Source organism: Oncorhynchus masou, chromosome 10 (assembly GCF_036934945.1).
Source record: "Oncorhynchus masou masou isolate Uvic2021 chromosome 10, UVic_Omas_1.1, whole genome shotgun sequence".
Taxonomy (NCBI): Eukaryota; Metazoa; Chordata; class Actinopteri; order Salmoniformes; family Salmonidae; genus Oncorhynchus; species Oncorhynchus masou.
The window spans coordinates 44,175,867-44,247,955 of record NC_088221.1 but is presented as its reverse complement, the minus strand read 5'-3'; the positions used below and the strand labels follow the sequence as shown (position 1 = coordinate 44,247,955).

Genomic DNA, 72,089 nt, shown 5'->3' with positions numbered 1-72,089 from the left:
GTGGGCGGGCCACTGAGTCGGGCCTAATGAAAACCCAAATCTCACATTTTAGAAGCTAAAATCACATTTCATCCCATCACGAATAATTTCATATTCAAACATTTAAATTGAACAACAATTCCATGTGAATCCGATAACTCTGATGTGTAGACTTTCCACTGTAGAGTTTATGTCATCTTATCATTGATGAGAATGTCTCAGATGACAACCGAACTGACATCATATTCATTAAGTACCACCGCATATGTTCAATTGGTCGGATTACCAGAATATAGTTCATTTCCCCCCACCTTCTGATGTTCCCAGAATCTCTATGTTAACCAAGATGTTTGCAAATGTAACATCAGTAGGGTAGAAAGAGGAAAAAGGGGGGAAGAGGTATTTACGACTGTCATAAACCTACCCCCAGGCCAACGTCATGACTGTGGGCAATTAAGGTCACTATTATGAAAACTTAGGACACTAAAGAGGCCTTTCTACTGACCCTGAAAAACACCAAAAGAAAGATGCACAGGGTCCCTGCTCATCTGCGTGAATGTGTCTTAGGCATGCTGCAAGGAGGCATGAGGACTGCAGATGTGGCCAGGGCAATAAATTGCAATGTCTGTACTGTGAGACACCGAAGACAGCGCTACAGGACGGACAGCTGATCGTCCTCGCAGTGGCAGACCACGTGTAACAACACCTGCACAGGATTGGTACATCTGAACACCACACCTGCGGGACAGGTACAGGAACGCACAATCCCTCTATCAGTGCTCAGACTGTCCGCAATAGGCTGAGAGAGGCTAGACTGAGGGCTTGTCGGCCTGTTGTAAGGCAGGTCCTCAAAAGACATCACCGGCAACAATGTCGCCTATGGGCACAAACCCACCGTCGCTGGAATAGACAAAAAGTGCTCTTCACTGACGAGTCGCGGTTTTGTCTCACCAGGGGTGATGGTCGGATTCATGTTTATTGTCGAAGGAATGAGCGTTACACAGAGGCCTGTACTCTGGAGCAGGATCGATTTGGAGTTCGAGGGTCCGTCATGGTCTGGGGCAGTGTGTCACAGCATCATCGGACTGAGCTTGTTATCATTGCAGGCAATCTCAATGCTGTGTGTTACAGGGAAGACTTCCTCCTCCCTCAAGTGGCAAATCTGGTGCATTCCATGAGGTGGAGATGCACTGCAGTACTTAATGCAGCTGGTGGCCACACCAGATACTGACTTTTACTTTTGATTTTGACCTCCCCTTTGTTCAGGGACACATTACTCAATTTCTGTTAGTCACATGTCTGTGGAACTTGTTCAGTTTATGTCTCAGTTGTTGAATCTTGTTATGTTCATACAAACATTTACACATGTTAAGTTTGCTGAAAATAAACTCAGTTGACTGAGAGAGGACGTTTCTTTTTTTTCTGAGTTTACATGAAATGGCAAACATCCGATGCAGTGATAGTATTCCACATGCGGGTGTCCCAAATGTGCACAGACGTCAGTTCAAAGTCTAGTTTGGATTTATATTTTTGCTGAGTTGTCAACTAATGTGAATTCATCGTGAAATCAACAAAAAAATTCACCATGTCAATGGATTTAGGTTAAAAGGGGTTTGAAAAAAAGACGAAATTCCCTTACGTTGATGACCTTTTTCAATTCCAATCGCTGATTCAACATCATCGCATTGACATTTTTGGTTGAAATGACGTGGAAACAATGTTGATTCAATTAGTTTTTGCCCAGTGGGTAGCTATGGTTATGCTAAAAATGTAGAATATCTCATGTTTTTCTCCAGCATCAGATTTGTTGAGTCATTATTCTTCTTATGAGGGGGCATCTCACACACCATCTCCCTATATGCCTATGGGAAGGACAGTGTAATGATCCCCGATAATGATCTCTGTAAAATCAGGAAGCTGGGTTTTGCCCATGCAAGCAGCATGTGGTCCCTTATGGACCTGTCTAAGCTGGAGGACTGGCCTTACTAATTCATTTTGGCTAATAGCCCCAGAGTTGGGCTCCTCCCTCCCTCCCTCCCTCCCTCCCTCCCTCCCTCCCTCCCTCCCTCCCTCCCTCCCTCCCTCCCTCCCTCCCTCCCTCCCTCCCTCCCTCCCTCCCTCCCTCCCTCCCTCCCTCCCTCCCTCCCTCCCTCCCTCCCTCTTTCTTTTACCACTGTTCCATCCGCCAATTAGAGCCCAGTGATGAATGTTAATGAGGCGAGGTGTTTGAAAAGGGACTCTCAGACATGGCCAATTGTCCGGGGGCCCTGAGGTCTGACATTACAGGACTCATAAGGTCTGCAGGCTTTATCCTATCCGCTTTCTGAGAGTCCTATGGTTCTGTCCTCTTTATTACCTGGTTTTCATTTTTATAGATAACTATTAGATTCACTGAGTGTGATTAAAAGGATTCTCAAAGGATTTTGAAAAGCTATGTAGGTGACCTTGTGTTGATGTTGATTGTGAGACCTTAATTGTCTATTTAATCAATAAGGCCCGGGGGGGGGGGGGGTATATGGCCAATATACCACGACTAAGGGCTGTTCCAATGCACGACGCAACGCGGAGCGTCTATTGGCAATATATCACAAACACCGGAGGTGCCTTATTGTCAACTGGTTACCAACGTAAGTACAGCAGTAAAAATACATGTTTTGTCATACCCGTGGTATATGGTCTGATATTCCACAGCTGTCAGCCAATCAGCATTCAGGGCTCATACCATCCAGTTTACAATCTACTGTACATGACGGTTACTTCTGGTTCATGTGTGTATTATGACTCTCAACCTCTAGTGGTGAGGGGTGGAAACTGCAGTGCTATATTACCCCAAGGCAGAAAAGTCGATTTTGACCCACTCAGCATGGTAGCTGAGTTGTCCATTCCCACCTCAAGGCTAACAACTTAATGGTGCTCACCAGGGGCAACACCTGGAGGGGAAACCCACTGTTGTTGTTGCTGTGAACATACCAATGTTTTCACTTCCAAAGCAATTAACCTTGTGAAAAATATATGCTCCCTGCTGAGCTTTTCATTCTAAGGTCAGTTGCCTAACGATGTTTTTTAGTGAGTTCTTCATTGGTATCCGACTGTATTTGAGCACCATCTCCTCTATGAAAGAATGTACAGAAAATGAGTTCAGTTCGAGCACAATACATGTCAATGACCCGCTGTAATATATTAATGAACCATATTCAGATCTATTAATAATATTCCACTCGTATTAACATCGTAATCAAGTCACTTAGTCACCAGGCACCAACCATCAAACACTCTCGGTGCACTGTAACGTCAGCAGACAACTGCGCCATTCTTTTGTCAGTAGCCTGTTTGCTGTGTAACGTGATCCATTGGGAGAGAGAAGACAGAAATAGCTGCTGTACAGGATTATCTCATTAACAAGGACAATATTGTGCCATTAATATAATTTCAGGTCCTCACAGCTCCCTATTCCCCAACTGAAAGCTGCTGCTGAAATGGGCCCTGGTTGTGAAATAACCGGACCAGACAAATTAGGATAAATAAGCGCTTTCTTCTGATAATTGTGCCTTCAGGGGATTGATGGTTTGTAGATAATTGCCCCTCTGAAACACGGGGAGTCTGTGTGGGGCTGAATCAGGGCCTGAGTCAGCACTCAGACACTCAAGGCTGTGGGAGTCACTTCTACTGTTCTGGTTCTAGAACTACAGTACGTCTTAATTCCTTATTCTATAGTTCCATACATTATGCAGTTATGGCTCTTTATACATCTAATTACATGTTACCCAATTCTGTGAACCGTCTTACCATACAACCTACTTGGAAATGTCATCAAACAGGTCCACAGTCGTCAATTAAATATATCTGACTTTGACACTATGAAAAGCCATAGTTGTCTAGGCCTAAAGAGGCTTAAAGAGAATCATCTTTGTGTCATGTTTACTTATGAAAATATTTTGAATGAGCTTGAGAGCTGAAGCCCCCCCCCCCCCCAAAAAAAATATGCAAACGTAAAAGTTTTTGCATTGCCTACACACCTCCCATTGCAAAAGTAATATTTCATTCAGCATGCAGAGGAAATCCTGTACAAGAAAGGATTCCCCATCCTGCGTAATTCTACATGTAGTACATCATTTACATCCTATGGTTCTGAATGAAGATAATGATTTCACATGCCTTTGAACTTCTTATGATAACTCCTCATGCTTTGACTCCTTTAACTTTAATGCTGGGACACAAGGTACGGCTACACAAAAGGCTTGAGTAATAAGGCCATTGCCTCTAAGAGGACAAATTGTCGTCCTTTGTAGCGAATGTGATCCATTGTAATGAAATGAAGGCGAGTGGAACAGACACTGGTCACAGAGTCTTGAATCCAGAGCAGTAATGAAGACATCCTTTCAGATACAACAATGTGGCATCTCATTGCCTTTGAAGGTGGCCTGGGGAAGTAGATGTCATTTCAGAATAATTTCCTCTCCAATATGTCCCTGGTATAGATAGAAGAAGAAAAAGCCATGTAAGCAGTTTACAAAATGTTCTCTCTCTACCTCCCTCTCTTAATGAGTGAACACTGGGTTCAATGGTGTGTGGACAGACTGCAGAATCCTTTATTATTTTGGCTGACGCTCAAAATACTATGACAATGGATACAGGGGGGTGAGAGGGTTAGGGTTAGACTATAAAGATGGATACAGGGGGGTGAGAGGGTTAGGGTTAGACTATAAAGATGGATACAGGGGGGTGAGAGGGTTAGGGTTAGACTATGACAATGGATACAGGGGGTGAGAGGGTTAGACTATGACAATGGATACAGGGGGTGAGAGGGTTAGACTATGACAATGGATACAGGGGGTGAGAGGGTTAGGGTTAGACTATGACAATGGATACAGGGGGGTGAGAGGGTTAGTGTTAGACTATGACAATGGATACAGGGGGTGAGAGGGTTAGACTATGACAATGGATACAGGGGGGTGAGAGGGATAGGGTTAGATTATGACAATGGATACAGGGGGGTGAGAGGGTTAGGGTTAGACTATAAAGATGGATACAGGGGGGTGAGAGGGTTAGGGTTAGACTATAAAGATGGATACAGGGGGGTGAGAGGGTTAGGGTTAGACTATGACAATGGATACATAATGTTAACTTTCACTGCTATGCGGATGATACACAGCTGTACATTTCAATGAAACATGGTGAAGCCCCAAAATTGCCCTCGCTAGAAGCATGTGTTTCAGACATAAGGAAGTGGATGGCAGCAAACTTTCTACTTTTAAACTCGGATAAAACAGAGATGCTTGTTCTAGGTCCCAAGAAACAAAGAGATCTTCTGTTGAATCTGACAATTAATCTTAATGGTTGTACAGTCATCTCAAATAAAACTGTGAAGGACCAGGGGACCCTGATCTCTCTTTTGAAGAACATATCAAGACCATTTCAAGGACAGCTTTTTTCCATCTACGTAACACAAAAATCAGAAACTTTCTGTCCAAAAATGATGCAGAAAAATTAATCCATGCTTTTGTCACTTCTAGGTTAGACTACTGCAATGTACCCGGATAAAGCACTAAATAAACTTCAGTTAGTGGGTTAGAATCCTGATAGAACCAAAAAAATCATATTACTCCAGTGCTAGCCTCCCTACACTGGCTTCCTGTCAAAGCAAGGGCTGATTTCAAGGTTTTACTGCTAACCTACAAAGCACAAAGCATTGCATGGGGACCTATCTCTCTGATTTGGTCCATGTGACCTACCTACACGTACGCTACGGTCACAAGACGCAGGCCTCCTAATTGTTAGAATTTCTAAGCAAACAGCTGGAGGCACTATAGAGCTCCATTTTTATGGAACGGTCTGCCTACCCATGTCAGAGGGTCTCAACCTTTAAGTCTTTACTGAAGACTCATCTCTTCAGTGGGTCATATGATTGAGTGTAGTCTGGCCCAGGAGTGGGAAGGTGAACGGAAAGGGAGCAACGAACCACCCTTGCTGTCTCTGCCTGGGTTCCACTGGGATTCTCTGCCTCTAACCCTATTACAGGGGCTGAGTCACAATGCCGTCCCTGGATCACCTGAGTGGGTTGATTCACTGATGTGGTCATCCTGTCTGGGTTGGCGCCCCCCCTTGGGTTGTGCCGTGGCGGAGATCTTTGCGGGCTATACTCAGCTTTGTCTCAGGATGGTAAGTTGGTGGTTGAAGATATCCCTCCAGTGGTGTGGGGGCTGTGCTTTGGCAAAGTGGGTGGGGTTATATCCTTCCTGTTTGGCCCTGTCCGGGGGTGTCGGGTGGGGCCACAGTGTCTCCTGACCCCTCCTGTCTCAGCCTCCAGTATTTATGCTGCAGTAGTTTATGTGTCGGGGGGCTGGGGTCAGTTTGTTATATCTGGAGTACTTCTCCTGTCCAATTCGGTGTCCTGTGTGAATCTAAGTGTGCGTTCTCTAATTCTCTCCTTCTCTCTCTCGGAGGACCTGAGCCCTAGGACCATGCCCCAGGACTACCTGACATGATGACTCCTTGGTCCCCAGTCCACCTGGCCGTGCTGCTGCTCCAGTTTCAACTGAGGGTCGACCATGCTGGTCATTTATGAACATTTGAACATCTTGGCCATGTTCTGTTATAATACCCGGCACAGCCAGAAGAGGACTGGCCACCCCACATAGCCTGGTTCCTCTCTAGGAGGTTTTGGCTTTTCTAGGGAGTTTTTCCTAGCCACCGTGTTACCTGCATTGCTTGCTGTTTGGGGTTTTAGGCTGGGTTTCTGTACAGCACTTTGAGATATCAGCTGATGTACGAAGGGCTATATAAATAAATTTGATTTGATTTGATTTGATACAGGGGGGCGAGAGGGTTAGACTGTGACAATGGATACAGGGAGCGAGAGGGTTAGGGTTAGACTATGAAGATGGATACAGGTGGTGAGAGGGTTAGGGTTAGACTATGACAATGGATACAGGGGGGTGAGAGGGTTAGGGTTAGACTATGACAATGGATACAGGGGGTGAGAGGGTTAGGGTTAGACTATGACAATGGATACAGGGGGGTGAGAGGGTTAGGGTTAGACTATGACAATGGATACAGGGGGTGAGAGGGTTAGGGTTAGACTATGACAATGGATACAGGGGGTGAGAGGGTTAGACTATGACAATGGATACAGGGGGTGAGAGGGTTAGGGTTAGACTATGACAATGGATACAGGGGGTGAGAGGGTTAGGGTTAGACTATGACAATGGATACAGGGGGGTGAGAGGGTTAGACTATGACAATGGATACATGGGGGTGAGAGGGTTAGGGTTAGACTATGACAATGGATACAGGGGGGTGAGAGGGTTAGACTATGACAATGGATACAGGGGGGTGAGAGGGTTAGACTATGACAATGGATACAGGGGGTGAGAGGGTTAGTGTTAGACTATGACAATGGATACAGGGGGTGAGAGGGTTAGGGTTAGACTATGACAATGGATACAGGGGGTGAGAGGGTTAGGGTTAGACTATGACAATGGATACAGGGGGGTGAGAGGGTTAGGGTTAGACTATTACAATGGATACAGGGGGTGAGAGGGTTAGACTATATGACAATGGATACAGGGGGTGAGAGGGTTAGGGTTAGACTATGACAATGGATACAGGGGGGTGAGAGGGTTAGACTATGACAATGGATACAGGGGGTGAGAGGGTTAGACTATGACAATGGATACAGGGGGTGAGAGGGTTAGTGTTAGACTATGACAATGGATACAGGGGGCGAGAGGGTTAGACTATGATAATGGATACAGGGGGTGAGAGGGTTAGTGTTAGACTATGACAATGGATACAGGGGGGTGAGAGGGTTAGTGTTAGACTATGACAATGGATACAGGGGGTGAGAAGGTTAGACTATGACAATGGATACAGGGTGGTGAGAGGGTTAGTGTTAGACTATGACAATGGATACAGGGGGGTGAGAGGGTTAGGGTTAGACTATGACAATGGATACAGGGGGTGAGAGGGTTAGTGTTAGACTATGACAATGGATACAGGGGGTGAGAGGGTTAGACTATGACAATGGATACAGGGGGGTGAGAGGGTTAGGGTTAGACTATGACAATGGATACAGGGGGGTGAGAGGGTTAGGGTTAGACTATGACAATGCATACAGGGGGTGAGAGGGTTAGACTATGACAATGGATACAGGGGGTGAGAGGGTTAGGGTTAGACTATGACAATGGATACAGGGGGTGAGAGGGTTAGACTATGACAATGGATACAGGGGGTGAGAGGGTTAGACTATGACAATGGATACAGGGTGGTGAGAGGGTTAGTGTTAGACTATGACAATGGATACAGGGGGTGAGAGGGTTAGGGTTTGACTATGACAATGGATACAGGGGGTGAGAGGGTTAGACTATGACAATGGATACAGGGGGGTGAGAGGGTTAGACTATGACAATGGATACAGGGGGTGAGAGGGTTAGACTATGATAATGGATACAGGGGGTGAGAGGGTTAGGGTTAGACTATGACAATGGATACAGGGGGTGAGAGGGTTAGACTATGACAATGGATACAGGGGGTGAGAGGGTTAGGGTTAGACTATGACAATGGATACAGGGGGGTGAGAGGGTTAGACTATGACAATGGATACAGGGGGTGAGAGGGTTTGTGTTAGACTATGACAATGGATACAGGGGGTGAGAGGGTTAGACTATGACAATGGATACAGGGGGTGAGAGGGTTTGTGTTAGACTATGACAATGGATACAGGGGGGTGAGAGGGTTAGGGTTAGACTATGACAATGGATACATGGTGGTGAGAGGGTTAGGGTTAGACTATGACAATGGATACAGGGGGTGAGAGGGTTAGACTATGATAATGGATACAGGGGGGTGAGAGGGTTAGGGTTAGACTATGAAGATGGATACAGGGGGGTGAGAGGGTTAGACTATGACAATGGATACAGGGGGTGAGAGGGTTAGGGTTAGACTATGAAGATGGATACAGGGGGGTGAGAGCGTTAGGGTTAGACTATGACAATGGATACAGGGGGTGAGAGGGTTAGACTATGACAATGGATACAGGGGGTGAGAGGGTTAGGGTTAGACTATGAAGATGGATACAGGGGGGTGAGAGCGTTAGGGTTAGACTATGACAATGGATACAGGGGGTGAGAGGGTTAGGGTTAGACTATGACAATGGATACAGGGTGGTGAGAGGGTTAGACTATGACAATGGATACAGGGGGTGAGAGGGTTAGGGTTAGACTATGAAGATGGATACAGGTGGTGAGAGGGTTAGGGTTAGACTATGACAATGGATACAGGGGGGTGAGAGGTTTAGGGTTAGACTATGAAGATGGATACAGGGGGGTGAGAGCGTTAGGGTTAGACTATGACAATGGATACAGGGGGTGAGAGGGTTAGGGTTAGACTATGACAATGGATACAGGGTGGTGAGAGGGTTAGACTATATAATGGATACAGGGGGTGAGATGGTTAGGGTTAGACTACGAAGATGGATACAGGTGGTGAGAGGGTTAGGGTTAGACTATGAAGATAGAAACAGGGGGTGAGAGGGCTTCCTCTTCACATTGAAATAACTAACAGTGGCTGTTTATCAATGAAGGTTGATAACGTCCAGTTAAGAGGATATTTATAAATGTGACTAGGCTTTACATCGTTTGATTCACAGACCGTACGAGCACTTTGCAAGATGACGTACAGTAATAACTAAGCACAGTACTGTAGATTTCAGAGCACATTTTGGATGGGAACTTGGATTGATTTACAGGTAGTGAGAGACAATACTTAATACTAATGACTAGATCTGACATTTGTCATATATTTCTAACTACTTGAGCTTTCCTTGATTTAGTTTGCCTAATTACAATGGGAACGAAAGACTAGTCTCAAAGATGCAATTGGGATAGAATTAAAATAGCCTTAACAATAACAAATAATAACAATACAGAATCATAATGTGTACCAGTAAGTAATATGACGGTCATTAATTTAAGCATTGATTATACACTCTCTGTGTGCTCTATTGATGTCTGATCTGAGTTTGATTGGTTATACCTAGGAATTGCTATAGGTGTGTATGGGGTTTCCCAGCTCACTCATTACAAGTGATTTCTCCTGTGTGATTTATTTATATATTTCCCCCTTTCAGGTATGAATGCGATTTCAAAGGTTTTTTGTTCATGTCAAATTGTTACAGATGTTACTGTGTGTTATTTTTAGTCAGCAGCAGTCAAAACAGTATATGTGTTATTGTATGGTTAGTCCACCTCGAAATGAGCCGTTTCGCTAGCTAGATTGCTAGAAGGCTCACTTGCACGAGGTGACTTGGTGATCAGAGCGTGCCCGAGAGACACCTCGCGCACAGCTCCTGTGTGTGTGGGTGAATGGGCATGATGGCAATCTTTCGGGAAATGTGAACGTTGTTCTAATCTAAAGCACCAAATACGAATTAACACAAGGTTATACATATTTTTTTGATATTAGGATGAGTTTACATACTGATAGGATTTAATACATACCGTCGCTAATACATATAGGAACAGTATATATAAATAGGTGATTAATGGTGATAATAAATAGTGGGAAACGTGATGCATTTAAAAAGGTTAGAAGGTTTGTCAATAGTGTCAATTCAAACAGGGATAATAAAGGATTCTTTGAGCCATTGTAATGTATTGTAGTGACCTGGCTAAATGAACACATTTCCAGACAGAGGGTTGCTTTTACCAGTTCCTGGTTTATTAACCCAAACAACGGGGACCCATCTCTTGTTAAGACCAGATGTAAAGAGGGAGAACAATGGTTAACTATGGTGTTAAACTTGCGGTGCTCCACCCCCCTTCTTGTCCACCCACCGCTCCACCAACCACAGGTTGGCCTGCCACAGGAACATTCCAGGCATTCCCGTGGTTGGCAGATAGCAGTTTGACTGGCATGTCGGACCCTGAAAACGCTGGGTACTGGTAAGTACAACACAACAGAGGAACAGCATAACTCATAACACACAGCTGTCTGTGCTGGTCGCTGCAGTATAAATGAGACAATACTGGTTTATTGAACAATTGTAACAGCTATGTGATTTGAGAGTATATATTTTGTGCATTTGTGAAACATTTCGGGGGTTTAACACAATCCCCAAACAAAACCAAACAATTATAATCAAACACATCCTCCTCTGTTGATCCTCAAGTCAGTCATTCCCCTCTGGCAGAGTGCTAATCTCCATGTCTAAGAATACCTTCAGTAGTCCTGGCATACCATATAACAGAAGTGATGTACGGCCCGCCCCCTCCTGTGATGTCACAGAGGCAGCAGGGGAGAGAGGACAGCTCTCCAAAAAATGACCCCTCAATCTCTTGCAAGTGAAGTAATCACTTCTAAAACTGGTAGGCCAATTTTTTTTTTTTATTGATGATGCACACAAACTTCAAAAGAAAATGTTGATGGAAATTCAAAGCACAAAAAAAAACTTTGCATCAAATGTGGCTGTATGTACCTACTGTATGTGTACAAAGTAAAACTCAATACTCAAATTGTACCTAATTGTTTAACTTCTCCTATAAATTGACTACCAGTTATTTAAAATGTAATATAAATTGTCATTTTCTACAGACATGGGCAATGTGCTCCCGAGTGGCGCAGCGGTCTAAGGTACTGCATCTCAATCTTAGAGGCGTCACTACAGACCCTGGTTCGGTACGGTGCTGTTTCACAACCGGACGTGATTGGGTGTCCCATGGGGTGGCTCACAATTGTTCCAGTGTGGTCCGGGTTAGGCGAGGGTAAAATAAGAATTTGTTCTTAATTAACTTACCTGCCTAGTTAAATAAAGATTTTAAAAAATATGTCCATAGAGATGTAGAATAATCATCAAAGTCGCAATTTTATTTTATTTTTTAAATTTTTATAGCAACTCCTGGTGCCAGTTGTCCAGTGCACAGCAGCCGTTTCACAGTGCTTACCACACATCAGCTATGAAAATGGATTGAGTGGTAACTATTTACTTCTGATTCACAAACTATCTGTAAACTAACACATTCCCAGTCTTATATCCACTGATAACGAACATCTTCCTGGTCACCCGAGACATGTCATTACAGTGTAAACTATCTAAATGAGTATAATTCTCCCTTTGATGAGATCTCAATATTCTCCTGAGTTTTATATATAACGGCTGCTTCAGTGTAGTGACGTTGTGCCACTCTTGCTTAATTCATTCTCTGAACAACAACAAAGCACATGAATCTGCTCGACCAGCTCTTCCTCCCCATGTCCTTTTTGATGCAAAGTTAAGTAAGTTATAACGATTGCCCCCCCCCCCCCCCCACTTAAGCTTTGTGAAATTTTATGTTACACTTCGTTAAAAAGTCTTATTGGGTTTATATTATTCATAATTGAGTTTATATTATTCATAGTTATCTGCTAACACTACATTTATATTAGATAACTAATTATAATTTTTTGATACACAGCAATTTCCTGGGTGCTGCAACAATGAATTCTCAATGTCACAGTAGCCCTTTGCAGATATGAATCTATGAGTAGCCTAATTACATTTTAGATTTTAGTCACTTGGCAGACGCTCTTATCCAGAGCAATTTACAGTTAGTGCATGTATCTTAAGATAGCTATAGTGCTGTGAAAAATGGGTCCCATTATGACTGATGAAAACCAAACACTGCATTCCACAGTAAGAACCTCATACCAACGCTGAAGCATGGTGGTGGTTGTGTGATGGTTTGGGGATGCTTTGCTGCCTCAGGACCTGGATGACTTGCCTTTATCAATAGAAGGAACCATGAATTCTGCTCTGTATCAGAGAATTCTACAGGAGAATGTCAGGCCATCCGTCTGTGAGCTGAAGCTGAAGTGCAGCTGGGTCATGCAGCAAGACAATGATCCAAAACACACAATCAAGTCTACATGAAAATGGTTAAAAAACTACAGGGAGAGTACATCAACATTGCCTTTGAACGAAGGCGCATAAACCCCTGGGTGATCAAGGTAAATCAATGTCAAATCCCAAACACAAGCTTTGGACAAAAGAGATTAGCTTGAACTTTTGTCTACTTTGACTCACACACAAAGCAGTCATTACACATCAATAACTATTTTGCTGGTGGGGCAATGTTCTCATGAAAAATAGCTTAAATTCTCCCAGTTGAATCTTGACTTTGATATGACAATCCCCAGCACACCATGTCACCACACGACGACACAAAGAACAAATCAAACAGCACGCTAAGCCTTCATCACAAAGGAGAACACTGAAATGCATTTTCTTTTTCACCCCCCTTATCTTGCTCACTCTTAGAGAAGGGGATGTTTTAGAGTTTTGTGTTATTCTAAAATGAACTTCAAGAAAGCAATTTGTCTTTGGCAAGAGTTTGCTGTGCGTCACCAAAGTCCAAGGGAGATTCAAAATACACAGTCTCAAAAGGCAAGGCTGGGGAGGGGGGAGCGTTCATCAATCTGTGTAGTTTGTGTAAATCCCAAAGATGAATACTTCTGGGACTTGTATTGGGGCTTCACAGCTAAATTAAATGTCCTTGCTTCACATGTGATGGTGCAGAACAACCCAGGGACTCTCATAAAAATACAGCTGCTTCTCTCTCTCTCTCTCTGTCTTATTGGCTCTGGTCCCTGCTTGCTGAGGAGTTTCAAGCCACACATTTTCAAAGTGTGAAGTTAGTGGCGGCCTGAGAAGTGAACTGACAAGAAGTGTCCTACGGCCATGTCTGTCAGACCACACTGTGAGTTATTGACAGTGATTCTCTTTTCCCCGGAGAGGAGAGATCAATCGAGGCAAACGTCTGGGTCATAACTCTTGTCGAATCAAACTGACCTTATTGTGTCTCTCCACATGGGTGACTTCAGAACTGGTTTTTATGGGGGCAAGGCCGGCTCTAGCCTTTTGGGGGCCCTAAGCGAGATTTGGTTTTTATGGGGGCAAGCCCGGCTCTAGCCTTTTGGGGGCCCTAAGCGAGATTTGGTCCAAGTGGGCCTCCCTGTGCATTTTAAAGTACATTTCCTGTAGTTCTACACATTTAGCCATTGTCACCTATGCCTGGAGCCGGCCCTGATGGGGGGATAAACCAGGCTGAAGTATGGCCATCAGATTTGCCACCAATGCTTCTCATAGGACACATCACTGCGCTCTATACTCCTCTGTTAACTGGTCATCTCTGTATACCAGTCACAAGACGCACTGGTTGATGCTTATTTATAAAACCCTCTTAGGTCTCACCCCCCCCCCCTATATATACCTATCCTCATCATCCTCCACATACAACACCCGTTCTGCCAGTCACATTGTCACGTGTGCTCCCTCTCCGGCCTCTAGATCACTAGGCTGCTCGTCATGGCGCACACCTGTCACCATCGTTACGCGCACCTGAAATTTGTGGAGTGGTTGAAAAATGACTTTTAATGACTCCAACATAAGTGTATGTAAACTTCCGACTTCAACTGTAAGTGCCAAATAAAGTTACAGGGTTGACCGTAACAGGGTTGACCTTGTAACAAGGGGAATGGAAGCTTGTTGTGTGCAGCAGGGAGTAGCAGGGTTGACGTGTGCAAGTTTTCCACCACAAAACACGAGCAAATGGCAAAACAATAGAACCAGCTCACCTGCTTTTACACTATGATTTGACTATGTTCAATGTTTTTTTTTGTTTTGTTGAAATATTAAACAATGTGTAGTTTCACCACATTAAAAAAGGAGTTCAGTTCACTTAAAGTTCACTTATTTGACCTTAAAATGAGTTACATACGTAAATGAATCACTAATCACATGAAATAAATCATAATCTTCAGACAGAGCAACATGATAACTAGAGCTTTACAATGATGTTGAAACTGGGAGACATTTTGGGGTGAAGTGGGTTAAAATGTTTCTAAAAGTCTTTGGTCTATATTAAAGGGCACTTCATTTAATATAACATGCTTTTATTGATTTGGATATCAATATTGGTGTACGATTTCTACTATCAAAGGAATATAAAAGGCACTCATTTTGTGGAACAGTATGTCATTTTTCGAAAACATTTTTGAAAACTTGGAAATAGTATGTTTGCCTCGGAATGCCTTTTTATTTGCTTTTAGTTTAATTTACCTCGAAGGAAATGAATAAAATATTTGAGCTCCAAAATAATTTTGTCAACATTAATATTTCACCAGTTAAGAAAACATTTGTGGGAATAAACTCCTCCCGCATGAATCCGGTTATCCCGCAGAGCAAAAGTAATATTTTATTTTTTACTGCTGCTGAGGCTAGCTGGGAACTTTCTGCTCTATTTGTCAATGTCAGTGGTCTCCTGTCAGTTAAGAATGGAACAAATAAATGAAATGGAGGGTCGGATGGAGAGCTCTCTGTTTGAAAGCATTTATTACTGTATGCAATACACTTACAGTGAAAGTCAATGGAATGGCCTATTGCAAAGAGGGCGAAAAGCAAACAGATGAAGCACAATTCTGGGATAAATCTACAGTTATCTAAGAGCTTTTGCTACAGTTCCTTCGGAAAGTATTCAGACCTCTTGACTTTTTCCACATTTTGTTACGTTACAGCCTTATTCTAAAATGTATTACATCGTTTTTCTCCCTCGTCAACCTACAAACAGTACCCCATAATAACAAAGCAAAAACAGGTTTTTAGAAATGTTTGCTAATTTATAAAATAAAAATGAAATACTAGATTTACATAAGTATTCAGACCCTTTACTCAGTACTTTGTTGAAGCACATTTGGCAGTGATTACAGCTTTGAGTCTTCTTGGGTATGACGCTAAAAGCTTGGCACACCTGTATATGGGGAGTTTCTCCTATTCTTCTCTGCAGATCCTATCAAGCTCTGTCGGGTTGAATGGGGAGCGTTGCTGCACAGCTATTTTTAGGTCTCTCCAGAGATGTTCGTTCAGGTTTAAATCCGGGCTCTGGCTGGGCCACTCAAGGATATTCAGAGACTTGTCCCTAAGCCATTCCTTCGTTGTATTGGCTATGTGCTTAGGGTTGTTGATTACCTGGTGGAAGGTGAATCTTCGCCCCCAGTCTGAGGTCCTGAACGCTCTAGAGCAGGTTTTCATCAAGAATCTCTCTGTACTTTGCTCCGTTCATCTTTGCCTCGATCCTGACTCATCATCCAGTTGCTGCCGCTGAGAAACATCCCCACAGCATGATTCTGTCACCACCATGCTTCACTATAGGGATGGTGCCAGGTTTCCTCCAGACGTGACGCTTGGCATTCAGGCCAAAGAGTTCAATCTTTGTTTCATCAGACCAGAGAATCTTGTTTCTCATGGTCTGAGAGTCTTTAGGTGCCTTTTGGCAAACTCCAAGCGGCTGTCATGTGCCTTTTACTGAGGAGTGGCTCCTGGAAGGTTCTCCCATCTCCACAAACTAACTCTAGAGCTCTGTCAGAATGACCATTAGGTTCTTGGTCACCTCCCTGACCAAGGCCCTTCTCCCCCGATTTCTCAGTTTGGCCGGGTGTCCAGCTCGAGGAAGAGTCCTGGTGGTTTGAAAGTGACAATGGCTATTTAAGTGACAATGGCTATTTAAGTGACAATGGCTATTTAAGAATGAAGGAGGCCACTTTGTTGTTGGGGACCTTCAATGCTGCAGAAATGTTTTGGTACCCTTCCTGAGATCTGTGCCTCGGCACAATCCTGTCTCTGAGCTCTACGGACAATTCCTTTGACCTCATGGTATGGTTTTTGCTCTGACATGTCAACTGTGGGACCTTATTGACAGGTGTGCGCCTTTCCAAATCATGTCCAATCATTTGAATTTACCACAGGTGGACTCCAATCAAGTTGTAGAAACATCTCAAGGATGATCAATGGAAACAGGATGCACCTGAGCTCAATTTCGCGTCTCATAGCAAGCGTCTGACTACTTATGTAAATAATGTATTTCTGTCTTAAACATTTAATATATTTGTAAACATTACTAAAAAGCTTTTTTCGCCTTGTCATTATGGGATATTGTGTGTAGATTGTTGAGGATTTTCTCTTTTTGTATTACAATTTAGAATATGGTAATGGTAATGTAAGAGTATGTGGCAAGTGGACTTGGGGACTGTAAAGAGACCTCTTGTGGCATGTCTTGTGGGGCATGCGTGGGTGTCCGAGCTGTGCACCAGCAGTTCAAACAGACAGCTCGATGCATTCGACATGTCAATACCTCTCATAAATACAAGTAGTGATGAAGTCAATCTCCCCTCCACTTGAGTCAGGAGAGGTTATTGTCCATATTATTAATATTAGCTCTCTGTGTAGTCCAAGGGCCAGCCGTGCTGCCTTGTTGTGAGCCAATTGCAATTCTGTGGCACCTGACCACATGACTGAACAGTAGTCCAGGTGCAACAGAACTAGGGCCTGTAGGACCTGCCTTGTTGACAGTGCTGTCTAGAAGGTAGAAACTAGGGCCTGTAGGACCTGCCTTGTTGACAGTGCTGTCTAGAAGGAAGAGGGCCTGCCTTGTTGACAGTGCTGTCTAGAAGGTAGAAACTAGGGCCTGTAGGACCTGCCTTGTTGACAGTGTGTCTAGAAGGAAGTAGGGCCTGTAGGACCTGCCTTGTTGACAGTGCTGTCTAGAAGGTAGAAACTAGGGCCTGTAGGACCTGCCTTGTTGACAGTGTCTAGAAGGTGTCTGTAGGACCTGCCTTGTTGACAGTGATGTCAAGAAGGTAGAAACTAGGGCCTGTAGGACCTGCCTTGTTGACAGTGCTGTCAAGAAGGTAGAAACTAGGGCCTGTAGGACCTGCCTTGTTGACAGTGCTGTCAAGAAGGTAGAAACTAGGGCCTGTAGGACCTGCCTTGTTGACAGTGCTGTCTAGAAGGTAGAAACTAGGGCCTGTAGGACCTACCTTGTTGACAGTGCTGTCTAGAAGGCAGAGGAGCACCTTAACATGGACATAGTTCTCCCCATCTTAGCTACTGTTGTATCAATATATTTTAACCATGACAGTTTACAATCCAGGGTTACTCCAAGCAGTTTAGTCACCTCAGCTTGCTCAATTTCCACATTATTTATTACAATATTTAGATGAGGTTTAGGTTTTAGTGAATGAATTGTCCCAAATACAATGCTTTATGTTTTAGAAATATTTGGTACTAACTCATTCCTTGCCTTCTATTCTGAATCTAACTGATACTCTTTGTTAAGTGTTGCAGTAATTTCATTTGCTGTAGTAGCTGACTTGTATAGTGTTAAGCAATTTCATACATGTGTCAAGTGCATTGTCTGTTTGCTCCTTATTACACACCACGGACCAACAGATATTCTATACATCAATAACATAGGCATCACTACAAAACTTTGTGTATGACCTCTTATACGCTATATTAGGCCCAGCCGTAGAAACGTTGGTTTTCCTAGATATGGCTACAGTATTGTGATCACTACATCCGATGGATCTGGATACAACTTTCAAGCAAATGTCTGCAGCATTAGTAAAGATGTGATCAATACATGTTGATGATTTCATTCCTGTGTTGTTTGTAACTACCCTGGTAGGTTGACTGATAACCTGAATCAGGTTGCAGGCACTGGTTACAGTTTGAAGCTTTTTCTTTAGTGGGCAGCTTGATGAAAGACAGTCAATTTTTAAAACACACAGAAAATATATGTTTGTTGATATCACATACATTATCATTTCACACATGTTATCCAGATACTGACTGTTACCACTTGGTGGTCTAAAGCAGCTTCCCACCAGCTTCCCAGCAGAATGGTCTTTAGGAGAGGCAGATGAACCTGTAGCCAAATTACTTCAACAGAATTTAACATGAGATTCTCTCTAATCTTTACAGGAATGGGGTTCTGAATATAAACAGCAACACCTCCACCATTAGCATTTCTATATTTTCTGTAAATGTTCTAACCGTGTATGGCTACCAGTGTATCATCAAAGGTTTTATCTAATTGAGTTTCAGAGATAGTCAGAATATGAATGTCATCTGTTACTAGCAAATTATTGATTTCACAAACATTGTTTCTTAAGCTAAATATGTTAACGTGGGGCTAATTTGAGCACTTTTCTTCTGGGGCACTTACTTGCTTTCATTGCGTTACTGGGAAGCTTAGCAGCAGTAGATGTGCTCATGTTCTTTATGTTAGTGCAGGGTGAGCTGCTCACAGTGGACTTCCTCCTAGGGCACACTGGCTTAGTGCTAACACTATAAATCTGGTTCATAGGTACATGATTACTGCATACAACAGCTGTAGGATCAGCTGAGGCATTCAGGGCAGTTAAATGGACATAAATTAGGTTGTTTGTATTGTGTCTACCGACGCCCCTGGTCTAATGTACATTTGCTGAAGCATTATGACAACTCTGCGTCACAATGGTAGGGATTAGCTGAGCTGGGATTGAGTCATTGATAAGTCATTGTCTCAACACAGCGTTATAGTGCTGTGAAAAGATTCAGGAACCTGCGTTACAATGGTAGGGATTAGCTGAGCTGGGATTGAGTCATTGATAAGTCATTGTCTCAACGCAGCGTTATAGTGCTGTGAAAAGATACAGGATCCCAAATGATTTGGGTGGATCCCATCCTCCTTATAAAACCTGTTTTATTTCCAAAATGTATCAACATTTTCCACAAATTTCCATCCATTGAGCTGCAATAATCATGTAGCCAGTTGTGAAGAGAAAGAATCCTGCTAAAGCGTTCAATGCCACGATTCAGAGATGGCAGAGGGACAGATATGATGGGTCTTTTGTTAGTGTCTAGCAGAGAGCCAATCAACTCTTTAAAATCCAACTTTTCAGAACTGCCCTTCATAATGTCATTTCAACCCACATGGACTACGCTAGAATCGATTTCCATGTCCTGGCGTAGAACATTCGGGAGCAACTTAGTAATGTAATTTACTCGAGCTCCGGGATAAGACATTATGGTCACATTTCTTACCATGGAGATGCCCAGAATCACGGCTGGCGAGAAGGACAAGAAAATACGGCCATTCCCACGCGTCTCAGTATTCAGAAAACCCTTTACGGATGGGCGAGAGGCAAGGCTATGCCATAGCAAAGCCATGCATCGTCTTACTACAACTCTTTTCATTTTGTATCTTGTGTTAGGAAATTACTAGAGAGAATTTCCTTATCTTCAGCAGAGATTGAAAACATTTCGGTCGCAGGTGTCCTACACTCCACTTAACGTGTGATCTAAAAAAAAGTGGCCGCGCCCTGTGGAGAGTGGATAACTATATTGTCATGCGTGTGTGTCGTTTACATGTTTGCAGAGAGTTAATCATACCTGTATTAGCACTAGTTATCAAAGATAAATGTGCAGAGGAGCCATCTAGCTTTTTGGTCTCTAACAAGCCTGCTGTTTGAAGCAAGACAACTCATTTCTTTTCAAACTTGGCAATTACGGAGACAAAGAAAAGTTCTGCAGAGTTTTCACATTAATCATAGCCAACAGAGAATAGGGGGGTTGGGAAATTAAAATGAGTTTTGGAGCTTGGGGGTGTATTTCCATTTCCACCACAATAGAATTAATTGACAAAAAAAATAATTTCCTTAGTGTTCTCATTTTTGTTTAGTATCGTCCTGCCAGAAAGTCACAAACAATATCTAATGATTGGAGATGTTCTTTCACTGAGTCAGGGCAGCTATATCTATAAATGAGATGTACTTTAATATTGTATTTTTTTGGCAAGGCAATTTAAAAAAGCATCATTACAATGTCCAAGAAATAATCCAACAAATAGTTCCACAAACAGGGTTACAGCACTTATCCATCCTCAGACATTTGTACAGGACTCTTCAGCTCTGACATACTCATCATTGAGTTGTACATCAATCCCCCCCAAAATTATAGTCTGTAATGTCCATTCAAAACATTTTATGGACACAAACCACACAATACTTGAAGAATCAATAATGCAGTAAAAAGCATTTTTTAGTTAGTTAGTAATGTTGAGGTGTAAATTATTAGGCCCAAATCAGGATGGGGAGACCACAATATGTTTGGTTTTCTGTGGCTATCCAAAGAGCATGTCAATTTATACCTGGAATTGACCTAAATCAGTGGACAGGTTGCTAGTGAGAAAATGCAATTAGGAACTGGTCTGATCCCTGGTACTCCCTGTCTAGGACAGAGCATCACTTTGGCCTTCATAACTAACTCCATCAGGGTAGGTCTTCCTGCAATTTCATAGTGCCATCAGAAAGTATTCAGACTCCTTGACTTTTTCCACATTTTGTTGTGTTACAGCCTGAGTTTAAAATTGATTAAATTGAGATTGTTTTGTCACTGGCCTACACACAATACCCTATATTGCCAAAGTTGAATGATGTTTTTTTCAAAATGTTTACTAATTAATAAAAAATGAAAAGCTGATATGTCTTGAGTCAATAAGTATTTGTTATGGTAAGCCGAAATAAGTGCCGAAGTAAACATTTGCTCAGTAACAAGTCACATAATGCGCTGCAAGGACTGACTCTGTGTGCAATAATTTTGTTTAAGATGATTTTTGAATGACTGCCCCATCTCTGTACCCCACACATATAATTATGTCTAAGGTCCCTCAGTCAAGAAGTGTATTTCAAACACAAATGAAATCACAAAGAGCCGGAAGGTTTTCCAATGCATCGCAAAGAAGGACATCTGTTGGTAGATGGGTAAAAGAGAAAGAAGCTTTGAGCATGGTGAGTGTTAGAACGGACAGCTTCAGTCAGCTGATTCTAGCCATCCTTTATGGTTAGTTCGAGTTGCTTCACCCAGATACTTACAGTATCACCACCTCTCGTTCAGCTCATCAGCAGCCTTGGTCTATGACATCAGCACGCTGTGTGGTCATAAACATGCTTTCCTGCTGAACTTTTCCTCCTGTGGATTGAATTCCTGAACCACATAGTTAATGTCAGTTCTCACTGGACATGATTCTCAGTAATCTGAACCGTGAGTGGTCAGATGTGTGTGTCACGTGTGAATGTGGACATCTTCTTCCAGTAAACTCCCCTTAACCTGGACATCCTCCTTATCCGTGTTCTGACCGGACATTCTGTAGTGGTTGCTACCGACCTTAAGCCAGCACCTAAGGCTTCAAATTATATTCATGGTCCTTCGATTCCCTACCACCCTAACACAATTTTTCAGTGAGGTTATTAATTACGCTTTGGATTGTGTATCAATACACCAAGTCACCACAAAGATACTGGTGTCCTTTGTAACTCTGTTGCCTGAGTGGAAGGAAATCGCTCAGGGATTTCAACATGAGGCCAATGGTGACTTAAAACAACCTCAGAGGTTATTGGCTGTGATAGGAGAAAACGCACGATGGAAGTTGGAACATCCTAATTGACAACGTGAAAAGAAGGAAGCCTGTACAGAATAAAATTATTCCTAAACATGCATCCTGTTGGCAACCGGACACTAAAGTAACAGTGCAAGGCAATTCAATTTTTGCCCTGAATACAACGTGTTATGTTTGGGGAAAATCCAATCCAATACATTACGGAGTACTCCTCTCCATATTTTCAAGCATAGTGGTGGCTGCATCATGATATGGGTATGATATTAATCATTAAGGACAGGGGAGTTTGTCAGAGTAAAAAAATCAAAACAAAATCAAATCAAATCAAAATGTATTTGTCACATACACATGGTTGGCAGATGTTAATGCGAGTGTAGCGAAATGCTTGTGCTTCTAGTTCCGATAATGCAGTAATATCCAGCGAGTAATCTAACCTAACAATTTCACAACAATTACTGTATACGCACACAAGTGTAAAGGAATGAATAAGAATATGTACATAAAAATATAGTGATGGTATAGAACGGCATATGCAGATGCAGTAGATGGTATAGAGTACAGTATATACATATGAGATGAGTAATGTAATCAAATCAAATCAAATTTTATTTGTCACATACACATGGTTAGCAGATGTTAATGCGAGTGTAGCGAAATGCTTGTGCTTCTAGTTCCGACAATGCAGGAATAACCAACAAGTAATCTAACTAACAATTCCTAAACTACTGTCTTATACACAGTGTAAGGGGATAAAAAATGAGTGATGGTACAGAGCAGCATAGGCAAGATACAGTAGATGGTATCGAGTACAGTATATACATATGAGATGAGTATGTAAACAAAGTGGCATAGTTAAAGTGGCTAGTGATACATGTATTACATAAGGATGCAGTCGATGATATAGAGTACAGTATATACGTATGCATATGAGATGAATAATGTAGGGTAAGTAACATTATATAAGGTAGCATTGTTTAAAGTGGCTAGTGATATATTTACATCATTTCCCATCAATTCCCATTATTAAAGTGGCTGGAGTTGAGTCAGTGTCAGTGTGTTGGCAGCAGCCACTCAATGTTAGTGGTGGCTGTTTAACAGTCTGATGGCCTTGAGATAGAAGCTGTTTTTCAGTCTCTCGGTCCCAGCTTTGATGCACCTGTACTGACCTCGCCTTCTGGATGATAGCGGGGTGAACAGGCAGTGGCTCGGGTGGTTGATGTCCTTGATGATCTTTATGGCCTTCCTGTAACATCGGGTGGTGTAGGTGTCCTGGAGGGCAGGTAGTTTGCCCCCTGTGATGCGTTGTGCAGACCTCACTACCCTCTGGAGAGCCTTACAGTTATGGGCAGAGCAGTTGCCGTACCAGGCGGTGATACAGCCCGACAGGATGATCTCAATTGTGCATCTGTAAAAGTCTGTGAGTGTTTTTGGTGACAAGCCAAATTTCTTCAGCCTCCTGAGGTTGAAGAGGCGCTGCTGCACCTTCTTCACCACGCTATCTGTGTGGTTGGACCATTTCAGTTTGTCCGTGATGTGTACGCCGAGGAATTTTAAACTTTCTAACCTCTCCACTACTGTCCCATTGATGTGGATAGGGGGCTGCTCCATCTGCTGTTTCCTGAAATCCACGATCATCTCCTTTGTTTTGTTGACGTTGAGTGTGAGGTTATTTTCCTGACACCACACTCCGAGGGCCCTCACCTCCTCCCTGTAGGCCGTCGCGTCATTGTTGGTAATCAAGCCTTCCACTGTAGCGTCGTCTGCAAATTTGATGATTGAGTTGGAGGCGTGCATGGCCACTGAGTCGTGGGTGAACATGGAGTACAGGAGAGTGCTGAGAACGCACCCTTGTGTGGCCCCAGTGTTGAGGATCAGTGGGGTGGAGCTGTTGTTACCTACCCTCAACACCTGGGGGCGGCCCGTCAGGAAGTCCAGGACCCAGTTGCACAGGGCGGGGTCGAGACCCAGGGTCTCGAGCTTGATGACGAGTTTGGAGGGTACTATGGTTTTAAATGCTGAGCTGTAGTCAATAAACAGCATTCCCACATAGGTATTCCTCTTGTCCAGATGGGTTAGGGCAGTGTGCAGTGTGATTGCGATTGCGTAATCTGTGTAATCTGATCTATTGGGGCGGTAAGCTACAATAAATGCATCCTCAGGATATGTGGTTTCCAATTTACATAGAGCCAAAGGAAGTTCGTTCAGGGCCATCGATGTGTCTGTTTGGGGGGATATATGTAGCTGTGATTATAATTGAAGAGAATTCTCTTGGTAGATAATGCGGTCGGCATTTGATTGTGAGGAATTCTAAGTCAGGTGAACAGAAGAACTTGAGTTCCTGAATGTTGTTATGATCACACCACGTCTCGCTAATCATAAGGCTTACACACCTGCTCTTCTTCTTTCCAGAAAGATGCTTGTTTCTGTCTGCGCTTTGCATGAAGAAACCAGCTGGTTGTACCGACTCCAATAGCGTGTCTCGAGTGAGCCATGTTTCCGTGAAACAAAGAACGTTACAGTCTCTGATGTCTCTCTGGAAGAATACCCTTGCATGGATTTCATCAACCTTGTTGTCAAGAGACTGGACATTGGCGAGTAGTATGCTAGGGAGCAGTGCACGATGTTCCCATCTAAGGAGCCTAACCAGAAGACAGCTCTGTCTGCCCCTTCTAAGGAGTCATTGTTTTGGGTCACTGGCTGGGATCCGATCCATTGTCCCGGGTGGTGGGCAAAACAGAGGATCCGCTTCGGGAAAGTCGTATTCCTGGTCGTAATGTTATTGAGTTGATGTTGCTCTTATATCCAATAGTTCCTCCCGACTGTATGTTATAAAACCTAAGATTACCTGTGGTAACAATGTAAGAAATAACACAAAAAAACTAAATACTGCATAGTTTTCTAGGAACGCGATGCGAGGCGGCCATCTCTGTCGGCGCCGGAAGTGTCAATGGAATGGAGCTAAGCACAGGCAAAATCCTAGAGGAAAACACGGTTCCATCTGCTTTCCACCAGAGACTGGTAGATGAATTCACCTTTCAGCAGGATAAGAACCTAAAATACAAGGCATAATCTACACTGGAGTTGCTTACCAACAACCCAGTCTAATGAAGTTCTGTATTATGTAATTCTGTATTATTTTTCATGTTTTGTGTTGAACCCCAGGAAGAGTAGCTGCTGCTTTTGCAACAGCTAATGGGGATCCTAATAAAATACCAAATGTTTCTGAGTGGCCAAGTTACAGTTTTTAGTTAAATATGCTTGAAAATCTGGCAGGACCTAAAAAAATGGTTGTCTAGCAATGATCAACACCCAATTTGACAGAGCTTGAAGAATTTAGAAAGGAATAATGGGCAAATGTTGCACCATTCAGGTGTGGAAAGCTCTTAGAGACTTACCCAGAAAGACTCACAGCTGTAATCGCTGCCAAAGGTACTTCTACAAAGTATTGACTCAGGGGTGTGAATACTTATGTAAATTAGATATTTATGTATTTAACTTTCAATAATTGTGCAACATTTTCTAAAAATATGTTTTTACTTCATCATTATGGGGTACTGTGTGTAGATTGGTCAGAAAAAGACAGATTGAATCCATTTTGAATTCAGCCTGTAACACAACAAAATGTGAAATAAGTCAAGGGGTATAAATACGCTCTGAAGGCACTGTAGCTGGTTTAGCGCTCTCGTTATCTCTTTGTGTATGTAATTAACTAGTTATTAACCAATAATAAATGCGTTCCCTTGAAATTGGTAATTCACAAATTGACATTCACATTCCAAACAAAGTTATTCAAAAGTAATTCAGGGAGCAACGAGTCATATTCAGTATTTTTGTAAGGGCACATTGGTGATTCAATTTGTACAGTCAGAGTTGCTTCCTTAGACATCGTTTGTTCTATGTTTTCCTCTGTCAGTGCACTTGAGAGCAGAGGAAGAATTTGAGCTTGCTGACAAATTTGACAATTTGTTGAGAAGTTTCTTCATTCCAGAATATCTTTTGTTACAGTAAGTCAATACAGTTTGTTTTGTGAGCTTGCAGAGAACTTCTGTGTCAGTTCACTTCCTTGACTTTCTAAATAGCCACTTTCGCTGTTTGTGAATTCCAATTCTGTATTCCAGGAATGCTTTTTCCACAGAAGGCATAGCTATGGTTTCTTAGATCCTCATGAGATGCTTTTTTTCTGACAGTTCCCCAAAGGAAGATGTTCCGCATGACAAATTAAGAGTTTCTTTCAAAAACGAAATATATCCATTTTCAGAAATGTTGGAAAATGAGCATTTACTGTTAAAATAAATGATGGAAGAGATTGGTGTTTTTTCACAACTCAATATTAGGAAGGTGTTGCTAATGTTTGGTATACTTAGTGTTCTGTTTCAAATGTATCACTTCATTATTTCATTTCAGAGAAACAAATCATGTATATTTTTACACAGTCAAATGTAACAAATAGCATTTTTTTTAAAATAAAGAACTATACAAATGATACATTTGAAACAATATTTATAGTCTATTCACACACCTGTGCATCAGTCTAATTAACATAAGAAAATCAAAATCAGTCAGCTAGATTTCGGCTGCGTCTCAATCCACTGTATCTATCTATCTGTCGGCCTTTCGCATCTGCACTGGAAAGTGGCAGAGCTACGGCGCTGTTTGTCAGACCAGGACACGTCCCAAAAATCGCTCTTCTCATGAAAACGTTTGTAGTGTCCGAAGGTTTGGCCTACTAACTAATATAACCAAATAGAAATATGTAAAGATGAGACTCTCACGAACACGATGATGTTCTCCTCTATGACCCACATGGGACTCATCTGAAGTTGGTACCGCCAATATGCCAACTTCTGTCTGTAGCGTCCAAACCATTTTGGCTACAAACTATGGACACAAGTGCCATGGGACTCGTCTGAAGGTCACCAGGTACTGGTTAAAAAAATAATGGAAGTATGGAGGTAGTTTTGTGCCAACATACAAATAAAAGGGGTAAATACGTGTCCAAAAAACTAAAATATTTCCCGAGCTTTCTTATATCTCCTAGATTCAGGACAGACTCTTCAAAACCTTATTCCTTAAAAAATAAATTATGACTGTCTTTTTTGCAATTGATGATGATGTTATTTAATGAGTCTCCATGGGCTGTAGTAGTAAAGATCAAATTCAATACTGTATCATATATTTTTTTAACATATTTTTGGGGGGATACCTACAGGGATCCTAAAAATGTAAATCCAATAGATAAATGATCCATGGTATGACATCTTAAAACAATTCCATATGTTTACATTTGACATTTAAGTAATTTAGCAGAGTCTCTTATGCAGAGCAACTTACAGTAAGTGCATTAACCTCAAGATAGCTAGGTGACACAACCACATATCACAGTCAAATAAACAGGATATGAACATTCCATTGTAGCTAAACAATTGATAGCATTTAGCAAAAAGAAACACAGTTTTATACACATCTAAAATCAATGAATAAAAAGTCTGAGAACAGTAATATTTTACACACATGTATAAGCAATCATTTCTGATGAAAAAACACAAATGTGAAAAATTGGTGGATATAACATTTTGGAAATCAACTCTTCAAATTTAGCCTCCTAATAGCAAAGTCAATGTTTTGTATCTATCTGTTTGGTGATATGGCAATATATATTAAAGAGGAAAACTGGTAGGGGGGAAGAATACTGAATTAATATTATTGTTATTAAGATGCATCTTTGGTAAATTGTTGTCTATTCAGTCACTGATCAGAGTCTCATCAAGTGCCAGTCTCATCAGGAAAAAAGACCTTTAGCCAGTCTCATCAGGAAAAGAGACATTTAGCCAGTCTCATCAGGAAAATAGGCTTTTAGCTGTATAAGCATATCATCTTTAACTGAAAGGGCACTATTCACTTAAGTACAGCAAGGTCATTTTCATCCAGTCTCCAGACTTTCTATTCTCCAACCCCAAAATACCTAGGGTCCATAGCCTAAAGTCCCATGTAAACAGCAGGGGACGCCACTGCTCAGATAAAGTACTCCTTCTTGCTCTCGTCCATGGCATCCTGCAGAGACGGGTCGCTCCGGAGCGCCGCATCCGCTGTTTCGGCAAACTCAGTGCCCTTGGCCTCGTTGGTGTGGTAGGTGCCCTTGTGCCGGTACATATAGCGAATTACTACAACCGCCAGGCATACCAACACCAGGACCACAGCAGCAATGACAGCTGCAAATAGAGATGGGAATGTTAAAGCAAGGACTTTTGCCTCACAATGACAATGGCAAAATGCAATGGGGATGGTTTTGACAATAGCCCACGATTCTGCACAGGTAGGACTTTGACCTTGAAGTGTCATTGATCTTTGAAATGGCAAGGTCATTGGAATGTATGTGGATCAGAAGAAGACTGCTCCTTGATTAGTTGGTAAATATCAACCCAAAAGGGATATACATCTCTGAAATACACATCAAGCTCCAACCTGCCAACAGAGTACAGTGCAAAACAAAAGTTTGTTATGTAGTGTTCAGAGATTACAGGCCTAACCAGGGTGTACAGGCCTAACCAGAGTGTACAGGCCTAACCAGAGTTACAGGCCTAACCAGGGTGTACAGGCCTAACCAGAGTGTACAGGCCTAACCAGGGTGTACAGGCCTAACCAGAGTGTACAGGCCTAACCAGAGTGTACAGGCCTAACCAGGGTGTACAGGCCTAACCAGAGTGTACAGGCCTAACCAGGGTGTACAGCCTAACCAGAGTGTACAGGCCTAACCAGAGTGTACAGGCCTAACCAGGGTGTACAGGCCTAACCAGGTGTACAGGCCTAACCAGAGTGTAACAGGCCTAACCAGGGTGTACAGGCCTAACCAGAGTGTACAGGCCTAACCAGAGTGTACAGGCCTAACCAGGGTGTACAGGCCTAACCAGAGTGTACAGGCCTAACCAGAGTGTACAGGCCTAACCAGGGTGTACAGGCCTAACCAGAGTGTACAGGCCTAACCAGGTGTACAGGCCTAACCAGGGTGTACAGGCCTAACCAGAGTGTACAGGCCTAACCAGGGTGTACAGGCCTAACCAGGGTGTACAGGCCTAACCAGAGTGTACAGGCCTAACCAGGGTGTACAGGCCTAACCAGGTGTACAGGCCTAACCAGAGTGTACAGGCCTAACCAGAGTGTACAGGCCTAACCAGAGTGTACAGGCCTAACCAGAGTGTACAGGCCTAACCAGGGTGTACAGGCCTAACCAGAGTGTACAGGCCTAACCAGAGTGTACAGGCCTAACCAGGGTGTACAGGCCTAACCAGAGTGTACAGGCCTAACCAGAGTGTACAGGCCTAACCAGAGTGTACAGGCCTAACCAGAGTGTACAGGCCTAACCAGAGTGTACAGGCCTAACCAGGGTGTACAGGCCTAACCAGAGTGTACAGGCCTAACCAACTGTTTCTCTGTTATTTTCAAATAAGAATTGTTCAATCAAAGTTCAACGTGATGGTTTGCCAACAGTGAATATTAGCAGTACTCTGATAGGAGAGACAGTTTGTCCTACAGTGAACCGGTAAGTTTGGAAGAACTGCCTGAGGCAGAAAACCACAACTTGTGAAGATGTTTTGTGACTTAATTGTCTATTTTGTGGAATGCCAGTCTCTTGGTAATAAAAAGGCAGTTTCAGGCTAGATTCTAATTTGAACACATTACTGGCAGAAGAAGGACAGTGTCTTTTTAAATGCATATTTCGTGGTCTGTTACAGCTGTTGGCAGACAACGGCAATATTTTGTGCCATAAAAATAACAGTAGCATTACATTTTAAATTTGGCCCGTTGGTTGACTGACTTCAAAAAATGGCTTTATATGTTCCGAAACATTTAGCAGACTGCTTGCTCTCTGAAAGAAAGAGAAAAGAGATGTCTTTGTGTTGCATGCATCACCATCATTAAATTTCGGGGGATGTCTGCCTCCAGCATCAAATCTATCAGCAACATCGATGTGGATGAGGTTTGCAGAGGGAGGCAAGACATGGAAGGCCTTTGAATGTTCTGAACATGAGAGGAGCTCTATTATAACTCACCGCCTAGTATGGCATCCAAGTATCCATCGTCCACATCGTAATCTAAGAAGGCAAAAATAAAGGGTGTTTTCAGATCATGTGCTAATATACTTTAGGTTACATACATAAGTTACATACAGTACAGTGTGTAGTTATTTATGCCATGTATCTTGAACCACATTCATATTTATTTTCCCCAGACTTTTCTTAACATGTGACTCTTTCAGGAGAGTTGTTATAGACAGCTGTCTCCCTGGTGTGTGTGCATAGAGGTTTTTGTATCTGTCACCAGGGGACAGACAAAACTCTCATTGGAGAAAGTGATTAAAGGTCATCATGAATTATAGCGCATGCAACATCTGCCCGCCTTGACTTGACTTTCTCTGAAGGACAGTGAAAGAGTCAGTCAGCCAGAGACGAAACTATGTCATCTATAAAAACACAACGTGAGATCCAAAATGGAGATCGATCCTCGCAAGCTTGAGAGAGCGCTATAGCTAAAGAAATATATATTTTCTTCATTACATCCCGAAGTGCGCAATAAAAGGCAGCCTCATTAATGCCTAATCACCCAAAACATCTAGGTGTCCGCCCACTCATTAGATCCTCATCATGATGCAATGTGGACATATTCTCAGCAAATAAAGGGGAATTACAGAACCTGTTCATTTGGGACGAAGGGAGAGAAATTAAACAACAGACCCAGTGTGTACTGTACTTACAGCCTAAGCGAAGCAGCAATGCATGCTGGGAAAGGGACAACTCTAAACATGACCATGGGTGTGGCTCTTTCAGAATCTAAATCACAATATTTTTCTTCAATTCAGTAAAAAACGAAGAGCTTTAGGACTATGGACATTGACAAATGCTTGCCTGTTCCAGGTGGCCTCGATATGCATGCATGAATCCCAGAACCGTCATTAACTCTTGATTGGCTATTTTAGATGCAGACTCACAGGCCCTCTCTGCTCCCTGGACTGCATAACATTATTCAGAATGCGAAAACTCAAAACACATAATCGAAAAATGAACCCACCACCAGTAGTTATGAAGGCTGCTACTACTGTACACTCAGACCTGTGAATGTACTGGAATAGCAGGCAGGACTTGGTTGTGGAATGCAGAGTAAGAGTAAGAAGACAATATTACTTTCACTCCAGAAACATTTAATCAACGTTTAATCAACGTTTAGTCTCCTCACTGTCTTACTTTTGTAGTAATAGTTGCTGAAACAATATTTTTTACATAATTACACAACAGGTATAACTGATATACTTCTTACAAAATGTAGGTAGGCAATGTTACTCAATATTTCGTTACAAAACTGCACTCTTTCAACGTACCCAGAAGGACTGTAACAACTGTTATCGCTGCCAAAGGTGATTCTAACATGTATTGATTCAAGGGTGTGAATACTTACAGTACCAGTCAAAAGTTTGGACACACCTACTCATTCAAGGGTTTTTCTTTATTTCTACTATTTTCTACATTGTAGAATAATAGTGAAGACATCAAAACTATGAAATAACACATATGGCATCATGTAGTAACCAAAAAAGTGTTGAATTATTCCAAATATATTTGGGATTCTTCAAAGTAGCCCCCTTTGCCTTGATAACAGCTTTGCACACTCTTGGCATTCTCTCAACCAGATTCATGAGGTATTCACCTGGAATGCATTTCAATAAACACGTGTGCCTCGTTAAAAGTTAATTTGTGGAATTTCTTTCTTTCTTTTTGTGAGCCAATCAGTTGTGCTGTGGCAAGGTAAGGGTGCTATACAGAATGTAGCCCTATTTGGAACAAAGACCAAGTCAATATTATGGCAAGAAAAGCTCAAATAAGCAATGAGAAACGACAGTCCATCATGAAGGTCAGTCAATCTGGAAAATTCCAAGACCTTTGAAAGTTTCTTAAAGTGCAGATGCAAAAACCATCAAGTGCTATAATGAAACTGGATCTCATGAGGACACCCACAGGAAAGGAAGACCCAGAGTTATCTCTGCTGCAGAAGATAAGTTCACTAGAGTTAACTGCACCTCAGATTGCAGCCCAAATAAATGCTTCACATTGTTCAAGTAAGAGACACATGTCAACATCAACTGTTCAGAGGAGACTGCGTGAATCAGGCCTTCATGGTCAACACCAATTAGAAGAAGAGACTTTCTTGGGCCAAGAAACACAAGCAATGGACATTAGACCGGTGGAAATCTGTGCTTTGATCTGATGAGTCCAAATATGAGATTTTTGGTTCCAACTACCGTGTCTTTATCAAAGTTGCCCATCCATGGTAACTATCCAGTGTTTCCAGATTTTTATGAAATATGACTTAATTACAATATGAGTGAAGGAAATTTCCTTCCAAATGTGTATTTACTAAGTATGTTAAAAAGCTGCTTTTCTGTGTTGGAATGGTGTAGGCATACCCCAACAACAGAATGGTGTAGGCATACCCCAACAACAGAATGGTGTAGGCATACCCCAACAACAGAATGGTGTAGGCATACCCCAACAACAGAATGGTGTAGGCATACCCCAACAACAGAATGGTGTAGGCATACCCCAACAACAGAATGGTGTAGGCATACCCCAACAACAGAATGGTGTAGGCATACCCCAACAACAGAATGGTGTAGGCATACCCCAACAACAGAATGGTGTAGGCATACCCCAACAACAGAATGGTGTGGGTGTATACTGGTAATAACAAAAATAACAATATTCACGCGAGTAGGCTGCTAATTGGCCAGGTCATCCTCCTTTACTGATGAAATAGCAAGCATTTTTTAAATGGTCTCTTTGAGATACAATTTTGAGGTGGGGTTTTTGAAGTGTTTATTGCTCAAATTTGTGCTTTGGCAACAACATCTTTAGTTAACAGAATATTAATTTTTAAAAGTGAGATTTTCACTGGACAGTTACTTCAAGTTGCTACTAAGATGCTTGGTGAAATTCAGAGGCAAGCAGGCAACCTATCCTATCCTATTTTAAAAGCAAAAATATATCCATCTATAATTCAGGGTAAGTGAATGGGTTAACGGGTTAACTCTCCATATGTGAGTAAGACCTTTAAACAGGTTAATATTCGAAAGGCCATGGGGTCAGACTGAATATCAGGATGACCAGCTGGCAAGTGTCATTTTCAAACTCTCCCCGACCCGGTCTATAATACCTACGTGTTTCAAGCAGAACACCATAGTCCCCGTACCTAGAAACGCCAAGGTAACCTGTCTAAGTGATTATCGCCCCGTAGCACTCACATCTACAGCCATGAAATGCTTTGAAAGGCTGATCATGGCTCACATCAACACCGCCATCCCAGACACTCTGGACCTACTACAATTCGCATACCGCCTCCTCAGATGACGTAATCTCTATTGTATTCCACACTGCCCTCACCCACTTGGATAAAATGAATACATATGTAAGAATGTTCATTGATTACAGCTCAATATTCAACACCATAGTCCCCTCCAAGCTCATCACCGCGCTCAGGACCCTGTGACTAAAAACCCCCCTCAGCAATTGGATCCTGGAATTCCTGGAATCCCTGATGGGCTGCCCCCCAGGCAGTGAGGGTAGGTAACAACACATCCGCCATGCTGCCCATCAACATTGGGGCCCGTCAGGGGTGCATGCTTAGTGCGCTCCAGTACTCCATGTTTACCCACGACTGCGTGGCCACACATGACCATGACACCATCATCAAGTGCTGACGAAACGATGGTGGTTGGACTGATCCTAGGGATTAACACCGGGATTGTCCTGGGATCACATTTCCTGAAAATATTAAATGACAAGACCCAGGAAATTACATAGCCCGAGCCCAGGCCTAGTCCAACATTACAGAAATGAAATGAGCCTGAACACGAAAAAAAGCCACATTTCTAGAAAACAATAGGCTATAGGTATTTAAACTGGTGCCACCTCAGCTGGCAGCGGAGTGAGGAGATGAGGAAAAAGCTCAGAGAGAGGAAAACTCACTTTAGTTATGATCAACTGAATCATTAAGATATTGAATAACGGGGGGGGGGGGGGCTTTACTTTCGAAGGACTCATGATTCAACCTTTGCCTCTCCCGAGCCCGTTGGGGAGTTGCAGCGATGAGACAAGATCGTAATTGAAATTGGGGTAAAATATAAAAATAAAATAAAATATTGGAATAAAGTAGGCTAATGCAATTGAAGTCATATGTATAACATTTTTGCTTATACTGACACTTACTGTCATATAAAGCCACTATACTAATTTAAAGTTGTGTGTGGTCACCTAGATGATAATTTCTGTACCATTTTGATTGAGACAGCGCCATCTCACTGCTTTCGGACAACTATGTGTGTGTGGCGGGGGGGGGGGGGGGGTTGAGAAATCAATAAATTGATAAATCAATCATTGTCAGATTTTTGTTTTCACTGATTCTCCGTTTTGATATTTGGTAACAGTTAGGCTGAGGAAATGTTAGATAAATTGAGTTGAGTGCTAATGATCATCTTTATTCTAGTTTGCTTATATATTAGCGGATCAGAACATTGTGTTAGCATGTTATACAAGTGGACTTTTCTCTTCAGCCTGTCCTACTCCCTACTAAAACCCTGTGTCTGATAATACATCAATGTTATTTTATTTCACTTAATCTCTTTGTATATTTGGTTAATTAAACTTTGGCTGGACAAGTGGAAGTGATAGCTAATTTATTTGTTTGCTCATCTATCACTGATCAGAAACATTTAGCATGCTATAATGTAGTCTATAATGTAGTCTATATCACTGATCAGAAACATTTAGCATGCTATAATGTAGTCTATAATGTAGTCTATATCACTGATCAGAAACATTTAGCGTGCTATAATGTAGTCTATATCACTGATCAGAAACATTTAGCATGCTATAATGTAGTCTATAATGTAGTCTATATCACTGATCAGAAATATTTAGCATGCTATAATGTAGTCTATATCACTGATCAGAAATATTTAGCATGCTATAATGTAGTCTATATCACTGATCAGAAATATTTAGCATGCTATAATGTAGTCTATATCACTGATCAGAAACATTTAGCATGCTATAATGCTATAATAATGTAGTCTATATCAGTCATTTATATCATCACTGATCAGAAACATTTAGCATGCTATAATGTAGTCTATATCACTGATCAGAAACATTTAGCATGCTATAATGTAGTCTATATCACTGATCAGAAATATTTAGCATGCTATAATGTAGCCTGAATCAAGTGTATTTTGTATCTATTGAGTCACGTGGTAGCCTTACTGTATATAGCCTTATATAGAGCCTGGGCTATTTTCCTATTGTCCCAATCCCACTAAAACTCCAAATACTAACTCCTGTGTTGCACGAAAAAGTCCTAACTTTATTCTGTAATCCATACGTTGCGTACTATGCCTGTCAAAATACCACTGTAACATGTCCACCTCCTCATATTGCTGCCCATAACATGAGAGCTTCGGTAGAGAATGTGTGATCATAAAACTGTATGAGACTAGATGTGCATATAACAGAGTTGGTCCCTGATACTTTGATATTTTTGAACTATTTCCACTTTTCATCTTCCCGTTATCTGTATAATCATCAACTTGATTTTGCCAAGTGGGAGATATTCTGTCATTCGTTGGAGGTTATCTAGCAAGCATAGCAACTTTTGTCAGTTGACTTTTGTTTGACTGCCATTAGAAGGTTTGAATGAATCGGCAACGCTATCGCCTACACAGTGTGTGCTCTGTGTGTCCTGCGTGTCGAGATAGCCTAGGCCTACAGCTGAAAATGTGCTGAATTATTTGAGTAACATGATAACGCTCGGAATGAATGGCCTGTTTCGCAATTCACAACATTGTCATTGGCGATCAAATGTACTCTTATTACTAAATATTACTTTCACTTTATCAAACTTTACATAGTGTCGCAGCCGGCAATGTGGTGTAGCAACAATCTTATTTGGGGAGAAGCCTGGCATAGTACCCATATCTTGGTTTTAAACGCTTTAAATGACTCTGTGCACACACACGGAGTCTATCCACACGCCTACACATACATAACATGCACACACATGCATAATGCCGCCACACACACACTTTCACACTCACCACATGCGCTGATGCTACGGCTCCAATGTGGAAGGCACATTTCAGTTGATTGTATTCAGTTGTACAGTGTATTTGGAAATTATTCAGACCTCTTGTCTTTTTCCACATTTTGTTACATTACAGTCTTATTCTAAAATTGATTAAATAAATGTTTTCAAACCACATACAATACGACATAATGATTTACTCTCTGTATATAGCCGTATTATCAACTGGTACTTCCTGTATATAGCCAGGTTATTACCTATTACTTCCTGTATATAGCCAGGTTATTACCTATTACTTCCTGTATATAGCCAGGTTATTACCAATTACTTCCTGTATATAGCCATGTTATTACCTATTACTTCCTGTATATAGCCAGGTTATTACCTATTACTTCCTGTATATAGCCATGTTATTACCTATTACTTCCTGTATATAGCCATGTTATTACCTGGTACTTCCTGCATATAGCCATGTTATTACCTATTACTTCCTGTATATAGCCATGTTATTACCTGGTACTTCCTGTATATAGCCGTATTATTAACTGGTACTTCCTGTATAGAGCCATGTTATTACCTATTACTTCCTGTATATAGCCATGTCATTACCTGGTACTTCCTGTATATAGCCATGTTATTACCTGGTACCTTCTGTATATAGCAATTTTATTACCTATTAAACCCTGTATATAGCCATGTTATTACCTGGTACTTCCTGTATATAGCAATTTTATTACCTGTTAAACCCTGTATATAGCCATGTTATTACCTGGTACTTCCTGTATATAGCCATGTTATTACCTGGTACTTCCTGTATATAGCCATGTTATTACCTATTGCTTACTGTATTCCTGTATATAGCCATGTTATTCCTGTATATAGCCATGTTATTCCCTGGTACTTCCTGCATATAGCCATGTTATTACCTATTACTTCCTGTATATAGCCATGTTATTACCTGGTACTTCCTGCATATAGCCATGTTATTACCTATTACTTCCTGTATATAGCCATGTTATTACCTATTACTTCCTGCATATAGCCATGTTATTACCTATTACTTCCTGTATATAGCCATGTTATTACCTGGTACTTCCTGCATATAGCCATGTTATTACCTGGTACTTCTTGCATATAGCCATGTTATTACCTATTACTTCCTGTATATAGCCATGTTATTACCTATTACTTCCTGTATATAGCCATGTTATTACCTGGTACTTCCTGCATATAGCCATGTTATTACCTATTACTTCCTGTATATAGCCATGTTATTACCTATTACTTCCTGTATATAGCCATGTTATTACCTGGTACTTCCTGCATATAGCCATGTTATTACCTATTACTTCCTGTATATAGCCATGTTATTACCTGGTACTTCCTGTATATAGCCATGTTATTACCTGGTACTTCCTGTATATAGCCAGGTTATTACCTATTACTTTGTGTATATAGCCATGTTATTACCTGGTACTTCCTGTATATAGCCATGTTATTACCTGGTACCTTCTGTATATAGCAATTTTATTACCTATTAAACCCTGTATATAGCCATGTTATTACCTGGTACTTCCTGTATATAGCAATTTTATTACCTGTTAAACCCTGTATATAGCCATGTTATTACCTGTTACTTCATGTATATAGCCATGTTATTACCTGGTACTTCCTGTATATTGCCATGTTATTACCTATTACTTCCTGTATATAGCCATGTTATTACCTGGTACTTCCTGCATATAGCCATGTTATTACCTATTACTTCCTGTATATAGCCATGTTATTACCTGGTACTTCCTGCATATAGCCATGTTATTACCTATTACTTCCTGTATATAGCCATGTTATTACCTATTACTTCCTGTATATAGCCATGTTATTACCTGGTACTTCCTGCATATAGCCATGTTATTACCTATTACTTCCTGTATATAGCCATGTTATTACCTGGTACCTTCTGTATATAGCAATTTTATTACCTATTAAACCCTGTATATAGCCATGTTATTACCTGGTATGTCCTGTATATAGCAATTTTATTACCTGTTAAACCCTGTATATAGCCATGTTATTACCTGGTACTTCCTGTATATAGCCATGTTATTACCTGGTACTTCCTGTATATAGCCATGTTATTACCTATTACTTCCTGTATATAGCCATGTTATTACCTGGTACTTCCTGCATATAGCCATGTTATTACCTATTACTTCCTGTATATAGCCATGTTATTACCTGGTACTTCCTGCATATAGCCATGTTATTACCTATTACTTCCTGTATATAGCCATGTTATTACCTATTACTTCCATGTTATTACCTATTATATAGCCATGTTATTACCTATTACCTATTACTTCCTGTATATGCCATATAGCCATGTTATTACCTATTACTTCCTGTATATAGCCATGTTATTACCTGGTACTTCCTGCATATAGCCATGGTATTACCTGGCACTCCCAGTGTATGTCCATGTTATTACCTGGTACTTTCCGTTTATAGCAATTTTATTACCTGGTAATCCCTGTATATAGCCATGTTATTACCTGGTACTTCCTGTATATAGCCATGTTGCTTTTGACTCATAATTGTTATTTGTTATTCACTGTGTATTTCACTATTTCTATCTTTAACTCTGCGTTGTTGGTACTGGACCCGCGACCCACTGTTAGTCTACAGCTGTTATTTACCAAGCATGTGACAAATTACATTTGACTTTATTTTATTTGTAGATCTGGGAGCCGAGGAGAGAGTTCAAATCCCTGATAAATTTGCCAAATTTGCCCGGAGTTGTCTCCTCATTAGCCTCAGATCCAAGATCAGCTCGCCGCCGCAACATGGAGAGCGGCACCGCCTGATGGAGACAGCTGAGCCACACCCAAGGGCAGATTTCTCTTCCCATCACCAGTACCCAAAGGGGCTGACAGGCAGGCCAAGGCATGTTGGAGGGTGTTGGAGGGTGGTGGTGGGTATCGGGTGCCACAGAGCATGAGAGCACCATCATTCATCCCCTCCTCCTTCTTTCACTTCTTTCACACATTTCGCCAACACATCCGCAGAAGACCTTGCCCTGGGAGCGAGATACACTGCTTTCATCGCATTCCCAGAAGTGGCGTTAATCTTGCCGAAAGCCGACTGTGAAGCAGAGCTGGTAAGTGTCTCCCTGTAGGAAGGAAGAGGGAACTGGAAGCCAAATTAATTCCACCCTGCAGGTCTATGGCTGACACCGGGCTGATATGGTATTCCCAGGAAATAAATAAAGCCTGGCTGCAATCTAGCTCCAGTGGCCCTTCGTCCCTAAATGGTGGTCCAATTTCAAGTTGAAGTTTTCAAGTTTTATTCTTCACATGTGCAAGTACAGTGAAATGCTTAACTTGCAAGCCCTTCCCAATAGCGCCTTTATAAAAACAACAACAAGAAAAAAGATGGTAAGCTGTATACAGGGTCAGACCCAGTACCAATTTAGTGGCCATTGTAAAGAAAAGTAAATCATATTCATTTAAATGTTAGATACTGTGAGAAGCAAGATGGAAGCCTATCACACTGCATGGACCAATCTTAATGAAAATTATATTGCGTAGTGCCGTTGGTTCTCTAATGTAGTTTCTAGTATGGGAGTATGGCAGTGGGACAGTCCATTTCCTGGTTCCCTATCTGGGTCAGCTGGCACAGGGCATGTCATTAATATACTATTGCATATTATTGTGATAAGTCATGAGAAGTAACCATGACAATAACAACACTTGGTTTTCTGGCAGCAGTCAACGAGGCCATCAGTGCTGTGGCAACACAATAATGTTTAGAAATCAAATCAACAGTCGTCACGTTGTAGGTAAGTTTGTACTTGTTGGGTTTGAGATGTTCATTTCGTTAGATTATTGGCCCCAATAAAGTGTCAGAAGGAGTTTGGGAATAATCTTCATCTCAGTCTGAGAAGTAGGGCCTATCAAACAACATGAGTTTGGGAGACTAACGTCAGAAGCGTTAAACATGCAGGCGATGGATATGAATTCTGCTAAAACTGCAAGGGAAATATAAAAAAATACCAACTCTTCAGTACTTATTTCGAATTTCAAGGATGGACAGACAGCGGTCAAAGACAGATTTCATAGTTTCACCGTGTCTCGGTGGATTAAAAATAAATAATTGAAAGGGCGTTTCTTTCTACCGTATTTCCCAACCTGTTGTTGTCTGGTGGATGTGACGGACTCCTGCTTTCCTTCAGCAAACAGCTGAGCCGTGGCCCGCTGCCTGTGCCTAACTTAGGTTGAAAACATCCACTAAATGCAGGGCCAAACACCACTCTCTCTCTCCCCCCATCTCTCTCGGCTCTTCCTCTTTGGGTGACGTTCCACAGAGATGGAAGCTCGTCTTGTATTATTTAACACACGGAGGGCAGCTGTCTAAAAATAAAAATACTAAGTGTTCTTTAAAATGAAATGCACACCTTTGGAGGTGTGGAGCAGGTTGAGAGGCTTTACCTTCGTTAAACATAATCGTATTGCAGTTCCTCTGGTGCTAAGAGTTATTTCTTTATGTATTTATTTATTTTACTGTCTACTTCATTTTCAGAATATGTAAATACTGCATGTCGAGAAAGCCTACTGCATGTTCAATATACAGCATTTGTGCTCGTGGATGTGCGAAGCACAAACCATTATTAACACCGCAATTCTTAGTTATATATTACACAAGTAACCATGAACAATGATAACCACTCACACCAAAATACTCCTCTGGTATTGAGACTGCAAGTCTTCCATAAAAACAATGAACTTCCTCCCAGCGTCAGGGTCGCAGAGAGCATCAAGATAATGCTCCCGAGGAAAATCTTAAATGTTAAAATTTGCCTGCCAAAGGAAAATCATCCACGCAGATGAGTTTTAATATGCAAATGTCGCATCGTCTCTCCCCCTCAGAGTCCTTTCCTGAGCTCCAAAACATATTTGACTTTTGAAAAACTTGAATCTATAATTAATGTACATGTGATCTGAACGCTGCTTCTCCTGCACCCTGCAGATACTAAAAAAAAATCACTTTGACTTGCTCATTAATTTTCCTTGTAACATCACGTGACACATTTCTTATTTATCCCCTGCAGTAAGAACACGGTCAGAGTAAGACTGGTATGGTACCGTACAACTCAAATAATATCGTAATAGACTATTCAATGACTAGGTAACAAATTGCTGAGTGAAAAACGTAATTTAATTTCATCACCAGAGTCAGCAGTTCAAAGCTCCTTTTGAAGAACTGAAAGGCTGAGCTTACTGCTTCCATTCCATTAAGTCCAACAGTGGAACTTCTGTAGAGGCTAAATAAAGGGTAGAATGGACAGGCATGTATGAGTGTGTACAATGGACTGCAAATCCAGTCTCACTCCATTTTCTTGGTTATATCAACTTTGTTGTCAGAGAAAACAATCGTAGCCCCATTAATCAAAATGACTACTTTGTTTGAGCTGACCAAAGCATCCTTTTCTCTGTCACGTCTGAGACACATCCCCCACCCACCCTCAAATATTCTATTCATGCACAGACCTCCATGTCACCTTGTGATAAGGATATGGAGGAAATGAAGGGTAGGGGTGGGAGGGAGGCATCTTATCAGCTCTAAAACCATGTGCACGTGCAATTTTAAAGGGGATTCATATGAGAGGTTTGATATGCCTCTGTGAGTTCATTAGCGAAATACAGATCCCTAAAGGGAATCACCATTTCACGTTTTCTTTATACCGTCAATTAACAATGTGCATGCTAGTTACTCTGCTTTAGGACATGCCCCTGACAGCACTGACAGTGGACAGTATCTTCACTGATGAACTGTACATGTTCAGTATTACCAGAAAGCATTGTGTTGATGCAAAACACAGTTGAAGCTGCATGGCAGGCATTTAGGCTAGATATAGTCTTGCGTTGCTATAGCTCCAAAATCACCTCCCAAGCCTGGTTCTCGACGAGGCTAAGCTAGATATTGGTGTTCTAGTGCGTTCTGTATCAGTGATGCAGGTTGATCATATTTTTATTTAACTAGGCAAGTCAGTTAAGAACAAATTCATATTTACAATGACGGCCTACCCCAGCCAAACCCAGCCAAACCCAGACAATGCTGAGACAATTGTGGTCCGCCCTGTGGGACTCCCAATCACGGCCGGATGTGATATAGCACTGGATTTGAACAAGGGACTGTAGTGACGCCTCTTGCACTGAGTTGCAGTGCCTTAGACCACTGTGTCACTCGGGTCTTGGTAATAGAGGTTAATGACCGCCTGAGGGACGAAGCAGCAGAACGACTTCACATTTGAATAAAGTTATCTCTCTGAAAACGGCCTGCCAGGCATAACTAAGCAACGCATTCTAATGAGTTTCTTTCTTCTGCTGCTTTAGACTGAGTTGATTGGGAGGAGCAACAGTGCAATCTCTTTTCAATAGCAGTAGATTCTTTGATGAAACGCAAGCAATGCCAGTGTAAAGGACGTCACGCTGCTTGCTTAGTGAGTACCACTTCCTCCTGATTCGGGAAGCTTGAACCCAGGAAGCTTCTTAACACCAGCTGATGTCATGGGAAAAGAAAGCTATTCACTGGCGCAAGTGGGGACACTTCAGGCTGAGAGGTACCTTTCACTCATCCCCATGTGTTACACCAGTGCAATCTAGCAATATGGGAACATCGTTAATGAACTTGCAATGAGGTCTTTACAAACTACCGCAAAGCAATTATCAGAATAGTTCTGTCTAAATGGGCAGAGAGAGAGGGAGGTAGTTTAAAGAAAACAGCTTCAAGGTTTCAACACAGAGTGTACAAAACAACTCATCTTCTTTTACTCAATCTATTTTGCAGATACATGAGGGAATTTTCTATATGTGGGATCAAAACAGCCAGCTGTTATGAGTGAATTAGGGTCCACTGAACAAACACAATTATCAGTAACCTTAGTCTAGAAACAGTAGATAATGCACTGTCTGTGTATAAATTGGGATGTCGTCTGAGGTCTTGTAATTGTGCCAAGGTTACTAAGTGAAGCTAATTTGTCGAGTGAAATGATGTATACAGAGGAAGGCCAGGCCTCATTGTAGCCTTGAGGGGAGTGGAGTAAAAGCCGAATTTATCATCCAGTTAGTGGGTGAAGTGTTGAGTTGGAGTTTATTGCTTGTCAGACTCCTTTTTGTGTTAAACTGCACAGACTTCACAAACCTGTATTTTCACTTTTTATTATCAGGCCTCCGATCAACCTGGGGCGAAAAGCACATTTCTTCTGGCGTGATTGTAAGAGAGATCCTATCAGAAAATGTGTCCTTGAGGGAGCGCTTCTTGGGACCTGAGGTTGGGACCTGACCATGTTATGTGTTGTTCTGTAGCAAGTTAACTATGCTCGATGTTGGTTTCTGGAAACCTACCCATGTGCCACGATCATCCAAAATGCCCATTTTCCTTCCACGGCTATTTCCCTACTCATTGCTACCATGACAACCCTTATCCGTTCTCAGACAGAGGATCAAATGCTGATCAGAATCAGAATTCTCAATGAAAACATTTCAATCACAGCTCTGTAAGGAAGCAAGTGAGCGAGTAGGCCAACAGCTGACAGTGTGAGGGAAAGACAGCTGACAGTGTGAGGGAAAGACAGCTGACAGTGTGAGGGATAGGAAGCTGACAGTGTGAGGGAAAGACAGCTGACAGTGTGAGGGATAGACAGCTGACAGTGTGAGGGAAAGAAAGCTGACAGTGTGAGGGAAAGAAGCTGACAGTGTGAGGGAAAGGAAGCTGACAGTGTGAGGGATAGAAAGCTGACAGTGTGAGGGAAAGACAGCTGACAGTGTGAGGGATAGAAAGCTGACAGTGTGAGGGATAGAAAGCTGACAGTGTGAGGGAAAGAAAGCTGACAGTGTGAGGGATAGAAAGCTGACAGTGTGAGGGATAGAAAGCTGACAGTGTGAGGGAAAGGAAGCTGACAGTGTGAGATAGCTGACAGTGTGAGGAAAGAAGCTGACAGTGTGAGCTGACAGTGTGAGGGAAAGCTGACAGTGTGAGGGGGAAAGACAGCTGACAGTGTGAGGGAAAGCTGACAGCTGACAGTGTGAGGGAAAGACAGCTGACAGTGCTGAGGGAAAGACAGCTGACAGTGTGTGACAGGGAGCTGAAGAGCTGACAGCTGACAGTGTGAGGGATAGAAGGCTGACAGTGTGAGGGAAAGAAAGCTGACAGTGTGAGGGAAAGGAAGCTGACAGTGTGAGGGAAAGAAGCTGACTGACAGTGTGACAGTGGATAGAAAGCTGACAGTGTGAGGGAAGACAGCTGACAGTGTGAGGGATAGCTGAAGCTGACAGTGTGAGGGATAGAAAGCTGACAGTGTGAGGGAGTGTGAGAAAGCTGACAGCTGTGAGGGATAGAAAGCTGACAGTGTGAGGGAGGGATGAGGGAAAGCTGACAGTGTGAGGGAAAGGAAGCTGACAGTGTGAGGGATAGAAAGCTGACAGTGTGAGGGATAGAAAGCTGACAGTGTGAGGGAAAGACAGCTGACAGTGTGAGGGAAAGACAGCTGACAGTGTGAGGGAAAGACAGCTGACAGTGTGAGGGAAAGACAGCTGACAGTGTGAGGGAAAGACAGCTGACAGTGTGAGGGATAGAAAGCTGACAGTGTGAGGGATAGAAGGCTGACAGTGTGAGGGAAAGACAGCTGACAGTGTGAGGGAAAGCTGACAGTGTGAGGAATAAAGCTGACAGCTGACAGTGTGAGGGAAAGACAGCTGACAGTGTGAGGGATAGAAAGCTGACAGTGTGAGGGAAAGACAGCTGACAGTGTGAGGGAAAGACAGCTGACAGTGTGAGGGATAGAAAGCTGACAGTGTGAGGAATAGAAAGCTGACAGTGTGAGGAATAGAAAGCTGACAGTGTGAGGGAAAGAAGGCTGACAGTGTGAGGAATAGAAAGCTGACAGTGTGAGGGAAAGAAAGCTGACAGTGTGAGGGATAGGAAGCTGAAAGTGTGAGGTATAGAAATCTGACAGTGTGAGGGATAGAAAGCTGACAGTGTGAGGAATAGAAAGCTGACAGTGTGAGGGATAGAAAGCTGACAGTGTGAGGGATAGAAAGCTGACAGTGTGAGGGATAGAAAGCTGACAGTGTGAGGGATAGAAAGCTGACAGTGTGAGGGATAGAAAGCTGACAGTGTGAGGGATAGAAAGCTGACAGTGTGAGGGATAGAAAGCTGACAGTGTGAGGAATAGAAAGCTGACAGTGTGAGGGATAGAAAGCTGACAGTGTGAGGGATAGAAGGCTGACAGTGTGAGGGATAGAAAGTGGAAGAAATGAAGAGGAATATAGGAAGAAGAGGACAAAGAGATAAGCTTGTAAGTACATACAAAGACAGGGAGAGGAAGAGTGCAAGGTAGAGAGGAAATAGAGGGGTGGGGCTTCCGTGCTGAGGCTAAAAGGAATTGGAAGAACCGCTTGTTTGTCATCCAGTGGGCTATACTGTGCCCCTCCACTCCCCTCCACACACTCCCCAGAACCATTACACTGAACCGTTACACTGTGTCTCAAATATTTGGCATTACTCTCCCTTTTCACTTATCTTGCTTCTACCCCACATCCTCTCTGTGCTTTCCTTTGTCTGTATCCAGCTGTGTTCAGGCTTTCCTCTCGCTATCTCTCTCCCACTCTCTTAGACTCCCTAGGCTCCATCTGCTAGTTCTGTTGCAAGATCAAAGTTCTCCTCCTACAATGATCGATGACAATGTTATCGTCGGACTGCCATGGAATACTCTAAAAGTAATTAACGCTGTTGAGGAAACCTCTAGATTGGCATCTGATCATTTACGATGCCACCAAGAGGACGGCTCTCAATAAAACACTGGATCCAACATCACAGCACTGACTAAGATAAAACAAATGATGTTTCTTCCCATTGTAGCTTCACTTCTCTGGGGTGTGCCCCAGATCCCCTCTCTGAGACCACCAGGAGCCATCTAACCTATCCAGTAACCTTACACTATAGGTAAAAACCTCATGGGCAGCACAGTGGTAACTTCATATAGTTGTGAGAAGGATAATAACAAAATGGATAATTTCATGATAATTATATCCTGTATATTCCAAACATTGTAATATATCTAAAATTGTAATATATATTCCTTGTTGTCAGAAAATGCCTTGTCAAAAATCATGTGTAATTAAAAATAATAACAGTCATAATAGTCAGTGGCCTGAGTGACCAGTTAAATATTGATATATAACACTGTGGACTCACATACTTCCTGAGTCAATGGGTGAAACAGGGTTGTCCCCTTGCCCATCTTGTTTGATGACAACGTCCAATATCACACGTCAAAACAACAAATTAAGTCGTTGTAAGAAAAAAAAAGAAACAAGAGGAACTTGTTTACCAAGCACAAGGCCAGTTTAAAAAAGTGTTTACCAAGCACAAGGCCAGTTTAAAATAGTGTTTACCAAGCACAAGGCCAGTTTAAAAGTGTTATCCAAGCACAAGGCCAGTTTAAAATAGTGTTTACCAAGCACAAGGCCAGTTTAAAAGTGTTATCCAAGCACAAGGCCAGTTTAAAATAGTGTTTACCAAGCACAAGGCCAGTTTAAAAGTGTTTACCAAGCACAAGGCCAGTTTAAAAGTGTTTACCAAGCACAAGGCCAGTTTAAAAGTGTTATCCAAGCACAAGGCCAGTTTAAAATAGTGTTTACCAAGCACAAGGCCAGTTTAAAATAGTGTTTACCAAGCACAAGGCCAGTTTAAAAGTGTTTACCAAGCACAAGGCCAGTTTAAAAGTGTTATCCAAGCACAAGGCCAGTTTAAAATAGTGTTTACCAAGCACAAGGCCAGTTTAAAAGTGTTTACCAAGCACAAGGCCAGTTTAAAAGTGTTATCCAAGCACAAGGCCAGTTTAAAAGTGTTATCCAAGCACAAGGCCAGTTTAAAAGTGTTATCCAAGCACAAGGCCAGTTTAAAAGTGTTATCCAAGCACAAGGCCAGTTTAAAAGTGTTATCCAAGCACAAGGCCAGTTTAAAAGTGTTTACCAAGCACAAGGACAGTTTAACATAGTGTTTACCAAGCACAAGGCCAGTTTAAAATAGTGTTTACCAAGCACAAGGCCAGTTTAAAATAGTGTTTACCAAGCACAAGGCCAGTTTAAAAGTGTTTACCAAGCACAAGGCCAGTTTAAAAGTGTTATCCAAGCACAAGGCCAGTTTAAAAGTGTTATCCAAGCACAAGGCCAGTTTAAAAGTGTTTACCAAGCACAAGGCCAGTTTAAAATAGTGTTTGCCAAGCACAAGGCCAGTTTAAAAGTGTTATCCAAGCACAAGGCCAGTTTAAAAGTGTTTACCAAGCACAAGGCCAGTTTAAAATAGTGTTTACCAAGCACAAGGCCAGTTTAAAAGTATTATCCAAGCACAAGGCCAGTTTAAAAGTGTTTACCAAGCACAAGGCCAGTTTAAAATAGTGTTTACCAAGCACAAGGCCAGTTTAAAAGTGTTTACCAAGCACAAGGCCAGTTTAAAAGTGTTTACCAAGCACAAGGCCAGTTTAAAATAGTGTTTACCAAGCACAAGGCCAGTTTAAAAGTGTTTACCAAGCACAAGGCCAGTTTAAAATAGTGTTTACCAAGCACAAAGCCAGTTTAAAAGTGTTATCCAAGCACAAGGCCAGTTTAAAATAGTGTTTGCCAAGCACAAGGCCAGTTTACAAGTGTTATCCAAGCACAAGGCCAGTTTAAAAGTGTTATCCAAGCACAAGGCCAGTTTAAAAGTGTTATCCAAGCACAAGGCCAGTTTAAAAGTTTTATCCAAGCACAAGGCCAGTTTAAAAGTGTTATCCAAGCACAAGGCCAGTTTAAAAAAGTGTTTACCAAGAATACGGTCAGTTTAAAATAGTAGTTACCAAGCACAATGTCTGTTTGAAGTGTTTACCAAGCACAATGTTTGTTTGAAGTGTTTACCAAGCACAATGTCTGTTTGAAGTGTTTACCAAGCACAAGGCCAGTTTAAAAGTGTTATCCAAGCACAAGGCCAGTTTAAAATAGTGTTTACCAAGCACAAGGCCAGTTTAAAATAGTGTTTACCAAGCACAAGGCCAGTTTAAAATATTGGTTACCATAGTGTTCAAATAGCATTCAAATAGTATCAAGCACAATGTTAGTTTACAAGTGCATGAAGGATTTTTTTTTTATCTTTTAGAGAGGTAGAAATAGAGGAAATGTATTGTTAATTACTGCGAGATTTGACATGTGGAAGATTGTGAATGACCCATTGGTCACCAGGTTACATATTTAGTTTTTAGCGACTGAGATAGAATATTGTGTTTCAGGGAGATCATATTGGAAAATGAAGCTAGAAGGGAAGCGATGGCTGGATAGCCCACGGGCCTACGGCCAAAACAGTTTGATGACCTAGGATCTAATGAAGGTTTGGGATGATATTGTGTTGGACACATGCAGTAGTAGCAGCATTGTTCTCCTGTTCCCTCATCCTTTCCCTTTCTCCTTTGCTTTGTTACAACATGGAATAAGAAATAGTGACAGAATAGATGTAGAAAGTCACACAACTTTAGAGAAAAAGGTGGTGCCCTAAATACGTGCCAATCATCAACATCAAACAAATAGACACCCCAATAAACATGATTTAGCCAGGCAGACCAGATTACAATCCCACTATGTTCTGAAATCCTTACTTGACTTAACTGACCAAAGTGAACAAATCCCCATGCCAACAGCTTTGCCCAGCCCCCACAATTGTTAACTGAAATTTAGTCTATTCATACCCAATTTAACACATGTCCCTCGGCTGAGACACTTATTCGCCTTAAATCAGACACTGTCACCTGGAGACATTGCCTCAGATATTTTCTAAAAGATTGATATTTGACAAATTAAATCACTCCAGATCCTTTCAATTACCTCAGTGCTCTCCTGCAGGTTCAATAGCAGTGCCACACTACATCATTATGAAATCACACAGAGGGGAAATACATGTAGGCAATGGGTTACTGGCAGCAGTAAGGAAGAACTCTCCCCCTGTGAATTATAGGAACGCAAGTAGTTGCATTATGTTTAGAGACAGAGTGGTTTATGAACAATAACAAGGATCGGTTTTATTTTGGAGAACAGCCACTGGCTGCAACATGCACTGTACAATCTAAAATAGGCAAATATACACAATAATGAAACGTCAGGGTTCATGAACTTTGAACATTTACATTGTTTGAGACCATGGCGACCCAAAACGTTATGTAAACCTGTCTGTCATTAAATACTCTATCCTGTTGAGTTGTTCCAGTCTCTGAACTGTTGTTAATGAAAGCTGAACAATGTGTGTTTCATTGACTTCTTCTCAAGAGGGGGATATTTGCCAATTTCTTTTGCAATATTGCTTTAGTGCCTTGTTGCAAACTGGATGCATGTTTGGAATATTTTGTATTCTGAACAGGCTTCCTTCTTTAATCTCTGTCAATTTTGGTTAGTATTGTGGAGTAACTACAATGTTGTAGATCCATCCTCAGTTTTCTCCTATCACAGCCATTAAACTCTGTAACTGTTTTGAAGTCACAATTGGCCTCATGGTAAAATCCCTGAGCAGTTTCCTTCCTCTCCGACAACTGAGTTAGGAAGGATTCCTGTGTCTTTGTAGTGACTGGGTGTATTGATACACCATCTAAAGTGTCATTAATAACTTCACCATGCTCAAACGGATATCCAATGTCTGCTTTTTGATTTGCCCTTCTTTGTGAGGCATTAGAAAATCTCTCTGGTCTTTGTGGTTGAATCTGTGTTTGAAATTCACTGCTCGACTGAAGGACCTTAGAGATAATTGTATGTGTGGGGTAAAGAGATGAGGTAGTCATTCAAAGTAATTTTAAACACTATTACTACACACAGAGTAAGAGGCCATGCAACTTAATAGCCATACCCTTATCCTACTCCTCCTCTGTTCCACTGGTGATGTAGAGGTTAACCCAGGCCCTGCAGCCCCTAACTCAACTCCCATTCCTCCAGGTGCTCTCATTTATTGACTTCTGTAACTGTAAAAGCCTTGGTTTTATGCATGTTAACATTAGAAGACTCTTCCCTAAGTTTATTTTATTCATTGCTTTAGCACACTCCGCCAACCCTGATGTCCTAGCCGCGTCTGAATCCTGGCTTAGGAAGGCCACCAAAAATCCTGATATTTCCATCCCCAACTCTAACATTTTCCGACAAGATAGAACTGCCAGAGGAAGACATATGGTGTCCAGGGCACCGCTGGGAGCTGACAGGGGTCTATAACAAGCGGCAATGGTGAGAGACTTGTTTCTGGAAAGGTGGATGACAGAACTCTGCAATAGTTCTCTTACGTGTTTAAGTTGCAATCTACGTGCGTAAGTTGCAATCTATTGCAGAGTTCTGTCACACTATCCAGGTCTGTGCCAAAACAATTCAAGCTTCTACTTCTAAAAATCCACCTTTCCAGAAACAAGTCTCTCACCATTGCCACTTGTTATAGACCCCTGTCAGCTCCCAGCTGCTGTCTTCAACCAGGATCTCAGCCTCTGTGCGTAATTTGTCTGTGGTCAAATGCCTCATCGCTGTGAAACGCTCCCTAAAACACTTCAGCGAGCAGGTCTTTCTAATCGACCTGGCCTGGGTATCCTGGAAGGATATTTATTTTACCTTTATTTAACTAGGCAAGTCAGTTCAGAACAAATTCTTATTTTCAATGACGGCCTAGGAACAATGGGTTAACTGCCTGTTCAGGGGCAGAACGACAGATTTGTACCTTGTCAGCTCGAGGGTTTGAACTTGCAACCTTCCAGTTACTAGTCCAACGCTCTAACCACTAGGCTACCCTGCCGTCCCTAAGACTGACCTCATCCCATCAGTAGAGGATGCCTGGTTGCTCTTTAAAAGTGCTTTCCTCACCATCTTAAATAAGCATGCCCCATTCAAAAAATGTAGAACTAAGAACAGATATAGCCCTTAGTTCACCCCAGACTTGATTGCCCTGGAACAGCAAAAAAATCATCCTGTGGCATTCTGCATTAGCATTGAATAGCCCCCGTGATATGCAACTTTTCAGGAAGGTCAGGAACCAATATACTCAGTCAGTTAGGAAAGCAAAGGCTAGCTTTTTCAAACAGAAATTTGCATCCTGTAGCACTAATTCCAAAATGTTTTGGGACACTGTGAAGTCCATGGAGAATAAGAATAAGAGCACCTCCTCCCAGCTGCCCACTGCACTGCAGATAGGAAACCACTGATAAATTCAACGATAATCGATAAATTCAATAAGCATCTTTCTACGGCTGGCCATGATTTCCACCTGGCTACTCCTACCCTGGCCAACAGCACCCCATGCAGCAACTTTCCCAAGCCCCCTCCCCCGCTTCTCCTTCACCCAAATCCAGACAGCTGATGATCTGAAAGAACTGCAAAATCTGGATCCCTACAAATCAGCTGGCTAGACAATCTGGACCCTCTCTTCCTAAAACTATCTGCCACATATGTCTCGTGTCTGAGCCGTTGTCTCTATACTGATGCTTAGCTTGTTTGATTGCCTTGCGGAGGGAATAGCTACACTGTTTGTATTCGGTCATGTTTCCGGTCGCCTTGCCATGATTAAAAGCAGTGGTTTGTGCTTTCAGTTTTGTGCGAATGCTGCAATCCAAGGCTTCTGGTTGGGGAAGGATTTATTGGTCACCGTGGGTACCACATCACCGATGCACTTGCTAATAAACTCGCTCACCGAATCAGCGTAAACATCAATGTTATTGTCCGATGTTATCCGGAACATATCCCAGTTCGCGTGATCGAAGCAATCTTGAAGCATCGAATCAGATTAGTCGGACTAGCATTGAACAGACCTGAGCATGGTTGTTTCCTGTTTAAGTTTCTGTCTATAGGCTGGGAGTAACAAAATGGAGTCGTGGTCAGATTTGCTGAAAGGAGGGCGAGGGAGGGCTTTGTATGCATGGCGGAAATTACAGTAGCAATGATCCATGGTGTTGCCAGCCCGGGTCGTGCATTCGATATGCTGATAAAATTAAGGGAGCCTTGTTTTCAGATTAGCCTTCTTTAAATCTCCAGCAACAAAAAATGCAGCTTCAGGTGGTTTACAGTTTCTTTCAGGGCCGTCAAGGTATCTGCTTGGGGGGGGTATACACATCTGTGATTATAATCGAAGAGAATTCTCTTGGTAGATAATGCGTTTTGCATTTGATCGTAGTGAATTCTAGGTCAGGTGAACAAAAGGACTTGAGTTCCTGTATGTTGTTATTTATATATTATGTACGACTCGTTAATCATAAGGCTTATACCCCCACCCTTCTTCTTACCAGAACGATGTTTGTTTCTGGAGGCGTGAAGCATGAAGTAACCGGGTGGCTGTACCGACTCTGAAAACGTATCCCGAGTGAGCCATGTTTCGTGGAACAAAGAATGTTACAATCTCTGATGTCTCTCTGGAAGGCTACCCTTGCTCGAGTTTCATGTACCTTGTTGTCAAGAGACTGGACATTGGCAAGTATACTCGGGATAGAGTTCAGTGTGTCAAATTGGAAGGCCTGTTGTCTGGACCCCTGGCAGTCTCTATGGGGGTGCCACAGGGTTGAATTCTCGGGCCGACTCTTTTCTCTGTATATACTCTGTATATATTCTTATTATATTTCTCTGATCCACCTCTACGCAGACAACACCCTTCTGTATACTTCTGGCCCTTCTTTGGACACTGTGCTAACAAACCTCCAAACGAGCTTCAATGCCATAAAATAATCCTTCCGTGACCTCCAACTGCTTTTAAATGCAAGTAAAACTAAGCGCATGCTCTTCAAACGATTGCTGCCCGCACCCTCTCGCCCGACTAGCATCACTACTCTGGACAGTTCTGACTTAGAATATGTGGACAACTACAAATACCTAGGTGTCTGGTTAGACTGTAAACTCTCCTTCCAGACTCACATTAAGCATCTCCAATCCAAAAATAAATCTAGAATTGGCTTCCAATTTCGCAAACAAAGCCTACTTCATTCATGCTGCCAAACATACCCTCGTAAAACTGACTATCCTACCGATCCTTGACTTTGGCGATGTCATTTACAAAATAGCCTCAATCACTCTACTCAGCAAACTGGATGTAGTCTATTACAGTGCCATCAGTTTTGTCACAAAAGCCCCATAAACTACCCACCACTGTGACCTGTTTGCTCTCATTGGCTGGTCCTCACTTCATAATCGTTGCCAAACACACTGGCTCCAGGTCATCTATAAGTCTATGCTAGGGAAAGCCCCGCCTTATCTCAGCTCACTGGTCACCATAGCAACACCCACCTGTAGCACGTGGTCCAGAAGGTATATTTCACTGGTCACCCGCAAACCCAACATTTCCGTTGGCCGCCTGTCCTTCCAGTTCTCTGCTGCCAAGGACTGGAATGAATTGCAAAAATCACTGAAGCTGGAGTCTTATATCTCCCTCTCTAACTTTAAGCATCAGCTGTCAGATCAGCTTACCGATCACTGTACCTGTAAACAGCCAATCGTAAATAACACACTAGACTACCTCATCCCCATATTGTTACTTATCCTCTTGCTCTTTTGCACCCCAGTATCTCTACTTGCACATCATCTTCTGCACATCTATCACTCCAGTGTTAATGCTAAATTGTAATTAGTTCACCTCCATGGCCTATGTATTGCCTTACCTCCCTACTCTTCTTCATTTGCACACAATGTACATAGATTTTTCTATTGTGTTATTGACTGTACGTTTGTTTATGTGTAACTCTGTGTAACTCTGTATTGCTGTTTGTGTCACACTGCTTTGCTTTATCTTGGCCAGGTTGCAGTTGTAAATTATGTTCTCAACTGGTCTACCTGGTCAAATAAATTTTGATAATTTTTTAAAATAAAAAATAAAATAATGTGACTTGTTAATTAAGAAAATATTTACTCCTGAACTTATTTAGGCTTGCCATAACAATGTGGTTGAATACTTATTGAATCAAGACATTTCAGCTTTTAAGTTAGTAATTCATTTGTAACGTTTTGAAAAAGATTATTCCACTTTGACATTATGGGGTATTGTGTGTTGGCCAGTGACCAAAAATCTAAATGTAATCCATTTGAAATCCATTTAAATTCAGGCTGTAACACAACAAAATGTGGAAAAAGTCGAGGCGTGTGAATCCTTTCTGAAGGCGCTGGACGTCCACACCCTTTCCTGTGTCTTTCTCCTCTTGCTTCCTGGTTTGCAGAGAACTCATCCCTCTCTTTACTGGATGCCTAGGAGGGTCATATCTGTCTGGAATATAAAATGGAGACTCTATCGCTTCCCACCATATGGCAACTGTAGAACACTGCTTTCCCTTTTCCCGTTTCCTGTTCTTCCTTGCCTTGTCGTGTAAAGGCAGCAGTTGTACCATTGCGGACCAGGTAAAGGTCTGTGCCAGTTTTTTAATGGCTATGAAGTCTTATGACAGGATCAGATGACTTGCTTCAGGCATGGTTGAAGCTGATTAAGGACAGATGGTGCCTTGTCCCGTGCTCCACGTTGCCTTAATGCCTATGGGGATGTGTAAAGAGGTTTGTTCTCTGCTGGGCTAACTATTGTAGACACAAACAGACAGACCAGTGAATCAGGGAGAAAGACTGAGACAGATAAATAGATAAACAGAACTGTCTAGACCGTGGCAGATAGGTTCAGTGCCTGGCAAAGGCTTTTGCTTTTTCAGAGAAAAGCCTTGAAAGTTTGCTGCCATGGTTTAGACCAATTTAACTGTTTCTCTGCAACCATGGAGAACCCTTTTCATTTCATTAATTGAAATATTAATATATATATATATACAGTGCCTAGCAAAAGTATTCGGCCCCCTTGAACTTTGCGAATTTTTGCCACATTTCAGGCTTCAAACATAAAGATATAAAACTGTCTTTTTTTGTGAAGAATCAACAACAAGTGGGACACGATCATGAAGTGGAACGACATTTATTGGATATTTCAAACTTTTTTAACAAATCAAAAACTGAAAAATTGGGCGTGCAAAATTATTCAGCCCCTTTACTTTCAGTGCAGCAAACTCTCTCCAGAAGTTCAGTGAGGATCTCTGAATGATCCAATGTTGACCTAAATGACTAATGATGATAAATACAATCCACCTGTGTGTAATCAAGTCTCCGTATAAATGCACCTGCACTGTGATAGTCTCAGAGGTCCGTTAAAAGCTCAGAGAGCATCATGAAGAACAAGGAACACACCAGGCAGGTCCGAGATACTGTTGTGAAGAAGTTTAAAGCCGGATTTGGATACAAAAGGTTTTCCCAAGCTTTAAACATCCCAAGGAGCACTGTGCAAGCGATAATATTGAAATGGAAGGAGTATCAGACCACTGCAAATCTACCAAGACCTGGCCGTCCCTCTAAACTTTCAGCTCATACAAGGAGAAGACTGATCAGAGATGCATCCAAGAGGTCCATGATCACTCTGGATGAACTGGAGAGATCTACAGCTGAGGTGGGAGACTCTGTCCATAGGACAACAATCAATCGTGTATTGCACAAATCTGGCCTTTATGGAAGAGTGGCAAGAAGAAAGCCATTTCTTAAAGATATACATAAAAAGTGTCGTTTAAAGTTTGCCACAAGCCACCTGGGAGACACACCAAACATGTGGAAGAAGGTGCTCTGGTCAGATGAAACCAAAATTGAACTTTTTGGCAACAATGCAAAATGTTATGTTTGGCGTAAAAGCAACACAGCTCATCACCCTGAACACACCATACCCACTGTCAAACATGGTGGTGGCAGCATCATGGTTTTTGCCTGCTTGTCTTCAGCAGGGACAGGGAAGATGGTTAAAATTGATGGGAAGATGGATGGAGCCAAATACAGGACCATTCTGGAAGAAAACCTGATGGAGTCTGCAAAAGACCTGAGACTGGTACGGAGATTTGTCTTCCAACAAGACAATGATCCAAAACATAAAGCAAAATCTACAATGGAATGGTTCAAAAATAAACATATCCAGGTGTTAGAATGGCCAAGTCAAAGTCCAGACCTGAATCCAATCGAGAATCTGTGGAAAGAACAGAAAACTGCTGTTCACAAATGCTCTCCATCCAACCTCACTGAGCTCGAGCTGTTTTGCAAGGAGGAATGGGAAAAAAGTTCAGTCTCTCGATGTGCAAAACTGATAGAGACATACCCCAAGCGACTTACAGCTGTAATCGCAGCAAAAGGTGGCGCTACAAAGTATTAACTTAAGGGGGCCCAATTTTTCAGTTTTTGATTTGTTAAAAAAGTTTGAAATATCCAATAAATGTCGTTCCACTTCATGATTGTGTCCCACTTGTTGTTGATTCTTCACAAATAAATACAGTTTTATATCTTTATGTTTGAAGCCTGAAATGTGGCAAAAGGTCGCAAAGTTCAAGGGGGCCAAATACTTTCGCAAGGCACTGTATATATGTGTATTTGTAACTAAAATCTGAACCAACTTTTAGTTATAACTAATAACATTTAGTTTGTGTTTAGATAGTGATGTGTGCGACACTTTGCACTCGGATTTACACAGCATGGGAGTGTTATACACCTCAGAGTTGTCTCTCTTTACCATGCCTGTAATCAATTAAACACCTCTCCTGTCTCCAGAAACTGGCAGACGGACACTCCAAGGGAATTGGAACCGTAGTGGACAGCTACCCTCCAGGACCAGCATCCAATCTCCCTGCCAGGCCCCTGATTGGCTCTCCCTGGTGTGATGCTAGTAGCAGCGTGAGGCAGAGAGGGAGAGTGTGAGGTAGTTGGGGCTGCTGGGGGCAGCACATCTGTCCTGTTATCTCAGGAGCATTGAGCTGATGGGATTGGGGGGATGGGGGAGGAGACTCTGGGGGGGCTAAGATAAACAGACACTACAGAGATGCCTCTCTGGGATTGTTGTTGGGTTTCTCCCGTCTCGCGACACTGGGTTAGAAGTCCCCCATCTCTCCTCAATTCCCTTTTGGACAAATACCTCCAACCCCTGAGGTTCCAAAGCCAACATCCTGCTCCAAGAAGATAGGAAGGGTTATTTACTGTTTACTTTTACTTTTACTACTTTTACTCCAGTTATATTCATTTATTATGTTATTGATTTCTCCAACTACCCCATACATCCAAGCCTCAATCTACAGCTAAATAAAGGAAACTCCAAAATACAGTAATGTGTCTTAATAGGGTGTTGGGCCATCACAAGCCATCAGAACAGCTTCAATGAACCTTGCCATAGATTCTACAAATGTCTGGAACTCTATCGGAGGGATGTGACACCATTGTGTATCCGAAATTTACTCACGTTTCCTTTATTTTGGCAGTTACCTACAGTTGAAGTCGGACGTTTACATACACCTCAGCCAAATACATTTAAACTCAGTTCAATTCCTAACATTTAGGTCAGTTAGGATCACAACTTTATTTTAAGAATGTGAAATGTCAGAATAATAGTAGAGAGAATGATTTATTTCAGCATCACATTCCCAGTGGGTCAGAAGTTTACATACACTCAATTAGTATTTTGTAGTATTGCCTTTAAAATGGTTTAACTTGGGTCAAACGTTTCGGGTAACCTTCCACAAGCTTCCCAAAATAGGTTGGGTGAATTTTGGCCTATTCCTCCTTACAGAGCTTGTGTAACTGAGTCAGTTGTATAGGCCTCCTTGCTCGCACACGCTTTTTCAGTTCTGCCTACACATTTTCTATAGGATTGAGGTCAGGGCTTGTGATGGCCACTCCAAAACCTTGACTTTGTTGTCCTTAAGCCATTTTGCCACAACTTTGGAAGTATGCTTGGGATCACTGTCCATTTGGAAGACTCATTTGCAACCAAGCTGCATGGTCCCATGGTGTATATACTTGCATAATATTGTTTGTACAGATGAGTGCGGTACCTTCAGAAGTTTGGAAATTGCTCCCAAGGATGAACCAGACTTGTGAAGGTCTACAATTCTGTTTCCTGAGGTCTTGGCTGATTTCTTTAGATTTTCCCATGATGTCAAGCAAAGAGGCACTGAGTTTGAAGGTAGGCCTTGAAATACATCCACAGGTACACCTCCAATTGACTCAAAGGATGTCAATTATCAGAAGCTTCTAAAGCCATGACATCCTTTTCTGGAAATTTCCAAGCTGGTTAAAGGCACAGTCAACTTAGTGTATGTCAACTTCTGACCCACTGGAATTGTGATATATTGAATTATAAGTGAAATCATCTGTCTGTAAACAATTGTTGGAAAAATAACTTGTGTCATGCACAAAGTAGACATACTACATTCCGTGTTAAATGTTATCATTTATTTACATATTAGGGTACCTGAGGATTGATTAGTAACAATATTTGACTTGTTTAAAAAAAGTTTATTGGTAACTTTTGGGATTCCTTTGTCTGTATGTTGAACGAGTGGAACGGGTGGATTACTGAATCAAACTTGCCAACTAAACTAACTTTTTGGGGACTTAAAGAAGGACTTTATCGAACAAAACAACCATTTGTTGTATAGCTGGGACCCTTGGGATTGCAAACAGAGGAAGATCTTCAAAGGTAAGTGATTTATTTTATTGCTATTTCTGATTTTTGTGACGCATCTGCTGGTTTGGAAAATGTTTTTAATGCTGGTGTATGCGGTCCTCAGATAATCGCTTTCACCTTCAAGCCTTTTTGAAATCTGACAAAGTGGTTTGATTAACACGAAGTTCAGCTTCTAAACGATGTAAGACATTTGTATTTTCACGAATGTTTAATATTACGATTTTTGTATTTTGAATTTTGCACTCTGTAATTTCACCGAATGTTGTCGAGCTGGGGCACTAGCGGCACGCCTAGCCCAAAGAGGTTTTAACAAGACATTTGTGGAGTGGTTGAAACAAGAGTTTTAATAACTCCAACCTCAGTGTATGTAACCTTCCGACTCCAACTATATATCTCTGCAGCACTCTCGTGGCGGTGGAAAAAGTACCAAATTGTGATACCTGAGTAAAAATATTGATACCTTAAATAGAAAGTTAAAAAACTACTTGAGTAAAAGTCTAAAAGTATTTGGTTTTAAATATACTCAATTATCAAAAGTAAATATAATTGTTAAAATATACTCAAAAGCAAAAAAGCAAAAGTAAAAGTATAAATCACTTAAAACTCCTTAAATGAAGCAACGTAGACAGCACGATTTTGTTTTAAAAATGTACGGATAGCCAGGGGCACACCCCAACACTCAGACATCATTTACAAATAATGCATTTGAGTTTAGTGAGTCAGCCAGATCAGAGGCAGTAGGGTTGACCACGTGTTCTCTTCAAAAGTACGTAAACTGGGAATTTTTCCTGTCTTGCTAAGTATTCAAAATGTACGGAGTACTTTTGGGTGTCAGAGAAATGTGTAAAAAGTAGATTATTTTCTCTTGGAATGTAGTGAAGTAAAAGTAAAAGTTGTCAAAAATATAATAAGTCAATTAAAGTACAGATACCACCTTAAGTGACACCACACTGCTTTCTCTCAGCCTTGTCTGCACTGTTCCCCTCTGTTACTCTCTGATTCTCTATCTTTGTCTGCCTAATTCTCTCACTCTCTCTCTCTCTTCCCCTCTCCTCTCCCTCACTCTTTCTCCATCTCGCTCTCTCATCTCCTTTCTCACTCTCTCTCTCCTTCTTTTCACCTGTCTTCTTTCTTTTGAAAGTAGAGTATTTGTATTTATTTGTGAAGAGTGAGAGAAACGAGAGCGGTGTGAAGCGTGAGAGAAACGAGAGCGGTGTGAAGAGTGAGGGAAACGAGAGCGGTGTGAAGAGTGAGGGAAACGAGAGCGGTGTGAAGGGTGAGAGAAACGAGAGCGGTGTGAAGAGTGAGTGAAACGAGCGCGGTGTGAAGAGTGAGAGAAACGAGAGCGGTGTGAAGAGTGAGAGAAACGAGAGCGGTGTGAAGAGTGAGAGAAACGAGAGCGGTGTGAAGAGTGAGAGAAACGAGAGCGGTGTGAAAAGTGAGAGAAACGAGAGCGGTGTGAAGAGTGAGAGAAACGAGAGCGGTGTGAAGAGTGAGAGAAACGAGAGCGGTGTGAAGAGTGAGAGAAAAGAGAGCGGTGTGAAGAGTGAGAGAAAAGAGAGCGGTGTGAAGAGTGAGAGAATCAAGAGGGGTGTGAAGAGTGAGAGAAACAAGAGCGGTGTGAAGAGTGAGAGAAAAGAGAGTGAAAGGAGGCCTACCCTCGCTAGCGCCACGGCTGAACGCACTGCTCCAGCAGCCCAAACAATTCAAGGTCCGCTCTGCTGTCATCTCTCAGCTCCTTTGAGACACATGCTTTCATGCTAAAAATGGAGTCTCCATTTTTCTGTGTCCTTTCCTTACTCTGTCTGAGATGCTACATAAAGGTCTCTGAACTACAACAGAGGTTAGTGTGCGGGGGTTAGTGTGCGGGGGTTAGTGTGCGGGGGTTAGTGTGCGGGGGTTAGTGTTCGGGGGTATAGCGCTATCTCCATGTCTGGGGAAAATGATGGCTGCTCTTTTATTGGCCTCCAAACCAACTGTGCTTTTTCACATTGTTTAACTTATTTTGTACATAATGTTGCTGCTACGGGGACAGCTTGATTACCAGGACGTGTACTCAGAGCACAGACCAACTGGTAAGTATATTCACTGACATTTTCAACCTCACCCTGACCGAGTCAGTAATGCCTACAGGTTTCAATTAGACCACCATAGTCCCTGTGCCAAAGAAAACAAAGGTAACTTTCCTAAATCACTACCACCCCGAAGGACTCATGTTGCTAGCCATGAAGGGCTTTGAAAGTCTGTTCATGGCTCATACCAAAACCATCCCGGAAACCCTAGACCCACACCCATTTGCACACCTTCACAGATGATGCACTCCACACTGCCCTTTTCCACCTGGACAAAGGGAACACCTATGTGAGAATGCTTGTCATTGACTACAGCTCAGCATTTAACACAAAAATCATCACTAAGCTAAGGATCCTTGGACTAAACACCTCCCTCTGCAAATGGATCCTGGACTTCCTGATGGACCACCCCAGGTGGTAAGTGTAGGTAACAACACATCTGCCACGCTGATCCTGAACAAGGGCACCCTCGGGTGCGTGCTTAGTCCCCTCCTGTAAAGCACAAGCACAACTCCAACACCCTCTTTAAGTTTGTTAATGACACAACAGTGGTAGGCCTGATCACAGACAACTATGAGACAGCCTATAGGGAGGAGGTCAGAGACCTGGCAGTGTGGTTCCAGGACAACAACCTATCTCTCAACATGAGCAAGACAAAGGAGATGATCGTAGACTACAGGAGAAGGAGGGCCAAACAGGCCCCCATTAACATCGACTGGGCTGTATTGGAGTGGGTCAAGAGTTTCAAGTTCCTTGGTGTCCACATCAACAACAAACTATCATGGTCCAAACACACCAAGACAGTTGTGAAGAGGGCACAACAACACCTTTTCCCCCTCAGGAGACTGAAAAGATTTGTCATGGGTCCCCAGATCCTCAAAAAGTTCCACAGCTGCACCATCGAGAGCATCCTGACCGGTTGCATCATGGCCTGGCATGGCAACTGCTCGGCGTCTGACCGTAAGGCACGACAGAGGGTAGTGAGTACAGCCCAGTACATCACTGGGTCCAAGCTTCCTGCCATCCAGGACCTGTATACTAGGCGGTGTCAGAGGAAGACCCAGAAATGTGTCAAAGACTCCAGTCACCCAAGTCATAGACTGTTCTCTCTGCTACTGCACGCCAAGCAGAACTGGATCGCCAGACAAGTTTAGGTCCAAAAGGCTCCTTGACAGCTTCTACCCCCAAGCCACAAGACTGCTGAACAATTAATCAAAGGGCCGCCCGGACTATTTACTCTGACATGAATATTCGCTTTACTATGCATAGTCACTTTACCCCTACCTACATGTACAAATTACATTCTTTAACCTGTACACCCGCACATTGACTCTGTACCGGTACCCCCTGTATATAGCCCCCACATTGACTCTGTACCGGTACCCCCTGTATATAGCCTCTGTAACGGTAACCACTGTATATAGCCTCCACATTGACTCTGTACCGGTACCCCCTGTATATAGCCTCCACATTGACTCTGTACCAGTACCCCCTGTATATAGCCTCCACATTGACTCTGTACCGGTACCCCCTGTATATAGCCTCCACATTGACTCTGTACCGGTACCCCCTGTATATAGCCTCCACATTGACTCTGTACCGGTACCCCCTGTATATAGCCTCCACATTGACTCTGTACCGGTACCCCTGTATATAGCCTCCACATTGACCCTGTACCGGTACCCCCTGTATATAGCCTCCACATTGACTCTGTACCGGTACCCCCTGTATATAGCCTCTGTAACGGTAACCACTGTATATAGCCTCCACATTGACTCTGTACCGGTACCCCCTGTATATAGCCTCCACATTGACTCTGTACCGGTACCCCCTGTATATAGCCTCCACATTGACTCTGTACCGGTAACCCCTGTATATAGCCTCCACATTGACTCTGTACCGGTAACCACCTGTATATAGCCTCCACATTGACTCTGTACCGGTACCCCCTGTATATAGCCTCCACATTGACTCTGTACCGGTACCCCCTGTATATAGCCTCCACATTGACCCTGTACCGGTACCCCCTGTATATAGCCTCCACATTGACTCTGTACCAGTACCCCCTGTATATAGCCTCTGTACCGGTAACCACTGTATATAGCCTCCACATTGACTCTGTACCGGTACCCCCTGTATATAGCCTCCACATTGACTCTGTACCGGTACCACCTGTATATAGCCTCCACATTGACTCTGTACCGGTACCCCCTGAATATAGCCTCCACATTGACTCTGTACCGGTACCCCCTGTATATAGCCTCCACATTGACCCTGTACCGGTACGCCCTTTATATAGCCTCCACATTGACTCTGTACCTCAAACCCCTGTATATAGCCTCCACATTGACCCTGTGGTTACCCCCTGTATATAGCCTCCACATTGACTCTGTGTATTTACCCCCTGTATATAGCCTCCACATTGACTCTGTTCCGGTAACCCCTGTATATAGCCTCCACATTGACTCTGTACCGGTACCCCCTGAATATAGCCTCCACATTGACTCTGTACCGGTAACCCCTGTATATAGCCTCCACATTGACTCTGTACCGGTACCCCCTGAATATAGCCTCCACATTGACTCTGTACCGGTAACCCCTGATTATAGCCTCTATTACTTTACTGTGTTACTTTTTTACTTTTTATTTTTCACTAGTTTATTTAGTTTAAAAAAAAAACTAAAATTCTTGAATTCTTGAACTGCATTGTTGGTTAAGGGATTGTAAGTAAGCATTTCACAGTAAGGTCTACACCTGATGTATTTGGGGCATGTGACAAACAACATTTTATTTGATTTAATGTTTCCATGTCTGTTCTTTGTTGCAAAAAGTTAGCATGGTACAGTACCTACGTGCACCAATAACACACATAGAGGGCCTCTTTTCTATAGTAGGCTATTGAGGACTGAGAGCCACCGGACCAGCTGACTGACAGCCACCGGACCAGCTGACCGACAGCCACCGGACCAGCTGACCGACAGCCACCGGACCAGCTGACCGACAGCCACCGGACCAGCTGACCGACAGCCACCGGACCAGCTGACCGACAGCCACCGGACCAGCTGACCGACAGCCACCGGACCAGCTGACCGACAGCCACCGGACCAGCTGACCGACAGCCACCGGACCAGCTGACCGACAGCCACCGGACCAGCTGACCGACAGCCACCGGACCAGCTGACCGACAGCCACCGGACCAGCTGACCGACAGCCACCGGACCAGCTGACCGACAGCCACCGGACCAGCTGACCGACAGCCACCGGACCAGCTGACCGACAGCCACCGGACCAGCTGACCGACAGCCACCGGACCAGCTGACTGACAGCCACCAAACCAGCTGACTAACAGCCAGCAGAGCTGTTTCTGCAAACAAAAACCATCAGTTACCGGCTGCTTCACAGACACTGCTTTTGTACAAGTTCTACCAGCTGGTTGCAAAACAGATCATTATTCTTCAACACCTATTCAATGTGTCCTGGCCCACAATTGGTGCTTGTTGAGCAAATGGATTGTTAACAGTCCTGCATTCATATAGACGATCAAATGTACATACACCTTAGTGTGTGGTTAAATCAACCTCGTATTCAGGGTTGTGTGTGCAGTCAGGGAGTTATAAACTCAAAGCCTTACGTAAAGAACAAACAACAGAATGCCTCACTCTGCTAGTTGTTTATTTGACCTCAGCAACAAGATGTCCCCTACAAGGTCATATTTCAGTCGTACGGTGAAGGATACATCACATCACTACACAAGGACGACTCCAATGCAATGTTATGACTGCCACACACATCTACTTAATTTGAGGTTCACAAACATTGCCCTGTGCTATAGGTAGGGAATGATTCAACCTGTATGCATGGTGGCATGTAATTGTCAATTGACATTAAAATTTGCCCCATAGCACTTTAGCAACATCAGCAGCCAAGCTTGATGGCACATTTTATGCTCGCTTAATCATGATCATTTCATCAGAGGGAGTTACTGGAGCACATCCTCACTCAAAAGTGACAAGTCCGTCTCTAAAGTTGGGTCTTTTCCCCATGGATTCTGAAATAATCGGACCTCTTTTGCTTCAACTTCCTGTCAGTAGTTACTGCACTGACTTCCTGTCAGTAGTTACTGCACTGACTTCCTGTCAGTAGTTACTGCACTGACTTCCTGACAGTAGTTACTGCACTGACTTCCTGTCAGTAGTTACTGCACTGACTTCCTGTCAGTAGTTACTGCACTGACTTCCTGTCAGTAGTTACTGCACTGACTTCCTGTCAGTAGTTACTGCACAATATCAAATTAAATCTTAAAGCCCTCAAATATTATTTTACATAATTTTTTTTTTTTGGGGGGGGATGTGTGTGCTGAGTAAAATTAATCTGTTACGAGGAGAAATAATAAGTTGTGCACAGGTAAATCATGTAATGTAGCAGAAGACCATTATATTTGCTGCTGTCGCTCCTCTGTTACCAAAATGAAGTTTAAAAAAATGCATCAACAGAAAATAGGAACAGTCAAGTCCTGAAAGACCGGTTTATAAATTCTAAATGCGCTTGCTTCCCTCTCTCCTTGGCCTATAGCTGCCTCTGTCATTGTGTAGCCTACAGGTGTACTGTGTGATAAGACTTGCTATTACATTATTACCTTAAATGTTTGAGAGTACGATGTATGGAGAGAAAACGGGATCTAAGCACTGGCTGGAGAGACACTAAAGCCAATGTCACGACTTCTACCGAAGTCGTTGCCTCTCCTTGTTCGGGTGGTGCTCGGCGTTCGAGGTCACCGGTCTTCTAGCCATCATTGATCTATTTTTCATTTTCCATTGGTTTTGTCTTGTCTTCCCACACACCTGTTTTCAATCCCATTCATTACCTGTTGTGTATTTAACCCTCTGTTTCCCCTCATGTCTTTGTCAGAGATTGTTTTTTATTGTCAGTGTAGTTTTATGTTGTATAGGTGTGCGTCGGGTCCTCGTACCCTTGTTTATGTACATTTTAGTGTGATGGAGCATACTATGTGGACTTTATTAAAAGACTCCATTTTACACTCCGTTTGACTCTCCTGCGCCTGACTTCCCTGCCACCTATACACATATGCCTGACAGCCAATGGCGGACGTGGTAGTGTTCTCCACATTCCAATCACAGCCTCCCTTTGTGGTTCCACCATTTATCCTGAAACCCACAGAGATGGATATACACAGTAACTGGCTATTACATTTTCAGCCAGGGATGCCAAGGTACAAGCCTTTGCTTCTCATATCTAGTCAGATTAACTGTTTGTTTGTCATTGCATCACTAATGAGAGTGTACATTTTTTCCCATGATGCGATTGCGCCTTGTTAAATCAGAGATAAAAGTCCCATCAAACAGCAGTGTTAAAGTGCCTGGTTGTGAGAGCTGTTTTTAGTTGCCTCTCTGGCAATGGGTCCCTTGCTGTCAGGCCAGGGCCCGGGGATCTGAGAAGGTCTATATTCACACCTGTCATATCGCCTGGCTGCTCCCTCTCCCCGACACCCGAGGAGACAACAGCAGCATGCACAAGGGACAGCATAGCTGGAGTCTCCCCTGACTTTGAAAAGTGAAAGCATTTCTAACAGACAAGCATCTACCTCCTTTTCCCCCATATTTGTGTGCCTCAGGTATTTGTCTATACATAGCCATACACCTCCAGCATCTATTTGGTCTGATAGCAGGTGGCAACCTGTCTGTCAAAGCATATTCAATGATTAATTCAGTTTAACAATTGTATCAATCTTTTTCCTGCTCTGTCAATGTTTGGCCACTTTACAAGGCAGCTCTTGACAGGAAACACATGGGTGGAGTAAAACAAAATGAACAAAAAAAACCCTGTCAAACCAACTGAACAAAACGTAGTAAAATAAAACAGCTGCTTGCTGTCGTTCATTTTCTTTTTCTTTTTTTTTCTTGATTGCAACACTCCTGACCTCCCAGTTATACGAGCAGCACTCAACATGCCTCTTGGACCACCACGTGCTGGATACATGTTATGCTTCAGGAGTTCTCTCTCTCAGGGGTCAACAAGGTCATTGGTCATGTGCTTTACAATGTGGAGTATGGGGGGTTGTCAGGAGTTACAGTACTCCAAACTCTTCTCCTTTCTGTCTTACAGTGCAGCAGCAGAGGATGAGGCAGCAGTCAGTCATTGAGGAATGTCACTCATGCTTAGGGGTTATTCTGATCTGCGAGACCCAGGCCACCAGGCAGCTCAGACAGGTAAAGAGTGGTGTGGTGTGTGGTGGTTCAACGATACCAGACCTGACCGTGGAAGAATACTCACTGGTTGGCATGAGTTGTGTCATGGCTTCTGGTTTCGCTTGGTCCGGGGTCTCGTTAAAGGCCACAGCCGTGGAGTTCTCCATGTCGAGCAGAGCGGGTGTCAGGCAGGACGTCAGGAGAGGGGGATTGAGCGGGACAGCTGACAGGGAGAGGAAGAGAAGGAGAAAGAGAGAGATGGAATGTGGAGGGTAAAGGGGGATCTTGAAGGAGGAGTGTGAGGGGTGTTACTCGGTTCTCTGTATCAAATCTCTATAAGAATGGAAGTCAGAGGAAATAGTATATTAATCTCTCAATCCCTCTTAGCCTGTTTGGTATAGGTGAAATAAACTTCTAATGAACATATATACACACACACACCATGGACTGTTGCGCTGTTGCACTCACTAGATCATGCTGTTCTGTCCCAGACTTAGGGATATGAATAACAGATCACACCTCTCATTTCTAAATAGATAATATCTAAGAAGTTTTGCAAGTATCTCACTCCAAACTGTCAATCAAATCACAGTGGGTCGTGGCTCACCAAGAATCTGAGGCTACCTATCCTATTCCATTCCCTTGGACGTAGTCCATAATCCCTCCTCCCTCCCTCTGCTTCCCTGTATCTGCAGCCTGCTGCTGACCCAACACCTTTCTAACAAACAGAGGAAGTGCAGCTTGGCGGAAGCATGGAGCCCTGCCTTATCACAGTCAAACAGTCAGATATACAGTTGACTCTTGAGAGCTGAATAACTCTCCACTTACCCCCCTCATCCCGGTCTGTCCTGTCTGTTGTCTCTCGTGTCTGTCCTGTCTGCCGTCACTCCGGTCTGTTCTGTCTGCCGTCTCCCCTGTCTGTCCTGTCTGCCGTCTCTCCTGTCTGTCCTGTCTGCTGTCTCCCCTGTCTGTCCTGTATGTCGTCTCTCCTGTCTGTCCTGTCTGCCGTCTCCCCTGTCTCCCCTGTCTGCCGTCTCCCCCGTCTGTCCTGTCTGCCGTCTCCCCTGTCTGTCGTCTCTCCTGTCTCCCCTGTCTGCCGTCTCTCCTGTAGGTCTTGTCTGTCGTCTCCCCTGTCTGCCGTCTCCTCTGTCTGTCCTGTCTGCCGTCTCCCCTGTCTGTCTGCTGTCTGTCCTGTCTGCCGTCTCCCCTGTCTGTCTGCTGTCTGTCCTGTCTGCCGTCTCTCCTGTCAGTCCTGTCTGCCGTCTCCCCATTCTGTACTGTCTGCCCTTCTCCCTGTCTGTCCTGTCTGCCATCTACTCTCTGTCTGCTGGCTGTCCTGTCTACCGTCTCCCCGGTCTGTCCTGTCTGCTGTCTGTCCTGTCTGTCCTGTCTGCCGTCTCCTGTCTGTACTGTCTGCCGTCTCCCCTGTCTGTCCTGTCTGCCATCTCCTGTCTGTCTGCTGTCTGTCCTGTCTGCCATCTCCCGGTCTGTCTTGTCTGCCGACTCCTGTCTGTCTGCTGTCTCCCCTGTCTGTAATGCCTGTTTGCTCTGTCCTGTCTGCCATCTGTCCTGTCTGTCAAGTCTGCCGTCTCCCCTGTCTGTCGTGTCTGCCATCTCCCATCTCCACTGTCTGTCTGCTGTCGGTCCTGTCTACCATCTCCCTTGTCTGTCCTGCCTGCAGTCTGTCCTGTCTACCATCTACCCTGTCTGTCCTGCCTGCTGTTTGTCCTGTCTACCGTCTCCCCTGTCTGTCCTGCCTGCGGCTGTCCTGTCTGCTGTTTCCCCTGTCTTTCCTGTCTGCCATCTGTCCTGTCTGTCCTGTCTGCCGTCTCCCCTGTCTCCCCTGTCTGCCGTCTCCCCTGTCTGTCCTGTCTGCCGTCTCCCCTGTCTGTCCCGTCTGCCGTCTCCCCTATCTGTCCTGTCTGCCGTCTCCCCTGTCTCCCCTGTCTGCCATCTCCCTTGTCTGTCCTGTCTGCCGTCTCCCCTGTCTGTCCTGTCTGCTGTCTCCCCGGTCTGCCGTCTCCCCTGTCTGTCCTGTCTGCCGTCTCCCCTGTCTGCCGTCTGTCCTGTCTGCCGTCTCCCCTGTCTGCCGTCTCTCCTGTCTGTCCTGTCTGCTGTCTCCCCTGTCTGCCGTCTCCACTGTCTGTCCTGTCTGCCGTCTCCCCTGTCTGTCCTGTCTGTCGTCTCCCCTGTCTGTCGTCTCCCCTGTCTGTCCTGTCTGCCGTCTCTCCTGTAGGTCTTGTCTGCCGTCTCCCCTGTCTGTCCTGTCTGCCGTCTCCCCTGTCTGTCCTGTCTGCCGTCTCCCCTGTCTGTCTGCTGTCTGTCCTGTCTGCCGTCTCTCCTGTCTGTCCTGTCTGCCGTCTCCCCTGTCTGTCTGCTGTCTGCCATCTCTCCTGTCAGTCCTGTCTGCCGTCTCCCCTGTCTGTCCTGTCTGCCGTCTCCCCTGTCTGTCCTGTCTGCCGTCTCCCCTGTCTGTCCTGTCTGCTGTCTCCCCTGTCCGTCCTGTCTGCCGTCTCCCCTGTCTGTCTGCTGTCTGTCCTGTCTGCCGTCTCTCCTGTCAGTCCTGTCTGCCATCTCCTGTCTGTCTGCTGTCTGACCTGTCTGCCGTCTCCCCGGTCTGTCCTGTCTACCGTCTCCCTGGTCTGTCCTGTCTGCAGTCTCCCCTGTCTGCCGTCTCCCCATTCTGTACTGTCTGCCGTCTCCCCTGTCTGTCCTGTCTGCCATCTCCTGTCTGTCTGCTGTCTGACCTGTCTGCCGTCTCCCCGGTCTGTCCTGTCTACCGTCTCCCCGGTCTGTCCTGTCTGCAGTCTCCCCTGTCTGCCGTCTCCCCTGTCTCCCCTGTCTGCCGTCTCCCCTGTCTGTCCTGTCTGCCGTCTCTCCTGTCTGTCTGCTTTCTGTCCTGTCTGCCGTCTCTCCTGTCAGTCCTGTCTGCCGTCTCCCCTGTCTGTACTGTCTGCCGTCTCCCCTGTCTGTCCTGTCTGCCATCTCCTGTCTGTCTGCTGTCTGTCCTGTCTGCCGTCTCCCCGGTCTGTCCTGTCTACCGTCTCCCCGGTCTGTCCTGTCTGCTGTCTCCCCTGTCTGCCATCTCCCCTGTCTGTCCTGTCTGCCGTCTCACCTGTCTGTCCTGTCTGCCGTCTCTCCTGTCTGTCTTGTCTGTCCTGTCTACTGCTCTTCGTATGTTACTCAGTCAGCCTCCCTTATGTCACAATAGACGATCTTCTGTGTGATCAAGCTTCCTCTGTTCAAAGGAATAATGAATGTGTCTCAGGGTCTAATATTTTGGCCTTTGTGCTTTGAAAGTAAGAGCGGATGCGACTACAGAACATTAGGTTCAGCACTCACGGCAGGTGTGATGCTCTGACATCACCATGGTTACACAGAAAATGTCAGTAACAGTAATCAACTTGATTGGGACCGAATGTCCTGGATCATTTTATCTCAGAACTTGGTGTCTTGGAGAGTCTTGCAGTACTCAACCAATGTTAGTAAACAATCAACATATTTTGACTCCAGGGTCTCTTGTAGGAGCCAAGCATTAATTCTGAACTTAATTTACCACAGAAGTAATTTGAACAACGTTTTCAGTGTCTGGTGTCTAACGGCTGACTGGGTGCCACTACGAGGACCAGATGTCAAACCCAGCTGCACTGTCACATGAGCTGAAAGGGCAGTTTGACTTTCGTTTTCATAAAAACGCAGACTACTGCATCATAGATGCATAGACCTATGTAGGTTATTGTACATACCACTGTCTGCCTCCATTATAACTTAACAGAAGTGTCTTATGTGAGGAGACACAGGCACACTTTGACCAATGTTGAGGTGAGAAAAGAGTCTTGTGGATGTCACAAACCTCCAAATGGAAATGGCAGCTTGTGTGAGTAAACAACCAATCAACAAGTTGCCTCGTCATTTCCTCCTTCAATAATAGCTATGATGTCACCGTATAGTATATCTCTGCCTTCACCGGCTCTTTTATTATGACAACATTATTATGTCATCAGTCAAGAGCTGTCTTAGACCGTTCTCACTCGGCCCCTGTCCAAATGATCCTCTAACAGCATTAAGACAATGCTGAGAAGAAAGAACAAACATACTTTAGTAGTAGTTTTCACAAAGGACCTTAAAAGGAGCATGCACTCACCAAATTTCCAGAGCTGCAGAGCACCACGTTTCCAAGAATTCCTGCCTACCTCTCTAACTCCACTCTCCAAGAAGAAACTGTTATTCAGAACAGAGCAACCGAATATTTAAAGTCAGTCAGTCCTCCCTCTTCACCAATCTTTCACCTTATACCGTTCACTCAAATACTGTCTGTAGACAACACTCCTTTTTTTAAATCTCGCCCTGAAAACCGGGTGTGCTGTGCAGCACGTGAACTGTACTTTTTCCCCCCAGTGCTTGTAAACTCAATCCCCTAACTAATGATCTCTTCTGCTCAACCAATGGACCGAGAGGCCCCTCCCAGCAACAAGCAAATGATTCCCAAGTTTCATTTAGGCCAGGGTAGGCTAGAGGGAGGAGACAGGAAGAGGGAGGAGAAGAAGGGGTAGGGCATTGACTATCCAAAATGTAGTCTGTGAAGGACTGCCGTTGACTGTTAAGGCTGTGGACCGAGCAGAAACACATTCATCATGGGAGTTATGTAGTCCAAAACCCTGGGATCGATTCGGGGGCAAGGTTTGCTCAAACTGACATGAAGGAGCAATAACAAAGGATCACTCCACTATTGTTTTAGTAAACAGCTGAGGGATATGACTGGAACATTTGAACCTCTCTCAAATTCATTAAACAGAGCTATGGATCCAAGGACTGACAATACATGATATCAAAATTATAGTTTTAACCATTTCTTTACAATACAATTTTTGACAAACAAAGAAAAGCAAGCTCATATTTGGGTTCCGATGTGGTACAACTGTTGAACA

General features: G+C 43.1%; 1 protein-coding gene across 2 annotated transcripts; it reads right to left on the bottom strand.

Moving 5' to 3' along the window:
• Positions 1-26,709: 26,709 nt before the first annotated feature.
• Positions 26,710-71,631, bottom strand: LOC135547661 (glycophorin-C-like). Of its 2 annotated transcripts, none has more exons than XM_064976851.1 (4): positions 71,306-71,631; positions 67,247-67,494; positions 30,275-30,316; positions 26,710-28,435 (listed from the first exon to the last, which is right to left on the bottom strand). In XM_064976851.1, exons 2-4 carry the CDS (start codon positions 67,326-67,328, stop codon positions 28,239-28,241), a joined length of 321 nt encoding a protein of 106 aa, XP_064832923.1. In that variant the 5' UTR covers positions 67,329-67,494; positions 71,306-71,631; the 3' UTR covers positions 26,710-28,238. The 2 variants fall into 2 exon arrangements, with proteins under 2 accessions (XP_064832923.1, XP_064832921.1); XM_064976849.1 differs by having other exon boundaries at positions 67,247-67,384.
• Between the last annotated feature and the right edge of the window lie 458 nt (positions 71,632-72,089).

Excerpts from the sequence above, each read along its gene's own strand:
- LOC135547661 (XM_064976851.1), bottom strand. The coding sequence starts at position 67,328 with ATGGAGAACTCCACGGCTGTGGCCTTTAACGAGACCCCGGACCAAGCG. Across the intron at positions 30,317-67,246 it reads GACACAACTCATGCCAACCA|ATTACGATGTGGACGATGGA; the intron begins GTGAGTATTCTT and ends TTGCCTTCTTAG. Across the intron at positions 28,436-30,274 it reads CTTGGATGCCATACTAGGCG|CTGTCATTGCTGCTGTGGTC; the intron begins GTGAGTTATAAT and ends CTCTATTTGCAG.